We start from the raw sequence: 72,089 nt of genomic DNA on the forward strand, positions 1-72,089 counted from the left end.
TTTAATCCTTAAATATCGCACATTACTCAAACATATTTGAAGTAAATTTCGACGGCTTACTGATCATGATAGAACGTCGTAACTGCAGTGTTTCTAATTTTCTGAAAATCACATAAAAACTTTAATTATAGTCTGCCATACATATGCAACTTTTATCTATAAAAGCATGAAATAAATGATATGGACATTAGCCGTGTTTGCTGTAAATTTGAATAGAAAATTATAGTCTAGTAAGTCGATTCTTCTTCTTATATAGACACACAATTCCATCGATGCCGATGATTATATTGTGCGTTGTGCGGATTGGCAGCTAGGCGTGATTGCGTGGAAAAAAAAGAGTGAAGTTAAATTATTTACAGTGATTGTGGACGTGCATGTTATTGCACGATTGAATGCGATATTACCATGAAGGCATGTCGTCAGCCCGCATCGTTTCCGATATGTAATTGTAACAATAATTTATATATTTAGTTAATTTAATTAGTGTCGATATTAACCTATCACAATAAATATTGTTTCTAGTTTTGCGAATACCCGGTCCATTATCTATGTTCGATTTATTTTTTCAAACAATTTTCATAATTTGCTGGGATTCCGTGCTTTTTTTTTTAACTAATGTTTGCTTCGTAAACAAATTGAAATATTTTTCATGCTTTCCACCGAAAAATCTAAAATAATAAAATCAAAGCAAAAGTGCGTAACGTTACTAGTATTCCGGAAAATTGGTCCGAACAAACCCGAAATTATATAGTAAGTCAAGCGATTTCAGCGACATCTAGATCCGGGCGGTGCGCTGCAAAAGTGAGAGTTTATTGTTACATTCGACTGTTTGTTTTCATATTTTAACGGGATAATAACCCTTGCTAGTAATGTTCATTCATAGCATTGTATGCTAATGATTCCAATGATGTTATAGCATTGCTATTTAGTGTTTAAGTTCATGATCTTTTGACCATTTCTTGCCGACTTGCGGCGTCGTTTGTCATTGCAGGACGCGCCATATGGCTACTTTCCCAGACGAATAGGAAATATCAAAATTATATTCCATTTGTAGTTTTAATCCACTAGAAATGATTTGAAACTTAGCGACAGCATTATAAAAACAATTGCTATTATTTATGATCTCATCGAACGCTGGATTTTATTGATAAGCCAATCTAATCTTGGCCACATCGTCGCATTTACAGTTTGTGGCTACCGACATTGACCGTTCAAGATTTTAGTCCTTTCTAATCTAATGTAAAAATCGAATACGATTGCACTTTTAGTTTTAAGAACGCTATTTACAATTAAAACCTGCTACAGATAAAAAATAATTTGTCCCTGTGGATAAGACCATACAATCGGACATCTGTCAAACATTTTAACAGATAAAACACAGGAGGAGTTTTTATGTATAGATGTATGTAAAAACTACCCCTATATACTATACAAAAAACTTTTTAAATATTTATAAATATAAATTTATTATATTTTTAGTAGTATATGGGGGAATCGTTTATATATTTATACTGTAACTATATATTATTGACAGAACGTCAAACTCCTGTGGATAGAATTTACACTGAATTGATTCTACCATATACTGAAATTCTGATTATTTTTGTCACAGAAGATGTAACAAGAAAGAAAGAAAATATTTCTGATTAGCAATTTTCTGTATAGTAAGAAATTTTGATTGTCTTGTGGATCTATATTCCCATATATGCAGGTTTCCAAATTTAATTTAATATAAATCTAATTAAAAATCAAACTTATATAAATACCACTTGTTATATATACTAACTTTTATTCTCTTATATTCGACATAGTATTACGCTTTATTTTTTATACATTATTTTTGTTCTGAAAGCAGTTTTAGCTTGTCATTAATTATGCAACAATTCATATTTATTTGTGAATTTTTCGTCTCTTCGAAAAGATTTCAGAGACAAAAAGTTACATGCATTTACTTATTTACAATGTACTTACGTAGTGTAAATCTTCTGTTTTTAGACTCAGAAAAATGGGTGACAGCGATGAAGAATATGACAGAAGAAAAGGACGAGACAAGTTTAGAAGAGAAAGAAATGATTATGAACGACGTGGAGACGACAGACGCCGAGAACCCAGAGAAATGTGGGAGTTAGACAGGTTGATTTTAGTCTACAGCTGATCACCATGACAGCTGAGCTTAAATTCTTAAACCTTTATTGCTTTTCATTAAATGATTTTACACTTCTGATTTCTAATAAACTTCAGAAAATCGTAGCAAATCTCTGAAGATATTTTTACTACAAAAAACTTTGTATAAATCACACTGGTTAGTAACTCTATGGTATATACGGTATAAGACATGTACACCTACTTGTGTTATCTTTTAATTTGCAGTTAAAAATTATAATATTTTCCAGGTCTGCTGGTAGATCCAGGGAAATATGGAACAGTCGAAGTGGGGGACGTGATCGTCGTGACAACTATCGAGAATATGAATCACGGAGACGAGAAAGAGGCTATAGTCCGAGTGGACGGAGAGAAATGAGTCCACCAAATGCAAAACGCATGCGTCGTGATAATTGGTACAAGTAAGTAACCTGCTAGAACAGACTTCGGTTTGATTTCGTTTTAAAATGAAGAAAATATTTACCTTCCCCAACTGGTCATGTGTGTTGGTACTTGTAACAGCCATTTATACATAAAATATATCTGAGACTTTTTCTATTATCCAGAGAGGAGGGAGGTAGTGGATACCCTCAGTATGACATGGCCAGTGGTGGCGGTGGTGGTTACGGAGCCAGGCCAATGCACAGTGGTGGGATGCCACCACAGTCCTGGGGACATGGCCACGACATGGGTGGCAACATGCCACCACAACAACAGGGAGGTGGCTTTGGTCAAAGTGGACACAGCAGGTGTGAAGATTGATCAAGCAAAATAATAATATTTAGGGATTATTTCTAAAGAACGAATATTACAAAATAACATTTTTGGGGTTAACAGCTTTTCTAGCTATATAGATGGAGCATTCCATCATGATATTTTAGGGGAGAACAGGTTAGTGTTTGAATTTATTTTTTCTGTGAGCGTTACATTTGCATCTACTTTCTGCGATAATTTTCCTTTATTAAGTCAAGTCCTTTGAATATGCTTAACAGGTTTTGGGTACTTGTTAAGAATTTTTGGTTTTATTTTATCAGGGATTCTGATATGCCATCACAACCATCCATGATGTCATTCAAACAATTCCTGTCGCAGCAAGATGACAGCATCAGTGACCAGGAAGCAATAAAAAAATATAATGAGTATAAAATGGACTTCAAACGCCAGCAGACACATGAGTTTTTCCTAGCTCACAAGGAAGAAGAATGGTAAGAGTTCTTTATACTTTTTGGTGTTATTACCCATAATGCAGTTGCAGTTACATTTCTTAGAATCAGGAGAGCGTTTTAACAACTTGGTGAAAGACTAAAGTTACTGCAAAGCAGCAGATCCATGGTGTTTTTAACCCACAATCCTTCATGTTAATCCAAAATGGCCCCTAAAACCTTACTGACCAGAATGTTGAAGATAGGAGTTTTCATATATTTTCACACATGCTTAGAGCTAAAGCTTACAGCTTCAGATTTTGGAAGCCATTTTAGATTTGTATGGAGAATTATGCTTAAAAAATCACTGTGGATCTCATGCTTTGGGTTTAGTGTAGAATTCCCATGGTTCTGTAAAAGAAACAGAAGGGAGATATAGATAAAATTTCAAATATGATTTTAGTTATCCTTTTGATGAATGCATGCCCCTGTCACGAAAAAAAGGAGAGGGAGGAATACAGTGTTAATCTAACAACTGTTAGGTATTGTTGTGACCCATCCGGTCCTGTCGCATCTTGTCCTGCTTAGAAAGATGGAGACAGAGTCATTTTGGACAGTTTTTAAGTTAGGGAACTGGTTGGGTTTTGCATTATACTTTCATTTCAACTCTCCCATATTAAAGTATTTTTTTTCGTAATTATTTCTTTTTCAAAGCAAATTGTGAAGGTTGTAGAGCTCTTACATTCAAATACAACAAAAGTGATTTATAGAAGTTGTATGGATGGTTCTTATATTGATGTAAAGTAAATAAGAAGCTTATGATTTAGATGGTTCTGTGAGAGTGTGGAAATTTTAATATTTTTTTTTCACAAATATGCTTAAAAATAGAGTAGTTTTGGTATTAAAATTAAGTTCGAACAAGTAAAAAGAGAGAACAATTATATATACATCAATGCATGTTTTTTTTATATGAGATCTGCATTTTAAGACAAAAAATGTGGATAAAAACATTTTTGATAAAAATTGTAAAATGTTGGTAATATATTTTAAACATTTGCATATTACATTTATCTTCTTTTGCTAGTAGGTTTTGATCGTTATGTCATGTGTTTTCGAGCACAATTCAATATCATACTTATTTAAAAGAAAATTATTACATCACAGTCCATACCTATCCGAAAAGGCAGATAACTTTGTAATATGCAAAGACGAAATACCCATTTTGTCATGAAGAATCACTGCAACTTGGTGGTTTAAAAAGATTTGGATATTAATTGTATGATGAAGACATTAATGTAGAATCGGTGTATCAATCCTAAATTTGTTACCATTGCCTTCTTTGATAAATTGTGAGTTGAAAATTTGAATTTGATGGCTTTTCTCTGCTGCAGTCTTTTACAGCATACAAGAAAAGATACTTTATACATTGATTTAATACAATTCTATGTTGCATGTGCTTTTTGTTTGTAATTTGATGATGATTTTTTACAAAGGAGAAGAAAAACATTACGTCTGCCTGAAGGCTTTTGTCGACAAGAAACATCGAAGATCTTTATTTTCATCTCAAGAATTTGAGGAAGACTCGCGTAGACATGTTAGGGCACTGCGCACAATGCAGTATAGGCAAATTAAAGTTTTAGGGTTAGTTGTTAGGTCGACGGATGTTTTGCCTGTGGACAATCCTCGGGCAAAATTCTGGTAATAAAGGGTTTGTGTAAAAGTGGAGGCGTGCCTATTGATCTGCAACTGTCAATCAAAATGGCCAACACAGGTAATTGGGAGTTATCTCCCTTCATCAGAAACAAAACAAAAAGACACATATCACTTCATTTTCATTTTGGAATAAAAGAAAAATATTCAAAATCAAAAATATTGAAAATGCCGGAAAAGAAGCAAAAAAGAAAGAATAGAATTACAGGAAATATTAAAAAAAAAAAACATTAAGAGAAATTTTGATAGAAGAGTTGATTTTAGTGTTTGTTTAAAATATTGAATGAAATATATTTTCAAAATTTGGACTGAATTAGTTACTAGGCTGAATAGTATAAGACAAAAGTTTATGAATATGTGGTTTATGTACATATTGCAGGCTTATACTAGCTTTTGTTCTTTATTCATGAAATTTCTTTTCATAGACTCATGATATCATTGATTCACATGTTCTTATAAACCCTAAAATGTCGATGACTTGTTGGAATATCATATTCAACAACTGAAAATGAGACAACATTTTGGTGAAAAACACTTAACTACGGTATTCAACATATTATCTATAATCTCTGTTCTCTATCTAAAGAAATTTCATGAAAGATCTTCTGATTGGTGTTTGGTTGATTCTTCAGAAGTAAATTACGATAATCTGGTTCATTTTCTGAAAGTATTTTATTCCGATAATTTCCAGGTTCAAGACAAAATATCATCCAGAAGAGTGTGAAAAGCGACAGGAAGAAATTAAGATGGCTCTGCGAGAACGATGTCGTGTGTTTACCGAACTTTTACAGGCTGGGAGACTTGAGGGAGTCATGTGCGACACGGAAAGATCTGAACAAATCGTAAAACTTCTAGATGCAGGTGAAGAAATATCAAATTAAAAAAAAAAATAGTTAAGATGTAGGTTATTTGATCAATATAACAAGTTGCACCACTTGCATATTTCCCCATTTGCACCTGAAATTATAATATTTAATTTTTCACCACTTTATATTTTAGCCAGTGAAGAACAGAGGTTGAAAAAAGGATCACTACCTTTTTGAAACGGCCTTTAATTTTCAAAATAGGAATGCCAAACTAGATTGATAAATATGTAGTCACAATAGTTATTAACTTAACAATAATACTTCACTTCATGTAACCTTATAAAAAATTTAATTAAAATGAAATTAAGTGTCTATTTGTGCTATTTCACCACTCATTGAAGAAAAAAAAACATAAAGAGAAGAAAAATGGAATGTTGAAAATTAAGACATTACGATTTAGACACATTGTTTAATTTTAAGTAATGGAAATTCATTCATTCAGAACTTCTTTTTTTTTTTGCGGTGATAAAGATGGAAGGTTAGATAAACATCTAGAATCTTACTTGGTTTTTTCAGCGGTGATAAAAATGGAAGGTGGAACAGACTTTGATTTAACGATTCTGGACCAGCCTGACCAAGAGGAGGGAGGATCACGTAGTAGGAACAATTCTGAATCAGTCAACAATGACCAGAGGTCAGTCTCACATGTATAAAACTTGAAATTATCACGCTGGAAAAACTCTTGTCATTTCCTTATTTTATCTCACCGGCACTAGGGCTCAAAACTTAAGAATTCTATTGGTCTAAATACTGAATAGCATGAATAAAGATATGAATCAAATAATTTTCAAAAAGAAAGAAGAGAGATGAAAAAGTAGGGCTAAAAACTCAGTTCTGTTGGTGGCAAATCTGAATGAAATAAAAAGAAAGGCCAGAAATGAGGAAATTATAACATGTGTCCTATCATTGAGCACAATCAATTCTCATCTGTTAACTTAGATATAAAGAATACATTATAAGCTTCTTACAATACAAGGTTTATTTTGGTGCGAGACTTGGGAAAGCCGAGATGACGAGGCTCTGCCTGGTTATCTCGTCTTTCCTTGTCGACCACCGAATTAAAACTTGTATTGTAAGATACTAACCATGTATTCTGTTTATTCTGCAACTATTATGGCATTCAAAACGAAAGCAAATTGACAGATATTTACTTGGTTTCACTCGAAGCGAGACACTTCTTTGATGCAGAGGTAAAGATTGATTCACTATGTGAGTAGTACTCCTTTTTACTGCTGTGAGAAATAAATAAGCGCAGTTACAAACAGAACCTGTAATTCTATTCAGCGTGATATATCACTGAAACAAAATGAAAATACTCAAAAAACAACAAATACCCATTAAAGAATTAATTTACAATACATACCTTTGCCATTAGCCAAGAAAAAGACGACACCGCCACACGAGATTTTAGATATCGTAACTATGACGTCATTCTGGTGAATGTGACGTCACGTTTTAGTGGGACTGAATGATGTTTCTTTCACAGGAAGGTTCAAGTTCTGGGTCAAGTTAGAAAAAGTTCCGTTAGATATGGAACAAATTCATGTGATTGTATTGACGGATAAAGTACAAATTTATCCTGTAGTAGTTATCGGTCAGTATGTGGGACAGTTGCAGGATAAAATAGAAGATATTGCATGCACTTGATAAGTAAAATTGATGATAAATGAAATTATCTCAAATAAAAATATATCATAACTTTCCTGTTTGTTTTACTAAATACATAATTATTACAAAATTAAATTTACAGTCCTGACGAGAAAAAGAGAAGACGTGAAAATTCAAAGGATAAAAAACCAGATGTAAGTTTTAAAAAAATGTTTTTATCAATCGATCTGAGGTATGGTTCTGTCTGTCCTTGCGTGGTTTTGGTGGATCTTTTGGTGGCTGTTGGTACAACTTCCCATTTATGTACATCTTGTATGTATGTCATATTCACAGGTGTTGGGTTAGAAACATAAAAGTAATCAAACCTATTTGAATTATAAATTCTTAAGTACAAAAACAGTCTAGACAAAGTACAAAAACAGTCTAGACAATGACTATTTTTGATACCAAGAAAATAACATTGAAGTGAAGTCATTCTGTACTGGTACTAAAATTTTTGGAAGATTTTGAATTTTTTTTCGTTATGAACAGTTTGTGAATGATGGTCAACACAATTTTCCTGTTGGAGTTATTGCCCTTTATGCATTTACCTACTGCATATATTCAGGCAGATTTACTTCAAATTAATATTCATATATACGAAAATCTCATTTTGTATTAAGTATGATAAGCATTCCCTACCAGTATTTCAGACCTGCCTACTTCTACGCTTTTGGCGTAGTTTCTACGATTTACGTGTTATAACACTCCAAGTGATTGTTATTTGTCCTCAAAATCTTGATGTCATATAAACATATGGAAAACTACACCTTTTCTTTGAAAACGACACTTTTTTACTCGACGAACTACACTTCACAACAAAAAAAAAGGTAGGCAGGTCTGGTATTTTGGTTTTACCCATTCACCCCTGAAGACACATTTAGACTCCTCTAAATCAAAGACTAGACCAGTCCATTATAAAATTTCAGGGTGATGAATTTAAAAAGTCATAATATTGATGCTTTTGGTGATTGACAGTGCTGGTTGCTATGGTTACAGATCTATTTCCATAGTTTCAATAAGGTTTGCCAACACAAGATCATCAGATTGTGTTTCTTGTTCTGAAGACCCAGATCATCATTTCACTTGATGTCATCTTTTTCCCACTTCAATTAAATAAGTAGCAATAACATCCTGATACTAGCTATTACTTTATAGACAATGAGAGGATGATAACTTACTTCAATCATTCTACCGTTAGCTCTTCACCTCGGTGTTATGGGTATGAAACCTGAATATGAAACCTGGGCTCACACTAACTTTCCAGTTCGCTTAGCAACAGTTGCAAAAGTGATTTTTTTCTCTTTAGCAAGTAAGAATTTCATTTAGCAAGTTGTGCATTCACAGCATTTCATAATGAAAAACATCAAATTACTAAGAAGCATCAAATAAATAATATCTTATGCATCAAGTGAAAAGTACACACATATGCATCAAGTGAAAAGTACACACATACAAAAGATTCTGATCATTCATTAAACCATACTCCGTCATGCGTATTGTTAATTTACATCCCTTCAACATTAAAATATATATGGTACAGTAACTGATTAATTTTTAGTTTTAGACTTGCTATGAAAGTAATGTGACTGAAACTATGTTTGAAGCTTGTGTCTGCGTGATTGGATATTGGGTGTGTGAAAATTTTTTTTAACATTTTTTTGCGAATTAGGATGAATTTATTTTAGCTATGTTATTAACGAAAATGCAAATGGGTAGCATGAGCCCAGAAAACAGTTTGATAATTACTTATTATAACATGGTGGGTTTTCTTCTTTTACTTCCGGATTTTGCTGCTTTTTTAACCTGGTATAACCTTAACTTAACAGTGGCTGTTAGTATGAAATAATTAATTTTTCTTTGTTTTCATACTGAATCCAACTCTCTGATTGGCAGATTCTTTTTCTTCATACACTATGAAGAAAAAATACGAGAATGGTTCGAAAAATCCGAACTAATCATGATGTCGTGACGTCACAATAGAGACGCCGACATTGCGTATTGATTTGGAAAAAATAATCCATTGGAAAATAAAAAATAAATTGTACGTTAAAACGTACTTTATGTTATCAAGTAGTGTGAAAAATTAATTATAAGCATTGATGTAACTATTTTTTAACTTCATAGGGTTATGAAATAAATCTGGTTTGCAAACTTTTGTGATAATCCTCTACATGAAGCCAACCAGTACTAATTATATATAGCAAATCTTTGATATATTTCCTTCATTGAGAAGCCTTGGAAAGTTGTGATATACACTTGTTAAGGTTACTCTATGAATCTTAATCAATTGACAAGCTGTTCATCAAAGAAGCTGCACATGGCGTACATAGATTTGTAGCCCACTATCATCAGTGGTCCGTCCTTCTGTCCATCCTTCCGTCCGTTAACATTCTTGTTACTGCTATTTCTCAGAAAGTACAGAAGGGTTCCCCTTGGACTCTAGTTGTGCATATTGCATTTTGGGACCCATTGGTCAACAAGATGGCTGCCGGGCCGCCATCTTGAATATTGATAGTTAGAGTTTGTTACCACTATTTCTCAGCAAGTACCGAAGGGATCCCTCTCAAATTTTACATGTAGGTTCCCCTAGGGCCCTTGTTATGCATATTGCATTTTGGGACCGATTGGTCAACAAGATAGCCGACAGGCCGCCATCTTGGATTTTAACAATTGAAATTTGTTACCCCATTTCTCAAAAAGTACTGAAGGGATCTGTCTCAAATTTGATGTGCAGGTTCCCCTGTGGGTCTAGTTGTGCATATTTCATTTTCAGACTGATCAATTAACAAGATGGCTGACAGATAGCCATCTTGGATTTTGAAAATTGAGGTTTGTTCTGTTATATAGATATATCTCAAGTTTATTACTGTTATATAAATGAATCTCAGAAACTACTGAAAGGATCTTTCTCAAATTTCATATGTAGTAATATGTAGTAAAAGTTTTAAGAGCTGAGAAAAGATCCCTCTTTCCATTGTCAGATATAGATCAGTCTTCGGTGGGCGCTAAGATCCCTCTGGGATCTCTCATATGTTACAGCATTTACTCTGACATTGATTAGGTACATGTGTGTGTATGTGAGCACAATGTGATGGCTGCATACCGCCTTGTGATCGGTTAATTACTTTATAATAGTTTAAAGTGTAACAAGAATCCATAACAAAGCTGCTGTTAACATGTCATCCGTTAAAACCAAATATGATTTGTAGTTGCTTATATCGCATGAGGGAAGCAATTGTTTTAACTCATTCCAACTCTGATTATGATTTTAAAAATGATTTTAAAACGCTTGTTTTATCGATTCATTCTGCTTTAAATTTTCATTTGCTACATAAAGCCTATGCATATTTGTTAGTTAGATTTCTTCTTAGCTGTCTGATTTGTATCACATTGCTGTATTTGGTAAAATAAAAATCTGTTTCTTTGATATTTATATATTACTTTAAATATATTTTAACATGATCATCACTAGAGTTAATCTCCCTATGATACATTGTTGAAAGTAAATTATTTTCTCTTAATAATTACAGTTATTGCTGAAAGTAGGAAGGATTATTTTTTAATTCCCCATGATAAAAATAAACTTAACTTAAAGGCCCATTACCTTTCCGGAGCAAAATATAAAGGTTTCTTACAAAACATTAATAACATCAGAAAATGCATACCGATGACCTAAAATAGGGTTACTACACCAAACATATGCAAGATTTCCTACGTAATATATGAAAGCTGTGGAGAATCAATTTGCTGTTTTGCCGTCTGGCGCAATGATAGTCAACTAAGCTACATACCGCGCTGTATTTAGGACGACGGCGGGAAACATAATACGACCTGCTTTATGAAAATAAACATTTTATTTATTGTAATCAAATCGTTCAGAAGGTGATGATAAATATAGTATTAACGGTAAGCTAATAACATTTGCAACTCTACAAAATTATCGATCTTGTTTTACATTCCCATTTTAAAAATTAAAAGCTGTTTCTGAAAGGTAGTGGGCCTTTAAAATATACTATAGAAATACTTTAAAAGACGTTGTATCTTGAGTACTGAATATTGGTTGGAAGTATTGGAAGTCGCCTCTCTTGTACATGTCGGTGTGAAGTCAATAAATAAGGAAGGCAGTCTGGGAATTTTTTTTGAAAAGTTTAAAAAAAAAAGTGTTCTCCCTTCTATTACAGAAAGTTGTAAAAATATTAAAGATTTGTGTCCCTTGATTTGATTATCTTGTGTGGCTGTCCTTTGAATTGAGATTGTTATTCCCTTATCAGGAACCCCTGAAACTTCCAATTTCCGCCGAACAGAAAGAACTTATGAAGAAAGCACAGGAGTTTTCCAAACAACAGCAAGCTAAAAATGGTGACCAGGTACGACTAGTATCAATAGACATAGAAAGTGTGTTTACATTTGAATCCAGTGTTTAGCAGTTTTAGAAAAAGAGATTATTAAATCAAATTTCATTAAAGAATCTGACTACTAGTGTAAATGTGTGAATTTGATTATCAGAAGAATACGAGTTTAAAATTATACAATCTGTTCATTAAAAAAATGATAATAATATCGATAATATAATTCAGGGACTCTTAAGAAGTCTCGTCTAGAACTTTTTGAGGGTGTAAGATTTTGTTGTCAAGTATCTACTTATACAGTGGTTTCTCCAGGGTGAAAGAAATATTTTTGAGTTAATAATAAATACAGTATGGGTCAAAGAAGCAATATCAATGGTATATTCTTGAGTAACATGTGATCCATACAAACATGTATCTGTAGGATACAAATTGCTTTACATTTTAAATTTGGAGTCACCTGATATAAAATTAAGAATAGAAAATAAAAGAAAAAAAATTTAATTAAAAATTGAAAATACAAGAAAGACAATAGAAATAACAAATGAAAATACAAGAAAGAAAATTTAATTAACAATAGAAAATACAAGAAAGAAAATTGAATTAACAATTGAAAATACAAGAAAGATAATTGAATTAACAATAGAAAATACAAGAAAGAAAATTGAATTAACATTTGAAAATACAAGAAAGAAAATTGAATTAACAATTGAAAATACAAGAAAGAAAATAGAATTAACAATTGAAAATACAAGAAAGAAAATTTAATTAAAAATTGAAAATACAAGAAAGACAATAGAAATAACAATTGAAAATACATGTACATGAAAGACAAAATAACTATATCATAATACACATATTGGTTTCCTTTGTTGTCTTGTAATATGTGTTAATTCTATATCATGTGACCTTGCAAATTGTTTGATTTATGTGTGTATTGATAAAGTGGCAGACTGTCTTGAAAATTTGAAAAAAAATATTTTGCCTACACGGTTAGGGTTACTTTTCGGCCCCATAATAAATCTCTTAATAAGATGATGGTTATGTCTCTTTTTAAACCTGGAGAAAACACTGTGTTATGGTGGAAGATTGTCCATTTGCTTTCTATCTCCCCTTTTCTGGATTGGTGTGGTGATGTGGTATATATTATTAATATGATATTGTTATTTTCGTCATTACGATATTTTCACGATTTTGCAGCACAATGCTATGATCATAAAAATTTGATCCATAATATTGAGAAACGGTTGAATCATATATATACCTTGATAGTCAGCTTTTGAAAATTCATTACTGCTAAAATTTAATTTTCTCAGGTTGTGTTTAAATACAAAAATGTTCACCTGTTAAAATGAACTGGCTATACAATAATTGTCTTTAGATAAGAATGTTTCTTTATTAGAGTTTGAATTTTCTGTTAGAGGTTCATAAACCTTCAGAATACAATCTGAAAGACTTTTTAAGTTTGAAAAATAAAAATACATGTTGAAGAATTCATAAAAAGTAGTAAATATAATTAAAAGAGTAAATGTAAATTTGGATGTTCAGCTTTGAAAGTAAATGTCATGATCAAGACTGTGAAGTATAATCCAATTAATCATTACCTGTCAGATTATTGTCCAAATCAAAAGAAATTGGCAATAGATATCGCCTACAATACTAATTAATTTGATGATTATCTAACATCTTTTGTATCATGTTTACTCTTGTCAGGAGGAGAAGAAACCTAAAAAGAAGAAGAGACATCGTGACAAGACGGAGTATAGTTATGAGAGTGGTTCAGAGTCTGAGAGCGGAACAGGTTCAGAATCCGAACCAGAACCAGCTCCCCCAGGCCTGGAGGATGAACCCCCGGCTCCAGGTTTAGAGTCGTCGACAGACTCCATCAGTGTGCCAGGCGTGTCCTCTTCCACAGAAGAGCCAGCCGCGCCCAAGCCAGAGGAGACAAAGAAAGGTATCTTAGTCAGGCTGAAGTTGGATGTATTGTCCACAATAAACGTAGTCATGCTGAAGCTGGATGTATTGTCCACAAGAAACGTAGAAATGATTGGAAAGTTGTAAACGTAATCTATTTTTGAATTAATATTCTGTATTTGCATATTACAAAGTTATCTGCCCTTGTAGGTAGGTATTGATTGTGTCGTCATGTGTTTGCGAGCGTTATGTCATACTTTTCAAAGAAAACAACATGAATTGGGACCACAAAATAATGACTTCACAATGAATACCTACCCGCAAGGGAAGTAACTCTGTAATATGCAAAGACGGAATTGGTGTTGGTGTGAATGGTTGAATGTCATATTAAATATATGAATATAATTATATATGAATGCATAACTGTAAGCAAGAGACCATGATAAAGAATTCATTATATGTGAGAAGCTTGTGAAAACACTCCAAAAAAAATAATCATAAAAGTGGTTAACATGATTTTGTGCAAATCAGAATAATTATTATATACCTGTAAATATGATAGAATACAATGGCTGATATGATTTATATTTAGAAGAAGAATCTGTTGAGAATGAAAAAGATGAAGATACAGCTGCTCAAACAGAAGGTGAAGGGGAGACAAATGACTCTCCAAAACCTCGAGCTCTTCACAAAACGTGCTCTATTTTCCTTCGGAACCTTGCCCCATCAATAACAAAGCAAGAGGTCGAGGCGGTAAGTCTGTTCGATAGTTTTTAATGGAGTAAATAAATAAATATCAGATGTGTGTGTTGTTATAAGATGCAAAATTTAGTGATAATCATACTTTTGCCCATTTGACATTTTAAGCTAAAATATGACTGTATCAAGTACATGTTTTTTAAGATCTGGATGCATTAATAGTTTTAAATGTGCAAATACTTTGTAGCTAACTTGTTCACAATCAGTTTTGCATTCATATTTTGCAAATACGTAACCACTAACATGTTCAAAATAAGTTTTGCATTCAAATTTTGTTGCTCTAAAATAATTCTTACAGTTTATGAAAACACAAGTGTTGGATATTATTAAAGTGATAAAATGACTATCAATTAAAATATCAAAACACAGTCATTCAATATACCTTGAAACGTCATTTACTGAAATATTTGAAAGCTGAGAGAGTATGCAGAAAAATGAACGATATATACACTTATTCAATTAGTTGAGAAACAACTTTAGTTTTGCTTATGTTTTTTACAAATCAAGCCTTAGTAAAAACTGCAGTAAAACTGTGTGGCAATATTTTGTAATATATATACAACGCAACTTGTCGAAACCAGATGCAACTGAGACCAGCATATTTGTATGCTATAGCTAGATTTCCAAATTAAACGGGTTTTAAATGCTATGACTTCAGAAGGAAAATGTCATTCAATCATGTTGGATTATACAGGGGTTCACATAAGACAAGGGCCAGTTTTGACAAGGTAAACTGTATATAGTTTAAACCTGTCTTGAATGAAGGATATCATTTACTTGTTTCTCTTTAATATCCGCAATGCTTACATTACAGATGTGTAAACGGTACCCAGGTTTTATAAGAGTAGCTCTACAAGATCCTCAACCTGAACGAAACTTTTTCCGCCGTGGCTGGGTCACGTTTGAACGGGACGTAAATATTAAAGAAATTTGTTGGAATCTCAACAACATAAGGGTAAGAATGGTGTCTGCATTCTCATTTTTATACGTAATCTTATAGTTTCATATTATCCAATGGATTTTGTATTCAATTTTTGGATCTTGCTATAAAATTGTGGATTATGGTGATTAAAGGGACAATTCAATCTAAGACAACATTAAAATTTGTACATATATCGGGGGAAAAAACCGGTTCTAATGGAAATTAGATCAGTCGGTTTTACCGTGATATGCTCGAAAAGCCCATGGTGGTGAAATGTTTGTGAAACTTTCAAACTCGCTCGCTGTCCGCCATTACACATTGTGGTTGAATATCTTGTATGCCGAACCCTGTCCCTTGCTTGTAGAGTAATGCAACTTTTGTCTAGAACTGCTCAAATCGCTCTGACAGTAGTGGTTTACCTTATTAGATGAATTATCTTGCCTAAGAATCATTTTATTACCTCCTCAGTGGTTATGTAGTTCATATGTTTAATGTGCGTGACTTTGGCTCGGGAATGGGTACAGAGTACATACTGTACCTGCTTAATCGTATTGATCAACGATTTGTAGTTACAACGGTATCAATTAAAATACTTAAAAATAACGTGGAATTTGTCAATATATTGAGTTAAATGTTTCATAAGAAATGTAGAACAATACATTTATGCCATATTTTGCTTCTTGGTTATGTAAAAGAATTAGCCTGAGTGAATTGTCCCTTTAATCCATTGTTAGAAGTTAGACACGACGTAATGATCAAAAGAGTCTCGTTGTGCTTTACCTCTAACATTGTTGGTGTAGATGGTGATGATCTTCTAACTACATTTACTACACTAGATATTGACGTATTTAAATTTAAGAATTGACTTATTAGGATTATGTTCTGATAGCTTTAGACATGAAATAGATATTTACTTTTGTCTGCAGTTAGTCTTTTTTGGTTACTGTAAATAACATTCTTTGTAGTGTGATTTACTTTGAATTTGCGAATTTTACGATGAAGGTAAATTTACGAAGGTTGATCTCTGTGAATTAATATTTATCCCAGTGATATTGAAAGATCATTCTATTCAATTCTATGTTTACTGTACATGCATCTGAATTTCTAAATATTTGTTTAATATCTGTTTTTCAGTTGAGGGATTGTGAACTTGGAGCCACATTAAATCGAGAACTCAAGCAGCGTGTTCGACCTATCAGTGGTCTGACGGCTCACAAACAGATCGTAAAAGGCGACATAAAGATTGCTGCCAAAGTCATACATAATCTTGACAAGAAATGGTGCATCTGGGACGACCCAGAGGGAGAAAAGGGAGATAAATCAAAAGAGGTATGGAGATCTCCTATACATACTATTCAACATGAAATATACATTGGTATTTCTTTCATGGTTTTGATATAACTTTCAAATGATTGTGTGAGTTCTAATATTCATGATTAGGCAATGGAACAATGATAACAATAATATAAGAAACATGATTTGTTGTTTTTATTTTCATATATACATATTAAAACCATGGAAATTTCTACACATCAAAAATATTATGTTATACAGAGTATATAAACAGGAGATCAATTTTTAAAAAATCACACCTTGTGGGGAAATTGAATCATTGCTGTAAAATTGTATAATTTTACCACTTAACCACTTTGATTTAAAACTGTAAACCAGTTTTTGCATGCAATCAATTTTTGCATATCAATACTTTGATGATTAAGAATCACAAAAAATAAATAACCATGAAAATACAGAAAAAGTAGAACTTTGACGTCTCATTTGTGAAATGAAAAAGTCATGGTAAATGCAAAATTAAGTTGTCACAGAAATCATTTGGTTTACAACACACAATGCTGTAATACTATGAACTGTTCTGATTGGAAAGTATTGTTTTCAAAACAGTCATATAGTCTGATGTCAAGAAACCCCGTCCTCAAAAACATAACTGACTATCTGGTAGAAGAAGGAAGCTTTGAAGAAGAGGAACTTTTAGGTAAGACAATGATTTAATAAACTTGAAGTCTTGATTCAAGGAATTAGTACATTAAATGAGCGGTTTATACTGCAAATAAATGATAAAATAAATGTGAAGAAAAAAGATTATCAGACTTTTTGTGCAACAATTGCCTTGCCCATTTTACCACAAGATCAAAATCGGTTGGCATTTCTCTTGATTTTAGTTTGGCTTCTATTTTTTCATTGTAAAAGCTAAAAAGGAGAAAATTATATTTTACCGGTTTTAAACTTTTGCAATCTGGATTCCAGGGTATAAAATATGATTCAACCGTGTCTCAGTAATTTGCAGATCAAATTTTAGCTATCATAACCATGTTTATAGAACTGCGAACATATCATACCCCGTCACAAATACTAAACCAAAACTTTACTTTACAATCACATTATTGTCAGTAAAATCAGCTTTCATTGTATTATATTTATCTCTTCAGGACAATCTGTGGAGGAGAGTGAAAAAGAGAGTCCTGGAGAAACGGGCATTGAGAGGGATGAAAACATCTTAAAAGTATGCGCAATGATATTTATTATTATACCTCATTCTATCAATCCACTAAATAGACAAAATCGACTGGTTCATCAAATCATGTGTTCGATTTTAACAAAATATCATGTCTCCCTCTGAAAATGTTGTATGCCACCTATTGGGAAACCATGAACATATCTTCATATGCTATATAGCAGGTAGATTTCACTAGTGGTTCCTCTGAAAACGTCATATTTCTCCTGTTTGAAAACCTTTTACAGATCTAAATATACTGTGAAGAGGATAGATTTGACAGTTTTTTTTTTTTTTTTTTTTTTTTTTTTTTTTTGTTAACAGAAATCCACAAATTCAAATAAAGGTGAACTAATTGCTACATTATTGTACTATCTTCAGGACCTTGTTTGCTTTATACTCTCTGAAAAATGGCATCTCTGTCTTGCGATTATAATCAAAATTAATTACAGAGAAAGTATTGATAACAATTTATATTCTCCCTACAGGCTCTGGACAGAATGATTCTGTATCTCCGCATTGTACATTCTATTGACTACTATAGTGCTAATGAATACCCTAACGAGGACGGACGAAATGCCACACCGATGCGGAATCATGCATGCACGTGGACCGGCGCCTCTAAATAAATTAACAGCAGCTGAAAGTAAGTAGTATACACACATGAACATATAGTGAATTATTTGTTTCACAGAGTATGTATGGACACAGATTTGTAGATAATTGTATATTATTTAGTCTTGTTTAAAGTAATATCGTAGTTTTGTCATTTATTGGCTTAATATATTGACGAACTTTTGACATAGAGAAAGCTTTTGTAGTTAAGAGATATGATATCCTTAGCTTGTGTTAGAAATGACTTAAAGGTAGGTTTCGCCCAATGAAATATAAAGACTACGAAATTGAAATTTATCCTATACATAGATATAATCTTCAGATCATTTTCAATGCATACAGCGAACAATATGGGTGGTCAGTTGCCTAGCTTGACCAGGAAAATACTCCTGTAAAAATAGAGCGAAGTCAAGCTTTACATAGAACATGACGTGTTTTTTCCAAAACGAGGCCGCAGCAACATACGGAAGCATGCAACAAAATGTCAGATAGAAGTGACAGTCTTGCCACGGCATGTTTAGTTAAAAAACAACAACAACAACAAATCGAAGTGCGAGGGACTGTTTATACATATCATATAATCTAAAACACTTCATGTTACTTACATACGCTCGCTAACTTTGTACACCAAATATACATGTAGTTAGTCTGCGGCTGTTTGTGCGCTGGCATATGTGTTGAAATTTAACTCACCACGTGCAATGCCGTTACACGAGTCCCAACAGATCCCGGCAAGTTCCGCTTGAGATGTGGCTTTTGTTTCTTCTATTGCTACATGCCATTTCTGAATTTAATTTCCTATAGATATCCTAGGGTGCTACCGAATCCATTATAATTTCCTCCACTTTGTTGCCGATTCAGATATTTTTTTTCATCGCACACACTTTCGTTCAGCCATTTTGTTTACTTTTAGTGCGTGACAATGCGCATGCGCCAAACTTCGACAACACAATCCATCGCAGCTTCATTTGCATATTATTTTGTCTGACGGACACCGTAATAAATCAAGGATTTCCTTCAATTTTGTATTCAAGACACATTTGTTCAATCTCAAACACATAAAGAAATTAAATTGAGATATTTTAATATGGGTTTTCATCTTTTCTTCCGCTTATCGCATTTTACAAAAAAATATTTATTTGGTTGGGCGAAACCTACCTTTAAGTTTGCTGTCAATTGAAGTCCTTTTTGTGTACCTTTTAGTTGACAAAGAGTTGGCGGATCTGATTGGATTTGTGTTATCTTTATCCAATTCATAATAAACTAAATTTCTATTCCAGCTGCAGATTGGACGAAGAGTTTTGAAGAGAAGCACAAACAGTTTGCAGAACCACAGGATTTGTTGGCGGAGGCTGAAGCAGCTAAACTTGGGAAAAAAGACCCAGAAGCATATCCTTGTCTTTTTAGGACTATCCATTCCTTCAGTGTGTATGGACTCAAAATAAAATCTGTATTGTATTATTCTATATCGAATGTTGTTGTCGCTGGTGAGAAACATTTCATGGTTTTAACTATATAGGGAGATAAATATATACATTTTAAAAATGGCCACTGATTTATAGGAATATAGTGAGAATCATTTTTATTCATCGTAGTTTTGTTCATACTGATAGAAATTCCACCAATTGGAAAATATTATGAAAAATATGGGAAAGATCATATAAAATCAAAAATTGACTTATTAGATGATGACACTGTAGTAGATATTTATGTTGCTAAAACTTATAAACACAAATAGATATATTTTAAAATTAAAAAAAGATGCAAAATATGATATGTGAAGATATAATTTTGAAGTGGTTTACAGTAAGATAACTTTAAAAAAAAAAAAAAAAAAAATGACCAATTTATGCTTCTGATTTTTTTTTTTTTTTTCATGTCGGCCACTTTCAATTCAGTTATAATAATTGTTTAGTATAACAGTTCAATTGTTGAAAGATCTTGTTGGAAACAATTATAATGATTTCACAGTACGTTCGCTCTAAGCTTCTTGTAACTATTCTGCATTAAAAATGGGAGTGAAATGAAAACCAAAAATATTAAACCCCCAAGAAATAAAATTATCTCAGTAAGTCCCATCTTGTTACAAGCATAACAGTTTTATCCTTGACTGAGGCACTGAGGTGGAGAAGTTTGTCACGGCCAACACCCAAGAGCTCGCCAAAGACAAGTGGCTCTGTCCAATGAGTGGAAAGAAATTCAAGGGACCAGAATTTGTCCGCAAACATCTCTTCAACAAGCATGCTGAGAAGGTAGAGGAAGTGAAGAAGGAAGTAAGTATCAGATAAGTCGTAATTGAAATATCTATTTCATTTGACACTCAATAAAAAAAACCCAGCTTATGTGATATCCTGATCCAAATCTTTAAATTTACTGATCACCAGGTGCATTATAGCCACACCCATGCACAGGCACCTATTCAATGTAAGAGCAAACTTTGTAGCATTACTAGCATATACAATGCAAAATGCAAAGTCACATGCTGTTTAATTGACAGCTGGCAAACCCTCAATAGTCACTTTATTTTCTCAAGTTACTTAACTTAAAATGTACCAGTTGAGACAACACTATATGACTACAACACTGTATGGAAATAAAAGAGTATTGCTTGTAAGCTGTTACATGTAACACAGAAATTGCAGCTCTGCTATTAAACTCTTCAGGGTGTTGAGTTACTGTAAAAAAAAACTGTGGAGCCATGGTGGCTTAGATATTCTGTCCTTACCACAAGCCACCTCTGGGTTGCGAGTTTGAATCCCATGTGGGATAGTTGTCAGGTTGTGCTCCGAGTACTCTGGTTTTCCTCCACCATCAAACCTGGCACGTCCTTACATAACCTTGGCTGTTAATAGGACATACAACTAACCAAACCAAATATCTCATACAGGACGAGCATATGTAATATTTCTTCTAAATGACCTTCGGGTTTGATAAAACATCAGCATAGAAACTCGGTCATTGATTTTGTAATTTTTGCCAGGTAACGTTCTTCAACAACTATCTCCTGGATCCAAAGCGACCTTCACTCCCTGAACACCCTGGAAACAAACAGGGAACAATGCCGAGCTCGAGCGGCCAGAACCAGTTCAGTAGTCACGGTCCATCGAACTTCCAAGCACCACCACAGCAAAACATGATGGGATATGGTCAGCCACGGCACCAAATGATGTTTGGTAAAATGAAACTATATGTTCAGTTTGTTATATTTGATAAAATTCAACAGTTTATGATATGAACCTTTTTAAATCACCCTTGACTAATTTATGAACAAGGGGGTTACGAGATCCCAAAATGACGTCAGTAAGGTACAATTTACCATTGATTAGTCCCACCATTCAGTGATTATGACGTCATAATTTGACTTGTGTTTCGTGACGTTATAATCACTGGAAGATGGACAAATCGTCATTTTTGGGATCTCGAAACCCCCTATTGAGTTTCATTACAATCTAGTGAAGCTAGATATATTACTAACTTTGTTTTTTTGTAACATGCCAACACCCCAAAATATTCAGTTTTAAAATTGTACATTATTTAAAAAAAAAAAAAACTTTCATCATTTTAATGAAAGTCTCTTGTATCACATTTATATGGATTATAGAAAAGAGAGAAAAAAATCCTGAAACACTTTATTATTAACTTTGTTTGGCCTAACATTGGAGTTGTATCAAGTATTCTGTTTGGTTACCTGTTATATACATGATTGATGATTTTATGTATGGAAAATAATGATATTGATGGTTTTAAGTATGGAAAATAAGTGATATTTTTATGTATAGGAAATAACCAAGGACAACAGTCATACGGGAACCAAAGTTATGGAGCACGTGGAAGTAACGAACCCTACAGAGGTGATCCGTACCGAAGATCTCCATACCAAAACAGTTTCATTCGGTCAGTAAACAAAGCCGATCTTGTGTATCTTGTGTGACCAACCATTAAAATACTTGCTTCCACTACTAATTCTGTATTGTCATGTATTGTTTATTTTTATTATACCTCCTACTAGAAATGTTTCCTTTACTACTGATACATTTTCCTGTCTGTTTGAAATCAACACTTTCGCTTTCTAGTACTTTCTAAGTAGATATCACTACACATTGCCCTCTTTTCTTATCAAATAATTCAAAGCAGATAATGACAAAAAATTAAAAATTAAAAAAAAAAAAAAAATGATAAATTTTTTTAATTCTTTTTTTCTCGCTTTGTTTCGAAAGGGAGATTACTCTTCAAAAAAAGTTTTATTTCTTCACAGAAAGTAGAAATAGGAAATTATTTTTATTATTCCTTGACATAAAAGGTTTTTTGTTCAGAATGAATTGTCTTCAAAAAATATGTTTAAAGAGTCTTTGGTAAAGAACTGCGGTCTTCAAACCAAATATTTTAAGAAATTTTATGGTATGAAAGTCTTTAAACTGCTTTGAATTTAAGATGCTATACATATACACAAAATTAAAGGAATGGACATCAAAATATACAGAATCAGGGTGTATCTGGTATAATAAAGATAAATAATACATTTTTATGTTGTTTTAACTTGCTCACCCCTGAAGACACATTTAGACTCTCCGAAATCAATGTCTAGTAAAGTCCATAATGAAATTCCAGGGGTGAATAAGTTGAGTAACATCTCCACAAAAATGTTTATCCTTCAGCAGATGTGGCAGATTGGGAAAAACAACTTCCTCACAAATTTTAATCTTGATATTGCTCCATTTTCTCTTTGGAACCAATAACAAGTGTTTTAGAAACTCTTTGAAATTGATGTATTTGAGAGAAAAAGAAATTTTGTTTGGTTATTTCAAAATTATATGTAAGAAAAAACTTCAAGCTATTATTTAAAAAAGAAAAAAAAGGATCTTGTCTGAGAAATCATACTACTAGTTTGAAGAGTTTGGGATGATGGTCTGAATTTGTATTTTTGATGTGCCATTCTTATGTATAGTGACAACTTTTCCTATATATGCAGTTGAAATTAGTTGTAAACTAGATAAAAGACAGAAATTTTGATTGTTTGGGTCATTCATGCAAATTTCTATGCATTCAATTTAGATGTTTCCTAGACATTTAACTATACTCTTTGCTGAAACAAATGTAGAAATCCTTGTAATGAAAAGGCAAAATTACACATTGAATATTTTTACTCTTTTCTTTGATGCATATAATATATATTGTTAAATTCGGCTATTTATAAATATTTTGGATGTGTAAATAAACAGCAAATTTCAACTGTATTCCAATATAACAAAATGTGAATATAGTTATTACTAATTTTCATAACTCTTTCGTGTTATGTAGTCTATACCTTGATGAATGTTAAAGTTACCCTTGTTCAAAACTGACAGAAACAACTTCTTTCTGTTTTGGCATGCTCATTGTTGAATTATGTGATGAATAGAATCTTGCACTCCTGTTTATGTCATACTTAATTTATTAACTCACCACGGAAGACACATTTAGTCTCTTCTAAACCAAAAGACTAGACCAGTCCATTTTGAAATTTTAGGGGTTATTCAGTTAACAAAACTGTACAATAAATTCTTGAGTTTGTGGCATACACTATGTTTGGGCTGTATAATAATAAATTCCTTGACATAAGCACAGATGTAAGATTGTCTTGTTTCTGTGTTTTGTGTTTTCTGCTGATGTTTCCGGATAAGAGTTATGAAAATTGAATATATGTTCACATGATGTGAAATGCAATATAATTTGCTTACATTTTGTGAAATGCACATTATGTTGCTCTTGTACTCGTGCAGACAGAAGAGAAAGATATCTTTACCTTTTACATTAGAAAATCCCTACCCAGCTTCAGATTTGCAATTTCACAGCACCCTTTCAAAACATAGTACATATTGTCCTTACTGTGTAAACCCATACATTAAGCTTTTACAGGATTTTGGAATTAAGAACAATATTTCACTAGTTATTCAACAGTCAATGTAATAGTGAGAGTTTGATTGATTAAACCAAGAAAACATCAAACCATATACTTAACACCACAGTCTAGTACATCATCCTGGCTGTTAATAGGACATAATGCAAAAACAAAAATGTTAATAAATTCAAGATAGAAAGAACGAGATAAAGTCAACATCTGAAAACCCCAGAAGCCTACTCAGTTTTCGCTCTTTAAAAGGGTCTTCTCTCTTTAAAAGGGTCTTCTAAGAAGCTTATTGATGGAAGAGTTTCCATGAGAAGAAGGGCTATAAATATAGTGATCGGAAGAGGGCAAATCGAGTTGGGGTCTGGAGAAATAAGACCCTTCATTAAAATTACTACACATAAGTTGTGTATTTAATATTACTAAGTGATTATTATAACCAGCACCTAGGCATAATGGCGAACAACATTTTACAAAGCAAACCTGTTCATTATGTCCATTAAAGGGAGATATGTTTACCAGCTTGCTGTCAGTGTAGCTGCACTACCGACAAAAGCCTTGGCTACACCCTATCATTTGCTCACCGTAAATAGTATTGATATTTCCAAATAACTGGTTCTCCCCTAAATACACATTGGAATTCCCTACTTCAAGAACTGGAGTAGGCCTATTTTGAAATTTCAGGTGTTAATGCCTTATCTGAATAAATACAAGGTACAATGATGGCTTTATGCACACACATAAAGGAAAATTGATTATCGATGAACAGATGAGACAAGACATACAGAAATAAAAATGAGCCCTGAGCTGAATCTTTTTCTAATGTTATATTATTAATTGCCCTTAACAATGATGAATACTTTTGAAATTTTCGTTCCGATTCATTATTTCCATTTCTCCCAAAATACAGTAAACTTATCACATCATCAACATTACTGAATAAATTGTGATCAATTCCAAAAGATCATTATCAAATGAAAATAAAATTTGATTTCTACAGCCTAATTGAATAGTTGATTCCTTGTTCAGTTGTAGTTCTATAGACTACTCCAGCTACTTCCTGCTTTTCTATTTAGATTTAACTATACACACCGATATATTTAACATTCCTTTCATATATTGTATATATACACCTGTGTTTGTGTTCATGTTGTTAACAGATTCTCTGTATTTATATCATTGCTTTTTTGTTTGTCTCATCTGACTTGATTTTACATGAAAGCCAGCATAAACCATGACACTGTAAAAACTTCGATATTAAGCTGATCTGTAGAACCTTACCTAGATGTTGGATTATGCATCCGGCTTAGACAAATTAGTCATCATATCATGTCAATAGACCTGTGATTAAGATGCGATAGTAAAGTTTGATTTTTAGAGAATAGTATTAATAAGAATAAAACTGGATGTCGCAGGGGTCCGTTGGGTTTCAGAACCACTTCCTCGTATTGAACACACATCTCCTCACTTTTGATGCAAGTCGCACAACAATATTTGCAGACATAACCTTATCTAGTCATATTTAAGTTCTAGTTCACATCAAACATTATATAAGATAATGATAATAATATCTTAATAACTACGTAAAACATGTGGAAAACAAATTGGAAGTCCATTTAAAATTTTATTATAATAATGAATTTGAATTGTACCAATATATCGAGATTTCCATTTCATTTCCTGAATCAATTAAATTTAATTATGAAATTTAACTACTACAAGTATATTGAATATTTCTTTTACTATGTTATATTATTTGTTTACTTTGTATTTGTGTATTTTCTATTTGTTAATTCTATATCATTTAGTTTTTCGTGACTTGATAAGACGCTGACTAACTTGAAAATTCGCCAATCTATTTCATGTACACGTTTAGGATAACTCCTTTACTCCCATATGACCCACACTTACTGAAATTCGTATGTCACTGTCAATGCAATAACACTCGTGTTCAAATTTAACATTTGTGGTTTTATATGCAATTTTACTAAAATTATTTTTCATTCTAAATCAAATATTATATCCATTTTTCCACCATTTACCAAATATACTCCAAATTAGGATAACAGATATACTACATATTCGAAATGCATGTGAAAGTTTGGTTTTCGATGGATGATCGATCAGACGTACAGTTGAAACGGCAAAAATAATAGTTAAAAAAAATAATAACACATATTTCAGAATATTTGAGAATGATGCATGAAGAAAAAATGTTATCAACCAAATTTGATATATTAATAATGAATGTAAATAACTAAAATGTAAGACGTAAAGAGTTTGATAGAGTTGTTCTGATTGTACATTTTATTCCAGATCAAGTTCCTTTAAAGCCAAGTGGAACAATGAACAGTTGAGTAAACAAAATGAAACTTAAGTCTGTTTTCTACCAGTGATGTTTGAAAAAATACAAAGCCTGTTCTATCGGATTTAAAGAAAGAAGAAAAATGTTATAAGCTTGCCTAATCAAGTGAAAATGAAAGTTTTAAAACTGGTCGAACTGGTTGAGGATATTGATATTTAAAAAAAAATATCTTTAATATCATTTTTGAAAATGCACACCTAAAAAAGAAGACTGTTAAATATTATTTGATTTTTGTTTTTAAAATAATTCTCGAATGCTTTGAGTTTGAGGAAATCAATTTATATACATCATAGCATATATTAGAGCGAATCCCATCCTTCCAGGCAAATACTATTTATTCAAATTGAACAAAACAAGTGTTGTTTGACTCGGTTCTCGAGGATGAATTATTTAAAAAATTGTAAATGCAGTTTAATATAACATTTCCTATACCACAATGCCCATTTGTGTTTAATATTTCTCAATTCGCACAATGCATTCTGAATCTTATAACGTGTTTGAGATAAGTGATGTTTTTTTTATTACAATGCCCCTTTGCTATCTGTTCTACACTAATATGTATAGACTGGAGATATATTCATTTCATTTTATATTCTGGTAGTGATATCGGTTTTCGTTTCCTCTGTTCTTATATTCTTTTCACCAATCTGACAACATAACAAAGTAACGTTTATTCGTGGAAATAAATAAAGCTTTGGAAGATCACAATTCTCAACATTCCTAATCGATTTTGACGATTGATACTTCGTTGTTAAATTTTCAGACTTGAAATGATGCAATAGTCTCCTTTCGTAACTGTTCTTTTAATTATTATCCAGAAAAGTCTACCTCTCTGATGTACTTAGGCCAAAAAATGTCTGTTTAGGGTTACATTGTCAAAAAATAGAGTCGGTAGGTCGGGCAGATTTTTTTAGTGTCTTTCACTCTTAAATAATAGCCAGAACCGGAGTCTGAGATCGAAATCCCGACTTTTTTTTCGTAGAAAAATGTGGGGAAAAAGGGACGTGGGTAAAAAAAAATAAGGTCGGTCGGGTAACCCTAAACAAACATATTCTTTTTTTTTTACCTTACTTTGACTGTCCTGTACACACAACCATCATATTAATATAAGATTTTATTTTAAGTCAGGTGACAAGGACGAACCTCACTTATTCTATATATACCATTTCAAGTGGTGTCCATATAAAAAAAATCCATTTTACATCTCTTAAAAATTTCAATTTTAAATAATAGGAATAATTCACGTATCAGGTGATACCCCATAACATGTGTGCGGGACTATTGTTTCTATTGGCGATGGAATGACGTCAAAAGCTTATATCCCGCGCTAACGTCATTTCAGTGGGAGGTTACAAATAATGACGTTCCATCACCACTGGATATACTAGTCCGACACAAACGTTATCGGGTATTGCGTGGTACGTGAAAAAGTCCCACTGTTTTGTTTATTTGTGGTCTTCTCATCAGTTCGATGTTCTCGTTGTTATTTTCGGGTAACTGTTAACCTATTTATTTTGTAGTGTGATTAAGGTTCTTCAAACATATATATGTATATAATATGTTATTCGCAAAATTAAATAAAACCGGAAATTATGCCGCTACTTCTTTCTATATACATTGTGCAAGTGCAGAAGTATGATTTTCAGATAAGGTGATTTCCTCGACAAAAACTGTTACCATATGCGTTTCCTAATCTCAAAATATGATACATAATTCATTTAGGGTATGTTACAATATACTCCATCTAACAAACGCACGCAAAGTGTTGTTCTCCCGACAAACCGTTCTGGCACGCCCTGTTTTCATTACAAAACGCTATTTCACTTTGCATCAGCCTAAATGTGTAACTTTCTGGTCGTTTTCAGTCGAAGATCTGACCCCAGGGGAATTATTGAGTACCGAGACTTGGACGCTCCTGATGACGCAGACATATTCTAATTGTGGAATGTTCTTTTTAATTGTGGGACGTTTTGTTATTGAAATGTCTGGAGGTTACAACAGAAGGAGAGGAAGATGGAAATGTAAAATATCGAAATTCTGAACTGAAACATGGAACTTACCATTCATCATGTATGTTAAAAAATACTTTACGGAGCTAGAAGTTCAAATCCTTTGATTTACGAAATAAGGAATACTATTAGGGGATAAGTGTCAATTCAAGGTTAAAGTCTACCAATTATTATTGACAAGAAATTTCGCTTCGATATTTACAGAAGGATATGGCAGTTTGTGAATGTTGTAAATACTTTAAGTCTTACGGACGCCGTTTAACATTGCCATATGTCAACCTCGATATTGTGAGTTATATTTGGTCCCATTTCTAAGCTTTCTGCAGCTACTGATGTTTGTATTTGATAAATGTCTAGAAATGTTTAATGACATGTATATATAGGAGTTTGATAGCAATATGCCTCGGATAGAAACTCGCCAAAGCCTGTTCAAAGTCCCTTTGAAAATATTGAAAAGATATTGGAAGGTTAAATCGATTGTAACAAATCATGAATTCTGAATATTGGACAAGAACCTCATTGATGCATGACGCTCCAATGTACAGTATGTTGTAGTTATGTTGTTTTTAGTATGTCTGTCTGTGCTTCCCCATTTCACCTAGTTTTATTATCGCTTTTGGGGTTTTTATTGATTTTTAAAGACACATTCAAATGAACATTTTTAAAATTTCCATTCATTTATTAATTTTGCCCATCGTATGAGATAAGAATAGTTGTTTCGTGTATAAAATATTAAACTCTTTGTAATAAAAAAAGCCAATGTGAACTATTTTTCTCATTGTTCTTTTTTTTTATACAGTCAAAAAAATTTGACATAGGTTTTTCTGTTTACATGTCAAATACAGAAATTGTAATAGACCTGTTCAGCGATTATTTTCATAGTTTATGACAGCTTTACCCGTTGTGAGTCGATTTTTTTCGCAGTAAGCCCGACAAGATTAGCAGATATTAGTTATATTATAGATTATAGAATACACAAAATATACATGGACATCAGCTTGCCCTTTCAGAGTTTGTGGTAGTTTTTTCCGTTTATTAATTATGTTATTATATTAATTACGATAATATGTTGAACATCAGATACTGATATATAACTAACTTAGATATGTTCATTCAGATACACTAATTCATATGTACATCAGATGCCCTTTCAGAGTTTTTACCCGTTGTCAGGCGATGTTTTTCGCAGGATTTTCCAACAAAATTATCATTTATAACCTATGTCATAGAATACACTAATACATATCAGCTTGCTAGAACCCATATAATCACCACATGTTTATACTGTAAAACACTTCATTTCCACGTATTCGATATTTCGCTTCTTTATTATTGCCAACATATTTGTGAATAAATTAATGCGCGATTACGGTAAGTGCTCTTATTGACAACTTTACATTCATTTATGCGTTTTATACAATTCTCTCGAAATTTTTGAATTCGTGTGCAATCTCTCGTGAAATTACGTGAAAATGTGGATCTCGCGATTATAAAATGGTTTACAGTATCGCGAGTCAGTTTTTAAGTTGACCATTATGGATATATATCTATAGCATGACTGATATAACGATAAGTTATTTCCTATTTTTACGAAACCACTTTGACATCGGAATACATTGTAGCCTGCTCACATTATCTAGAGTACTACATCTATTACCATAAAACTATAAGTTTTCACACACACCCCTCCCCCTCCCCCGTCATTTTCGCAAAATCCCTTAGACATCCGGAATGTACTGCAACCCCCCCCCCCCCCCCCCCCCCCCCATATGATCGTAGTCGTGTTATAACGAGTTGACACGGTCCTTGTGATTTAGAATGGAATGCATACACATTAAACGTCAATGATTTGCAGTATTGAGATAGAGATGGCCACAAATAAAAACCAATGGTACTCATACACGAGTTATCTAGTGAATCGAGATATTCCTCTCTTTAGGGTTCAGAGATTCAGTCGAAGAAAAATTTTCATAAAAAGCGTTGTTACCTAACCGCGAATGAACTTTGTCGAAAGTGTGAACTTCACTTTTGTACAGAGAAATAATAATGTCGTTAACGGATATGACGTCATGGAAGAAGGTAGATGTAATGTTATTGTCATATACAACTTTAATGCATCGTCGTTTTTCAATAAGTCGCTCCATTTGCATTTTATATTTCGGTTAGTTTTGTTCCACAATATGATGTAATCGTAGGGCTTATACGTATTAATATTGTTTGATGATTCTATGACGTCATATCCTGTATTATCTACGTCATTTCTACTCAATTGACAGTTGCACCCATGATTCACCATTCGTCCGAGGAGAAAATGATGGTTTTGATAAATAATTGTAAGAAAATAATCCTCGAACTGTCGAAATATTTTATCAGGTTGAAAACGACACCAGCAAACTTTGTGTCCCACTTGTTGCCGTATATAGATGTCGCATCCCATAATATCCGCTGCGGCCTTGACCTCGGCCTCCGTGGCCCAAGACCACAAACTTCCGGTTGTACTTAGCATATGCTGCAGATGTGCATCAACATCACCGTCAATCAAACATTGATACAGGTCTTTGTGATTACGCATGTGGTCCACAGTAACGAAACGTAAAACTGGATGGAATTGCTCAACGCCAGTTAATGCTTTGCTTAGGGATCTGAAGAAGCAGTTTCCATCTCCAATAACATCGTCACTTACCCAGAACTTGCCATTCCCACAATCGTTTGGAACCCAGTGGGCCTTTGTGCACGGAATATTGGAAAGAACCTCTAAATTGGTATCATAATTGTCATCGTCGTATAAGTCAACGTTATATTTACACAAGAATCTCGCGAATATGTTCTCCCTACCACAAAAGGTTTGTGAATTGATGGACACTGTAGTTACTGTGAGAACTGGCTCACTATCGTACTGGTCAACAGGATCGTCGCTTCCGCTGATTTCGTTTTCCATCGCCGACTAAAATAAAAAAACAAAATGATACGATAAATGAGATATGATAAAATTATATAAATGTAACATGTCATTGTAAACGTATTAACAATACCAGAAAAGTGTATAAATATAGCATATTTTTGTAATGGAAAAAGTATCTTAAAAAAACCCACAGTAATAACAAATCTGCGCTCTGCAACTGACCAAATCTGAAACATTAACTGAATATTACCATCTAACCGAAATTTCTGTTCACCATCTAACCGCTACATCGACATGGAGATCTGAGAATATATGGAAGTCGTCCTTAGGTGGATGCCAGAACTTATCGGTCGTTTCGGCCCCATTTCCATGACGTCCTCAGGTTTGTGGATCAACAGTGGTAATCGATCACTAATCGCTATTATTGGTCCCCAATTCTGTTCATCTCGTCTTAAGCCTTGAGTTTAATCTTCACATAATTACAAGACAATTTATTTTTAGTTTTTCAAAACGATTAAAATATGTATTGATGCAAGCAAAGAATATTGATATATAATTGGAGAAAGTGTTTATTTCAACCCAAAAATATCGGGAAAATAATAATAAATGCTTAATGGACCAAATCTGAAGTCCAATAACTTTCTTCACTTCGATATACTTTCATATCAAATGCAACTGTTGTAATGTGGGGCTGTTGCCAGGTACTGACCGCTGGTCTGTGGTTTTTCTCCGAGTGCTCCGGCTTTCCTCCACCAACAAACCTGGCACGTCCTTAAATGAACCTGGCTGTTGTTAGGGCGTTACTTATAAGCATAAACCTCCCTTCGCCTGTCCATCCGACCCTCTGTAACACACGGCTTTGTACAGGAAATCCGCCAGCACCACTGGGAACAAACAAGTGCTACATTCCTCTACTTGGTAGCCTTATTTTCATGTGCATCCTCGCATCCTTCGTCCCATGGCACAGTCATCTCCATGAAGATGACGCTCCGGCAATGCAGTCATCATGTCGTTTTTTATATCCGGTATCAGTATGGTATGCGATATATCCAGATGGACAATCTCCCAGCTGGTTTATCAGTTAGAATCAGCGAGGTGGCTGACCTTTCTGTACAAACTGCATTATGTATGCTTTCTAATTATCATTATTTAAACTGAAGTGGGATACCGACGGTTATGTGACCAAGATTACCATAACAGCTGTTAGACAATCTGTTTTATACTGCAAGTGTGCAGTGCTCTAGGTCCGTGACACTGTTGCACCTTGACTTTAACACTGTACACAAGATACGCATGGCATATTCGTATTTTAAGGCAATATCCACTCAATTTTGATTCTGAAAATGGACGTCATGTTCAGGATGATGACAAAAATATCATCGTTTTTATGAAATGAAATTGATCATCATGGAAACCAGTAAACTAGCTGTATATGTTTGGACCTATTATAGTGCCCAAATATACAAACAATTTTCAGAAGATTTACAGATCTAGAAAAAATTTAATATCAATTATGTCTATCCCGGGGAAACACATCGAGATTTTACAACGCTATAAGACTATTTCATATATGGATGTTAAGGATATGGATATTCTATCCGACGTTTTTACTTTGTAATCACAAAAGCATTAATATATATGAAAGAATATTTTTCACTCATACTTCGATGGTTTCATAACAATTTACAATATTGATTTCGCACCATTTTTATATAAGAAACCTGCTACTACTAGAAACACATTAACATAACATAATATTTTAATGTAAATCTCGTTGATTGCGTTATTTATGTAAACACTCTAGTTTCTCAAAATAAAGTTAATATCATACCAGCTTGGAGAAAATAGTTTGTTTGGCGCACTGACGTTTCGAGGTTGTATTGCATGGTTTAAAATACATGTAAATGGAGACGGATTAATATAAGTGTAAACACTTGTTTCTGAATCCATTTCATTCTATATCTATTTGATTGTTTTTGTATTGTATGACTTATGATGAATGAATGAAATAAAGTTTACATTAAAATACATGTACAGTAGTATTAGGTATGAGAGAAAATAATACAAACATTTCTTTTCTTTATACTTACTAGCGGGATTATTTCCTTTCGTATCACTCTCTCGTTCCGTATTTCTGTAGTGAAACAATTATGCCTTCTATTGTCTGAAGTGATTGGCCATGATTATCCGGTTATCGGAAATCTCACGATACACAATGTTTATATCTGCATACTGATATGAATGTCTAATGATATGATCATGCTAGACTGGTGTTTGTGTATGCTTACAGTTGTAATTAAGAAAATACACATGACAATATTTTATATCCTATATATGTACACTACTTTTGCAATTTTGAAATATGTACATTTACACATCTTAAATATGTCTGTGTGATATTATGCAAGAAATCAAGGTATGGCAAGCGTTTACTAATTAATGCATTTACTGAATGTCAACAATTTTTCATTCGGCTACTATATTTCGCAATTTCTATTTTAAAACCAATAAGATCGCGAAGAGTAAAACTTTCGCGGATTTAGAAACTTAATGGAACTTTATATTAGTTTGTATGGTGTTAATATTAATTCGCGGAGATGAACTTTCGCCAATTTGCTTGGATCGCGAAATTAAATCTGCAGGCAAAATTATACGTATGGTTAGCTGCAGGGGCAAAATTATACGTATATACAACTATCAATTTCTGTTAAGATGTGTCATGTATAGCTGTCCATCCTACGACAACACTGGTATGCCCTCTTTTCTATTATAAAAAAATTAAATCGTCTCAATATTTCTAAATATGGTTACATTTTATAATCATTTTAGTAAAGTCATATCAGCTGTGACGTGGAAATTTGACTTATTGTCACTACGTATACGTACAGTATAGTATCTGTAACCTATATTTTAATTCTCTGGCAGTTATATAATTTTTTCTCAAAGTAAAATTCAGTAATACATGTAAATAACAATATATTTCCATTTCCCGTTCGCAGAATTTCCATATTTGATTATCTCACTTCTAGAACACACAAAATTACCTCACTCTTACTTTACTACAGATGTAATCAGAATTTGTGCTTGTATACATGTCAATCATTCTTCGCATCCACTCACTGAATAATGTTAATAAATAGTCGATAAAAGTTGAACACTCTCATCAATTCTGTCCATCTTTAAAGATGCTCCACCGCTGACAATTGGTATTTTTTCACTACCAAAAACAGGAACAGACGATTTAGTGTTTTTCTTCAGTTACAAAAGTTACTTACTTTACCCCATTCCCACCATTGAAAGGTTTGAGTTTATATTTTTACTTCAAGTTGAAAATATAAAAAATAATAATTAATTGCATCCCGAAAAATTCCGTGGCACAATATCCTATATGGAATAAATACTAATTGTGCATGCACCAAAGGCAAAATAAATTAGCTTATAATACTTTTTGTGTTAATTGGACATATATATATATACAATATTAAACACCAATTATTGTTAGGTCATCTGACCCGAAGGGTCAGGATGACCTATTGTCATCATGCACCGTCCGTCGTCGTGCGCCGTGCGCCGTGCGCCGTCCGCCGTCCGCCGTGCGCCGTGCGTAAACTTTTTATTCAAACGACTTCTTCTCAATAACCGGAAGGCCCAGGGTACTCATATTTGGCCTGTAGGTTGCTGGGATGGAGGGCTACCAAGTTTGTTCAAATGAATGACCTTGACCTTCATTCAAGGTCACAGGGGTCAACAAGGCTAAAATCTTTAAACAACTTCTTCTCAAAAACCAGAAGGCCCAGGGTACTGATATTTGGCCTGTAGGATGCTGGGATGAAGGGCTACCAAGTTTGTTCAAATAAATGACCTTGACCTTCATTCAAGGTCACAGGAGTCAAATAGGCTAAAATCCTTTAAACAACTTTTTGTGAATAACTAAGAGGCCTAGAGACCTGATATTAGGCCTGTGGCATGCTGGGATGGAGGGCTACCAAGTTTGTTCAAATAAATGACCTTGACCTTCATTCAAGGTCACGAGGGTCAAAAAGGCTTAAATCTTTAAACAACTTCTTCTCAAGAACCAGAAGGCCCAGGGTACTGATATTTGGCCGGTAGGATGCTGGGAAGGGCTACCAAGTTTGTTCAAATAAATGACCTTGACCTTCATTCAAGGTCACAGGGGTCAAATAGGCTAAAATCCTTTAAACAACTTCTTGTGAATGACTAAGAGGCCTAGAGACCTGATATTAGGCCTGTGGCATGCTGGGATGAAGGGCTACCAAGTTTGTTCAAATAAATGACCTTGACCTTCATTCAAGGTCACGAGGGTCAAATAGGCTAAAATCTTTAAACGACTTCTTCTCAAGAACCAGAAGGCCCAGGGTACTGATATTGGGCCTGTGACATGCTTGGATGAAGGGCTACCAAGTTTGTTCAAATGAATGACCTTAACCTTCATTCAAGGTCACGGGGTTCAAAAAGGCTAAAATATTTAAACGACTTCTTCTCAAGAACCAGAAGGCCCAGGGTACTGATATTTGGCCGGTAGGATGCTCGGATGAAGGGCTACCAAGTTTGTTCAAATAAATGACCTTGACCATCATTCAAGGTCACAGGGGTCAAATAGGCTAAAATCCTTTAAACAACCTTTTGTGAATAGCTAAGAGGCCTAGAGACCTGATATTAGGCTGTGGCATGCTAGGATAAAGGGCTACCAAGTTTGTTCAAATGAATGACCTTGATCTTCATTCAAGGTCACAGGGGTCAAATAGGCTAAAATCTTTAAATGACTTCTTCTTAAGAACCAGAAGGCCCAGGGTACTGTTATTGGGCATGTAGCATGCTGGGATGAAGGGATACCAAGTTTGTTCATATAAATGACCTTGACCTTCATTTAAGGTCACAGGGGTCAAATAGGCTAAAATCTTTAAATGACTTCTTTTCAAGAACTAGAAGGCCAAGGCTACTGATATTGGGCATGTAGCATGCTTGGATGAAGGGCTACCAAGTTTGTTCAAATGAATTACCTTGACCTTCAATCAAGGTCACAGAGGTCAAATAGGCTAAAATCTTTAAACGACTATGTTGTATTGTACTAATAGTCAGATGACCGTTAAGGCCCATGGGCCTCTTGTTCTAATTATGCTCTGTCGGCGGTGGAGTGTCTTTAACTAATTGATACTTACCAATATTAACTGTATTATATTGTATGCATTCTTGTGAACCGTACAGTTATACGTTGATAAAACCATGAATCAACACGTGTCAACTGAAAAACCAAAGTCGGTCAGTCAACTCTAGGTATGTCGAACAGACATGCCTCACTGATTATCAGACACGGTTCATCCAGACACAGTTGTCCAGGTTATTTTGAATACATGTGTTAATTTGGAGCTACATAAGCGACTCAGTTCTTCTGTCATGGGATAACTACGAATAAAAAGTCCATGAAGTAAAGAGAATTGTTAAAGGGACAATTCAGTCTAAGAGGAAACAAATCAATTCTAATAGAAATTAATTTAGTTGGTTTTACTTTGATATGCCACAAAAGCCCACTGTAGTGAAATGTATGTGAAATGTTCAAACTCGCTTACTGTCCGCCATTACACATAGTGGTCGGATGTCTTGTATGCCGAACCTCTGGCCTTTGCCAGTATAGTAAAGATATTTTTGTGAGAAATAATCAAATCGCTCTTACGGTAGTGTGTTTATTTTATAAAATGCATGTTCTTGTCTAAAAATACCTTCCCCAACTCCTCAGTGGTTATGTATTGCATTTATTTAACATGCGTGACTTTGGCTCAGGTATGGGTACAGCGTATACGTACATGTTGTACCTGCTTTATCGTATTGATCAACGATTTCGGATTTCAATGGTATCAATCAAAATAATTAACAAAGTCATGGGATTAGTCAATATTTCTAGAACAATAGAACTTGAGAACAATACATTTATGTCCTTTTTGCTTCGTGGTTATGTAGCAGAATTAACCTCACTGAATTGTCCATTTAAGAACAAATATATATCAACAATTTCCTTTTCGGAACCATGTGTAAGCATTTCGTTTAATAAAATTTATATTTGTAAAATCAATAAACGAATATTTTGTTTTTTAATTCCGAAAAGTGTGTGTTGAAATAGACACGCACGTTAAGTTCAAAGCAAGAAAATATCTTAGTCGTATTTATAAGTGAAGATTCGATGAGATTTTAAAACATGTGTTGCATATATTGTCGTTACAAATCCTCGCATGTTTCTGCGTATCTGAGGATAAAATGCTTTTGAACTGAACGATTTTATAGTTGCTGAGCACTTGCTTTCATAAGTGAAGAAATGAATAGATTACCAAGAATTTGTTCGCTACACTCTTTGAACGAAATTCACTGATTGGTTTAGACTGACTAGCTGCCAGAGTCTCTGTTGAGAAAATTTTGACGGAATGAAATGATTTCATTGTACCGCTATTTGTAATCGGTACGTACTCTAGGGGTTACTTTTACTGCCGTTATATCCACCCTAGTAAATCTGGAGGCAATTCAGTAGAAAAAAAAACCCTGACGAATCACAGGCCTGCAGAGACTTCCTTGATTATTACAGACAAAGCGACCCCAACTTTAAAGCAATACCGGCAACCACGGTGTATTTTTATGTACATTGACTGTCCAACAAACACAACAGATAACAGTATTTCAACACTTACACCAAAACTTAGATATAGTAATCGTGGCTCATTGGGCCTCTTAACTTTCTGAAAACACAGCATTTTCTTCCTTTAAATGATTGCCCGTACCTATTATAATACGTAATATCTTTTATCATATGTGATTTCGCCCGTGTGATATTTTTGTGTATGTCACTAGTGTAATATGACCTGGACGATGACGGCCGGACAAAATAGCGGCCTCTGCTGGATTTTCGGAATACATTTTAATGTGATTTTTTTGTTATATAGGTATTTATAATTATGTGATAAAAAGTATCTTAAATTTGTGTTCATTTCATATGAGATTTTATGAAATAAGTCTCGAAGTTTTAATTTTTGCTTGCCAAGGCTCGCAAAAATAAAATCTTCTTAGACCCGTTTCATAAAACTTCATATGAAATGAACACTCATGTAAGATCCTATATATATCAACGAAGAAATTAACGGTAGTTGTTACAGATAACAGTATTTTATCACTTGCGCCAATACTTAACCTGGTTAATTTCGGCTCATGGTGCCTCTTGATTTTTTTTCAGTATTTTCTTCCTTAAAATCATTATTTTATCAATGCTTACATCACCTGGTAATGATTTATTACAACACTCATAATCCTATATTAACTTACAAACTAATGTCAGTTGTTACGGATAACACTTAACCCGGCCATTCCAAACGCCGACGCCGACGCCAGGGTTAGTCCTCTCATCGAGAGACCAGAGGAAAAGCGTATTCCATCGTACATCCGGCCAATGCACCGATAATTATAGCCTGCTTAAACCTGATAGTTTTAAGCTATAAAAATAACACTTCTTTAGCCTGAACGGAGAACATCACGCTCATCAATTTCTTCTGCAATTGCCACGATGAACAATGGTGTGGAGAAGGTTCGCTGGACTACACTGAGGATTTGCTGATAAAATCGTACTCTAGTCACAGTCAGACAGGTACTTGTTATCTTACACTAAAAACTAACTTATTTTGGCGTGCGAAAAATTTCGCGGGGACGAGAAATCAAAATAAATAAATAACCACAAAGACTTTACAAAAAAAAAAATTAAAAAAACTACAAAAATAATATAGCTTGCTAACTGTACGGCTCGAAATTGAATAGCCGTAAAAAGTCTGAAAACGCGAAAATAAGTTGGTTTACAGAAAGTAAAATATATCATGACATGTTTTTTGTTTATAATCTATAGAATACTAAGTAGTCAGTCCGAGTTGTTTTGTCGTTCTTTTAGATGATATAGGCATTGGAAAAAAACCACCAAAAACGACAGAACGGCTGAGTTACATCAAGTGTAAATAATTATCTACAAGTATGCCAACATTGAGTTAAATCCGCCAATAGACGAGATAAGGAAAATCAAAGAAAAAATGTAAAAATACATAGAATATTTAGAGAAAAATAAAAATTATTCTGTACCATATGCTCCGCCAAAGCATGGTTTGGCAATAATTGATGGCTAACCCTGTGTGTCTTATTAACACAAAAAATAATATAAATTATCAGTATATTTTGCTACTGAAGAAAAATGCTAGTTTTCTCGTGTTTTTCATTAAATACGTTTTTGATAGATACGAAATTACCATTCGTTGGCGATATAACATCTTTAGCGTTTTCAATTACATTTTTTTGTAACTTGCTGGCCATTCATTGTAAACCGAAATATATTCGCGTACACAATATTCATTTTTTTCGTTATTCTCAACATTTCGCAAATATTTAACTCAGTAGTCATGTGCTATTAATGACAATCTTGCATACATGTATATATTTTATATAACTGTTCGCAATAATAACGCACTTTTACAATTTTTTAGCGTTATTTTTCTCAAAGTTGGCTGTAACACTGGCGTCCGGAGATAAAAACAAAGTAACAAAATCTTACCAGCTTTTGTTTTCAAATATGTCGAAAAGTAGAGACAGGTAGAGATTAGTTCCGCTCGAGTGATCACACAATGCAAGTGAGAGTCGGGAATATGTTTATGTAAGTTTTAATTGCTAATCTCTGATGCTTGTGGGTAAAATGTAACTCAGGATAATTGCTAAACAATTAACAGTTTTCTCTACATTTGTTACAGATTGAAACAGCTTTTTAAGTGCCGTTTTACGGAAGAATTATGAAGAAGAAATCGGCATTTTCGTCGATCTAGTAGTCCAAAAAATATCACTTCGAGTTATATGAACATTCCACATATGATTTATGTCATTCGGCCAAAAATTTATACTTCGTATTACCTAGTTTAATGAATATGCTGTATGTATATGATCAGAACGTCAAGCTCCTGTGGTGAAAAATAACTAAAGTGTTTTAAAAGTATGGTTTAGTGGTAATCTCTGAACGTGCTTTAGTATATAGATATAATCTGATATTTATACATGTGCTTATAAAATTATCGATAATAATGGATGTGGTAAATATTCATACCTTATTAACTGCCGTTAGTTTTAAGATTACGCCACCTTGGACATTTACAAAATGTTCATCGTCTGTCACGTGCTATTTTATCGGTAGTCCAAGTTTGTCCAAAATTTTGTTAGAGTTGTCTTTCTTCCATTGTGGATTTACACGTACATGTGGCATAACGCAGCCGTGATAAACAAATCTCCATATCGTCCTGAAATATATTTGCTCCCGAACTAATGTGATTCAAAGTGCAAAAATCATTATTGTAACAATTTTAATGTTTGAGGTGAAATATAGATTTCATTTTTTCCGTTGCGGGATAATTGTCACTAGTGGGACTAAACGCGTGGGGCGAAGCGAAGCATTTTCGGGACGAAACGTCTTCATGTATTGAAAACAACATTTTCAGGACGAAAAGTCTAGATACATTGTACACAATTCAAGTGAAAATTTTCCAATCTAAGATCATTTGGACGATGTATATGGTAAGGATATGAAAGCAATTATCTACTATTCCTATTTCAACATTACAGATAATTAATATTAATCATCTCAAATATTAATATTTGAGATGAAATCCAAAGACTAACATTCTTGTGTTTGAATAAAATCTACAGCGACACAATGGTGACAAATGGTTACACCAAAACTATTGTTTTTACTATGTAGGACGCAATTTGTTTTTATGTAATTAAATAATACGTTATTTTCTTTACGTGCCCACCTAAAACATTTGGTGTAGGGGGAGAAAATTTTGTTTTTATTGGATAGAGTAAAACATTTTATGTAATGTGAATCACATGTGAGACATATGAGCACGTAAAAATTTCACGGGAGCTTGAAAAGAAAAAAATCATCCTACATAAATGAAATATTTCTTGTCCTACATAATAAACAGTTCTTCACATTACAAAATTAAAAATATTGTTCGTGTCAGTTTTGTGCCGCCATTATAAATCACCTACTTTTCGACATATTTGAAAACAAAAGCTGGTAAGATTTTGTTACTTTGTTTTTATCTCCGGACGCCAGTGTTACAGCCAACTTTGAGAAAAATAACGCTGAAAAAATGTCAAAGTCCGTTATTTTTTCAGTGTGTGTTGTAACAACCAGGTCATAGCTATTAATGTAAACCCCTTATTTTCGAGAAGCACGATTTTTCGCGTAATTTCGTGGGGTAGAGAACGCCAATTCAAACGTTTTGCGAACAGTTATATAAAATATATACATGAATGCACGATTGTCATTAATAGCACATGACTACTGATTTAAATATTTGCGAAATATTGAGAATAACGAAAAAAATGAATATTGTGTACGCGAATATATTTCGGTTTACAATGAATGGCCAGCAAGTTATAAAAATGTAATTGAAAATATGGCGCTAAAGGTATGACGCCAACGAATGGTAATTTCGGTAATTATTAATTATCCCAGATATCATAAACCCTGCACCATATGAAATTACATTATATGACATGTTTCGTCCTCCATCAGGATGTACTCGTAGATCACGGCTATGGAGACATCAGCAATAGTCAGTAAGACCAAGGTGAGTCCAGTCAATGCTCATCCCGTCACATTCCGAGAGTAAAACACACCTTGTTTAGAATTAGCCGGCGGCTCATTATCAGACATCTTGATTTATAGAATCTCAAAAACCAAGACGCAAATCAGGAAGCTTCTGAATTGGGAGTCACTGCCGAAAATTAAAACAAAACCAAAACTTGATTAGCCGGCTCAGCCATTTTGGTTTAGCTTAGAAAATCTAAAAACTCAAATGGCAAACAGGCTTCGTTTAAATCTGGGAGTCAATACCGAAAATGAAAAAAAAAACCACCAGTTTTTATCATTTCACTTTTGTTTTCATCTGATAGTCCTATGCATACATTGAAAATAATATTTCATGAAAAGGCAGTGACTAAAGTTTATTTCCTGTGACTATATCAAATATAATTTGTACAGTATTGTCGTTATTATCATAAAGTTATTTGAATTTTAAAAATTATCTTTAAAAAAAACAAAACAACTGTACATCCTAAAAAACTCGTATTATAGTATAATAATAGTCGTGCGGATAAAGAAACATGAGCGTTTGCGTGTGATAACCTTTTCCGGAATTGTTATCCGGTTTTCCGGTTTAACTATATTAACACAACATTGCCTAAGATGGCATACATTTCGAATTATTGTTGTTGATTTCTTGAGTAAATCGGGTTTTAGTTGGAAAGTTAGTCAAGTTGCAAACTTATATCTGACTAAGCTGGCTAAAGCCGCTGACTGAAACGGAACTCTTGGACAGTTTGGAGGAACTTTCTGTTTCCTAGCTTTATCTGTTTTGTATGCAATATAACATCCACAGGAAATTGATTATCGTTATCACCACTAAGAACTTACATCCTGACCATCTGAAGTGATTTGTAAAAGTCATGCAATATGTCTCGCATTCGATGTTAAATAAATAAACCTAATATTTTTTATCGCTTAGGGCAGCCAAAAAGAATGCATGTAATTTTCAGATGCCGTCTAGGTATAGATGCTAAGGAAATTTTATACGGAAATAAATGTTCTAAAAGGGGTAAACAAATTGACTAAATTAGCAGACACGTATTAATCTTTGAGATGAAATCCAAAGACTAATACGTGTTTGACTAAAATCTACAGCGACACAATGGTGACAAATGGTGACACCAAAACTATTCTTTTTTATTACGTAGGACGCAATCTGTTTTTATGTAATTAAAGAATATTTTCTTTACGCGCTCAACTAAAACATTTGGTGTAGGGAGAGAAATGTTTTTTTATTGTATATAGTCAAACACAAGAATTTTAGTCTTTGGATTTCATCTCAAATATTAATACGTGTCTGCTAATTTAGTCATTTTTTTTACCTCTTTTAGAACATTTATTTCCGTATAAAATTCCCTTAACATCTATACCTAGACGGCATCGGATAGAACGATATTATCTGAAATTTACATGCATTCTTTTTGGCTGCCCTAAGCGATAGAACTATTAGGTTTATTTATTTAACATCGATTGCGAGACATATTGCATAACTTTTACAAATCACTTCAGATGGTCAGGATGTAAGTTCTTAGCGGTAATAACGAAAATCAATTTCCTGTGGATGTTATATTGCATATAAAACAGATAAAGCTAGGATACAGAAAGTTCCTCCAAACTGTCCAAGAGTTCCGTTTCAGTCAGCGGCTTTAGCCAGCTTAGTCAGATATAAGTTTGCAACTTGACTAACTTTCCAACTAAAACCCGATTTACTCAAGAAATCAACAACAATAATTCGAAATGTATGCCATCTTAGGCAATGTTGTGTTAATAGTTAAACCGGAAAACCGGATAACAATTCCGGAAAAGGTTATCACACGCAAACGCTCATGTTTCTTTATCCGCACGACTATTATTATACTTTAATACGACTTTTTTTTAGGATGTACAGTTGTTTTGTTTTTTTTTAAAGATAATTTTTAAAATTCAAATAACTTTAATTTCAAAATCACACTGATAAAATAAATCATTATGGAATTGGAATATATATGTTAAAAGTTGGTGTATTCTAATTTATTGGTGTTTAAGAAAAAACTAAAAGCATACAAAAATAAATTTGTAAAAATTCTTACTACAAGTCAACATAATAAAAAAAAGTTCACGAGTTTGATATCCAGCACGGACGTGAAAAGGTCAGATGTCACTTAACCGACCACGTGGATTTTCTCCATGTACTCCGGTTTCCTCCCACTTTAACATCCACCGCGCGCTTACATCCGGGACCTCGAAAGTGATTTATGTAAGTTGTATAAATTGTTTGTCAATCGATGAAAAATAAAATCAAGTTTGTATTTTATGTGATATATTCTCTCCCTTTGCCTCTATGATCTATGATAATAACGACAATACTGTACAAATTATACTTGATATAGTCACAGAAAATAAACTTTAGTCACTGCCTTTTCATGAAATATTATTTTCAATGTATGCATAGGACTATCAGATGAAAACAAAAGTGAAATGATAAAAACTGGTGGTTTTTTTTTTCATTTTCGGTAGTGACTTCCAGATTTAAACGAAACCTGTTTGCCATTTGAGTTTTTAGATTTTCTAAACTAAACCAAAATGGCTGAGCCGGCTAATCAAGTTTTGGTTTTGTTTTAATTTTCGGCAGTGGCTCCCAATTCAGAAGCTTCCTGGTTTGCGTTTTGGTTTTTGAGATTCTATAAATCAAGATGTCTGATAATGAGCCGCCGGCTAATTCTAAACAAGGTGTGTTTTACTCTCGGAATGTGACGGGATGAGCATTGACTGGACTCACCTTGGTCTTACTGACTATTGCTGATGCCTCCATAGCCGTGATCTACGAGTACATCCTGATGGAGGACGAAACATGTAATGTAATGTATTTTCATATGTTTCAGGGTTTATGATATCTGGGATAATTAATAATTACCGAACTTTCGTGGTTAACGAGAAACTTTCAGCGGGTATACATTTTCGCGCTATGTATTTAAGGGTATATATTTTCAGCCATTTCTGAATAATTTGCGGATATACTTTTTGCGATTTTAACAATGTTTCCTAAAATCGCGAAATGGCTAAATGGTTTTTGTTTCTTTAAGTGTACCGTAATTGTCTATCTATTGCTAGCGGATTACATGATATTTTACATCAATTTTTTTACGCAAAATTAAACGTCATATAAACAAATAAGAGCGCTTTATCCGTAAATCACAAAATTATCAACCTTCTTAAGTTTGAAAATGCACCTTTGACTCAAATAACAATGAGGTAAGTTGTGCATTTATTTGTATGATACTCATGTCAGGTAATATGAGAAACATGTGTTATTTTTCAGAATGTTCTCTAAAGGCCGCCTACTCTCTGTTCATCATAACGGCAATTGTACAATTCGTAATAATGGTGTATAATACAAGCCTTCTGTGTGTCTTAGTCAAGACCGGATCTCCCTTTAGGTTTTGTGACTGTTACAAAATGAAAGTCGCGGCGCATTTCTCATCATGTAAGTACTACTATGTATTTATCACCGGAAATGATCGTTAATATTCGTACACGACTCCGCTTACGGGATTTGACGATGATTTGCGATTGATCCGTGGTGTTAGATCCACTCTTTCACCATTCGCCAGTAATTGTCAGTCCATCATACTATATCATGAAATATTCGTTTCCACCCTTTTCCTCACTTTATATGCTGATACATCCTTGATACTCAAGGGTTTACTTTCACTGTCGTCATATCCACCGCTGTTCTATCATAGTTTGAAATTGAAGACAGTTCAGAATAACACAACTGACCAATCACGGACCCCTTTGACGATTACAGAGACAGCGACGCAAAATTTAAAAGTCATACAGTCAACCACAGTGCAGTGTTATTCAATTATTTTGAAGTAAATTTAACGTCACAAACTACATGTTTCTGTTCATCCATTGTCGCAAAGAGAGCCTTCTGTTTTTCTTTGACATTTTCCATGAGTGGTTTTATAACGATAGTGATAGTAACCCCTGGGAGATCGAGGATGATCCATATATGAATATAAAGAGTCTATGTAATAGACTATTTTTTACATGATTCAATTTTACCGCCTCTGCGTATATATTTGATTACTTCTGATTGGCTTATCAGCTCACGTGACCACGCTTTGTTTATGAGTTTGCGCACTACTCATTTCAGCGGGCAGAACAAATTTTCACGGGTGCCATTAATCTAGTCTATCAACATTTCATGCGATAACAATATTTGTGATTAACAAACATGAATATTTTAAATTTATACGATAAACAATTCATGATATAAAGTTTTTCCAATCATTTCTTTAACATGAAGGTATTTGTTCATACTTTTCCCCACGGTTTCTTCAATTCTGCGTTAATGATGACGTTATAATGATAACGACTGATCAAATGTTGTCTCTTAATAGTTCATTTCCACGGTAACATTTTCATAATTTTGATAGCTGTTACTCTTATACTATACGGCGGAAATCTTAAAAAAAATCGCTCTTTGTTGTGGTTTCCCTTTGACATGTGGTGTACTGGTATCTTTGATGTTTTAACGATAAAAGTATTTCTTTTTGACAGGTGTCCAGATATATTTATTATCTTTATTATAAATTGATATTTATTGACAGGTGTCGTTGTATCTATGATGTTCTAACTATAAAGTGATGTCTTTTTGACAAGTGTATTCAATTTGGTTTCTACGATGTTCTAACTATAAAGTGGTTCTTTGATTTCTTTATGATAAAATATTGTCTTTTTGAACATTGTCCTGATTTCTGTGATGTCTTTACTCTAAAATGATGTCTTTTTGACAGGTGCCCTGATCTTAATTGCGACTAAAAATCGACTCATTTTCGGTAACACTAATAGCAGGATTTGTCTGCCTTGTGAACGGTCTGACATGGCTTATCGCACGAAAGGCAACAAAATACATCGGCAAGAAGGAAAAGAAAAAGGAAGAAACCAATGATGATGAAGAGATCTAGATGTGGGCTCGTAAAGAGACCACTTAGGACTCCAACATATGGAGTTACAGATCGAATGTACAGGAGTTCGCTTCATAGAAAGAATGAACTGGTTGTTGATTGCGCTTATGAAATGTTGACCAATCAACATGTATTCAAATGTTGACAGCTAACGTCATGATTGCGTCAAAATTATTAGTATTCAATTCTACTCGGCAGCTTCCGTCGATGTTTGCAAACCAATATTGCGACACTCGTCATTTCTCGATATCCTGTCTGTATGTGGAGAGAAACAGATATACAAACAAAAATAATTTTAAACAATTTTCTATTGTTCAGATTATTGTTAAATAGATAAATATTTATACAATATATGTAGTTAATATATTTATGAATCCATCCTTTGCTGAAATATTTCATTTAAAACTATAACATGGCTGCATTCATTTCCTCTTCTTTATACCATACATTATAATTATACATCTGCATTGATCGTGATACTTTTGTATGTGTATGAATGTTAAGGTATTACAAAACATTTGTAGACTGAGTTTTCGTTTTCTTCCTCTGGATATTGTATATCGATATTTCATGATAATTCTTGCATTTTAGAAATAATATCAAGCATGCACTGCATGGCTAGTGCTCAGATAAAAATTTGCAAAGATAAATGATGCAGCAATGATTGCACATTGTGTATACCTAGTTCTAGTCAAACGTTTGCGGGAAATCGGAGCATATCTAATATATATATATATTGAACATATATTTATATATTATATTGCCTTCTTCTGAGGGAACTATGGTCATTAATGTTGTTGAGGGATAGCATACTATGCCATCACAAGACAACACTATAAGACCATAGTGTCCCCAAAAGAATGTAATAATGTTTTACGTACATAACGAATTGAAGAAAATATATTAATGATAGGACAAACAATTATGACAATCAACAATAACAATTCATTTAAACGGGTGCGGCCACGTCAAAGGTTATGGTAGAAATGTCATGGTCGAAATCGTCTATACATGTTTCCAGGCAGAAATCTTTAAAAGTACTCACTGCATATTTCGTTACTTACTCAGTTTCTTTTGCTATTTTGTTCTTTTGTAAAGTCGTCTGCATTCAAGTTTCTAAACCATGACATTTGTGTTTTGCAAAACGTCGTCAGCACACAGCTTGTTTGCCAGTGAACAGCGCAAATAGCGACGGTGACGTCATTTTCGTCAATATGACGTACGTAACAAAAAGCGCGCCAAACCATAGTCCCGCGGGAAACCATAGTCCCGGGACTATGGATATATAGTGCCCGGGGGCTAAGCCAATGAAAACGCGAGAAAAAGTCACGTTATGTAGTAATTTTATTTATTGAATATATATTTTTTTGAATTTTGCAAAGTTTGACTTGCCATACATGACAACGACATCACTACTTTGTATGAAGGGGAATAATCCATCACACGGAGAGAACGGTATTTTATGGACATCGAAAATTCCATTTTATTCTATTTACCCTGTATATGTGGAATGTGATAAGTAGTATGTTACACAATACTTCGAATCATACTCGTGTGAGATGACAATGTTAAGCTAAATCAGAAAAATGTTAAAACATTTTACAAGTGTTCATTCATTCTCTAGGAACTCGTAAACTGTCCAATGTGTTTTAGTTCTGTTTCTTCTGCTGGGCTGGTCACATCTGATGAATAAGCGAATTAAATTACCAAGGAGGAACATTTCGCTACAAGCACCCGGTTATGATTTCTGCTGAAAATGAAATCTTACCCCGTACTATTCATCGATTTGTTTCTAATTTTGTTTTACGTGAAATACATTATAGCCCAATATAACAATATCCCGCAACATTGTAAGAAATTCCTTAAATATAAGTACAAACTACTAATTTAGATGAATAAATATACTCTATTTATAACTATTGGACATAGTTTACACTTGTAGTGTAGGGTCTTACATCGCCTTGGGATGTCATATGCATGTATATTGGGGAAAACCCACGAGGTAACTCCTCTTAAGAGTGAATAACAAAAGTTACACCCATCACATATTTTCCGCATTTGTCCCGATTAATCATTTATGCAGAACAGCATGCTGAAGCTCCACACGACTACACTGAGGATTTTCAGATAAAATCAGCCTCAGATCTCATATTCATAGTAACACAGGTATTTACATTGAGTTATTTTATAATGATTTAATTTCATATTTAAACTCATTTCTATTGGTTTGATCTTTGAGGTTATTTTTCTATGGACCGCAAGAATTATACGTCTATTATTATGACGTCATATATACAAAACGTTTTCGTAGGGAATTTTAAAAGCGGCACAGTCATTGGCCACACTGAATTATTGGACAAGATATTACTGCGCCAATTTGTTTTATTTTAAAAGTGATTAAAATCACATATGCCTAATTAGTACCTGACTCAGTTATCTGAATTGAATAATAAGCAATATTCTCAATATCTTTTGGGGCTATGAAGTCATAGATAAAAAACGGACGGACATTCTTTTTCATACACGCTTTATAACCCCAAAAGATATTGAGAACAATGTTTAACTGAAAACCAATTCATTTTTGCGTGCGATTTAATCTCGCAGGCGATTATTATTCGCTAAAATAGACACAAAGACGTTCAACTACAATAAATATATAGTTTTCTTACTGTAAAACGCAAAATTAAGTCGCCATGAAAATAAGTTGGTTTAAAGTAAATGAAATTTTCGAGTAAATATTTCTTATTATAGAAATGACAAGTTAATGACTTGGTTATGATATGAGAGTTGTATTTATTCTGTTACTGTAAACCATCTTTGTTTCGTGACTATTAAATTTCGCGATTTCCATTTCAAAACACGTTCGCGAAGATTATTATTCGCGGATTTAACAATTGAATGATGTATATATCAATTCGTTGAGTTAAACTTTCGCGAATTTTCTTGGATCGCGAAATTCGCGAAAGTCAATAGCACGCGAATAAAAGTTGTTTTAAAGTACGCTATTTAATACATGTGTACAGTAAATCAAATTTTTTCAACTATGAAATTTTGCGATTGTAGTTCGGGAAATATAAAAGCAACAGATTGAAAAATGGAATGGAAATTCATATAAATAGATATGATTTATATGGTTATTCGTGGAGATAACCTTTCGCGAATTTACTATTATCGCAAAATTCGCGAAAGTAAATCGCCCGCGAAAGTATTTTGGTTTACAACTGTTATTACTGTGTGTGTATGTAAGCCTTTGAAGAAATAATATAACGACTGAATTGTTCGGGCTATAATGTAACGTGGTCTTAAAGCAATTTAATTAATTTGATATATTTTTTTTCCATACAATCTCACTAATTTTGGTTACTATGGTTTTATTGATGTAAGAGTGTTCCCTCTCCAATAAATCAATTAAGATAACAGTTGTTTTTTCAGAGATACAGGGCCTAACTGGAGAGCAGATATTTTGTTGTTTATTTCTTAGATAAGCAACTACCTTTAATAAATGATATTTGAAATGCGTTAATAAAAATAGTCAGAAGTCGCAATCAATCAATCGGGATCAAGCGAAGTTGGAGATGACCATTGAAGGTCGCTATAGGTGTTTACACACAGATGTGCTTGTAAATATCAACTGATATGGAGTTTATCACTTTATTTGTTTCATTCTGAAACATGCTTTTTATAGGATACATAGCGATTATAGCATATTTTGATGAAGACAATGGTCATTGTCAAAACGGAAAAAACTAAATAAAAAATAATTAAATGGCCGTTTATCAAATACAAATACATTCTATATGTCTTCATAATATGTCACTTGTGTAATAAGACATTTCCGGCGGTATAGACTGGCTTCCGGAGATAAAAAATAAAGTAACAAAATATCTTATTTTGTCAGGTTTGCATTCAAATACAAAAATATCTTTTGTTATTTAGGTATATTTTAACACTTTTAGTCATAGCTTTTAAACTTTTCTATAACTTTGTAACTTATCACAAAGTTTAATATAAGCTAGTAAGGCTCGCAAAATAATAATGTCTAATACTCCCTTTATAATATGATTTATTTCCGAAAAGTAGTTTTTAATGATGAATATTTATGGACGGTATCGTGTGAAGATAACTAGTGTATCTTTTACTCAGTCATGTGTCACATATTATACGAAGGCGGAAACTGCGGTAATACCAGTGTTGATAGGCTTTTCCTGTGACGACACATGCTACATTGTATTATACCACCCATATAAAAATGCGCGATATCTTCAGGAAGTTTAGACAGCCTACAGAAAGGGTAACACTTATAAAGAGAGGAAATATATATGTTTTTATTTTCGTGTATCCGTCAACAGAATTGTCAGAGCTCTCGCGGGGCCATGAATATATAGAATATATCAAAACAAAAATATATAATGTATAGTTTGAGTTTCAGAGTTTAACTGTATAGCCGGTTATTTTTGTTGCTCATAATTTTCGCGATTTAATCTAAAAATGATGAAATCAAATTTTAGTGGTTTTAGATCTTCGCGATCTGGCTTGAAGGGAGACCATTGTCATTCATACACTTCATATACAATTACCAAACCCATTGTCGTTTACCAACATGATCAACCCTCTCTTTGTTCGAACTGACCAATTTTGACAAAGTGGTTCAAGCAGGTGCATATTATTAAGACCAAATTTGAATTTCTGAGTTGATTGACAATTGCTGTTTTTAGAAAACCATTTTCAATTCACAATTGACTTCATTTCATCATTTTCCCCACCAAATTTACAAATAAAAGGGAATAAAACACCGGAAAAACTTTGTAAATGTAAGTTGTAGTGTTCTCTGGGTCCAGTGTTGTTACTTTAAGGACTAGCCAACGGACGCCATTTAGGTGTACTCGGAATTCTGGAAAAGTCTTCACATTCTAAAGATACATTTCAGATTATTTCGACAAATTTTAAATAGCACACATTTAAACACGCAAGCTTATACATGTGTATACAAAAAGAGCAGTCCCCATGAATATAACGCATTATTCACGAGAAACATAAACATATGCAATGTTAAGAAACAAGTGAACACAGCAACTTGAAGAATACATGAGAAAAATGAGTAGATTGTTTTTTTTTTTTTGTTTTTTTTTTTTTTTTTTTTTTTTTTTTGGGGGGGGGCAATGTTAGAATGAGTAACTGTATCAGTTATAGCAACAGAACAAACAAACTCTACATTGAGTTATTCGTATCATCAATGCAGAAGCACTTACTACTGAAAAAATAATCTTTTACGATGTATTCAGCTGCACAAGTTCACCAATAGTACTTCCGACGCAGAGTTGGAGTTTATCGGAATTTAACTGCTTGACATCGACATTTGTGATTTTAGCCGTAACGTCGAAATTATAATAAATACATGGGTTAAAAGTAAAATCATTTGTTATAACAGGTTTACACTGACTATGTTTATTCATTTATTTTTTTTTACTCCTTTATTAATAGGAGTCTTATAACAAAGTTGAAAATTGAATAAAACTGAAATGTCGGTGCGTTTGATTTTGACATATTGCAATGAAAGTGAGCTATTTCAAGCAAAAAGATTTTACCGGAACTTCACTGTTTTCACCATTTACACGACAAACTTAAGCAATGTTTTCCAATATTGGTTGTAAAAATATTTGCACATAACCTAACAACACCACAGTGTTTTCTTCTTTAGATATAACTTTTTAACTTTTTAAGATAAAATACCCCGTTTTTACAATTTGGATAGATTCAATTATTTTGTCTACACTAAAATACAAAGAAAAAAAAAAAAAAAACCCACTTAAATGCTGAATATATTCATTACAATAGTGAACTTTGAAAAGTAACAGCAAGATGAATTTGACAAAGCTATAAATATCTTAATACAGGGGACTAAGGTTAAAGTTTTGAACAAAAAAGGGTGAAAAATCACTTCTATACAAAGCATAAGAAACGTTGTTTTTTTCTTCTTCAAAATTACCGCCAAATTGGTCATTTCTTAAAATTGTATTGTTACAGGATCAACATTCTAATAACAGTAGAAGTCTAACTTTTGCTACATTTTCTATATGGCGATATGCTAGAAAAAGTGACAATTATTTATTGAAAATCACAAAATCAAATGTATGTACAATAGCACATTTTCACGCAAGGGATGGTAAACTGTATAATAAACATCAAAAAAATCATCAGAGAAGTAAATGTAATAGTGTCGACCACTTAATATTTTTGTTTGTTCTCTGATAACGTGTTGATTTAGAGATTCAATTTCAATTTCTCACAATGTATTGTCAAAGACAAAGGGATGAGACGTCCGACATTGCCTATATATATCTTCTCCGTGTAGGGAGTCAAGACTGACTTTACATGGTTGCCGTAGGTTTTATTTGCTCAAAGACGACTAAGTTACTTGCAAAACTGTATTGTATGTTACTTTTTATCAAGCAAAACTAGACAAAGGATGCATTCTAGATCTGATGTTATATGTGGTAATATGTCGGGACATCTGAACCACTCTATAAACACATTCACGTTAGCGTTACTTACCAGGAAAACGTACAACGTTTATAACAGCACGGCTGATCCAGTTGTCATTTGCCATCATTAAACAGTACAAACTTATAATATTTAAAACTTTTATATTCAAATGTGCTACGGCTACAATGTAGCTATACGGATTAACAATTTAATTGTGATATCTTGATGTCTTACACGTTTGTTAATAATATTAGAAAAAGTTTTAGGATATTTTTTGAAAAATCGTCGTTAGAGTTGTTCCCCTTTAAATAAGATCAATATCACTCAATCTGAAAATATCGCTAAACGGTTAAAGATGCTCCACCGCCGACAGAGCATAAATTATATTCATAATTTGAACAATAATTAGTGCTTAATCGTTTATACATAAGTCTAATTAACACAAAAAAATATATAAAATAATTTGTTTTGCCTTTGGGTCATGCGCAATCAGTACTTCATTCCATATAGGATATAGTGCCACGGAATTTGTTCGGGATGCAATTAATTATTTTTTTTATATTTTTAACTTGAAGTAAAATTAGAAACTCAAACTTTTCAACGGCGGTAATGGTGTAAAGTAAGTAACTTTTGTAACTGAAGAAAAATACTAAATCGTCTGCTGCTGTTTTTGATAGTGAAAAAATACCATTTGTCAGCGGTGGAGCATCTTTAAATCATACATATTTAAAAGCAATATTATGGTTGTTATTTACATCATAACTTTAGCTACTGATAGTGTTTTGTCGGTAATTTATTGGGTTGTTTGGGGTGTGTCTTAGGGGTATATATGTATGTTTTGGGGTATATTCGTGTGTTTTGAGATAAAGTGTCGTACCTGTTGTCACTTAGGCTCACATTCACACTATAACTGGGATGGAGACAAGATGGTTAATATATGATATGCTGTAATGTTATCGTTTATATACCCCAAATTTTAGCCAAATACAAGCATACGGTTTAATTCTCTGCATTATGACTTTTTCCAACATAAACCGTTAAAGTGTAATATAATGCAATTGTATGTGAGTAAAAAACTATAAAATGATAATCGCAAATGAAATAGGATAAATATATTTAACTGACTCTATTATCTGAGAACACGTGGGTTGTAACATGTATACCCTTAAAGTCAGACCGTAAAGTTGTAAACTACCATTTATTTTCTTTTTTAGCAAATTGTGGAAATTTTGAGCCCATCATACTTAGTTTGGTTGCGGGAGACAGTTACTGTCTTTTCACGAAATAGTATTTTTCACTGTATGCATGAAAATGTCAAATGAAAACAAGAGTTTGGTGTTAAAATAACCCAAACATTTTTTTATTTCTCCTGTGGCTATCATATACATAAAAGATTACTGTTTGCCCCAGGTACAGACGATTCCTGAATGTCTCTAGATTTTTTGGGATTCCCTAAACTAAGCCAAATGGCTGACCCGACTAATCAAAGTTTTAAATTTTATAAAGTTGATTCCAGAAAAAAAAGAATATATATGTTTCTGTCTTGATTTTTGAGATTCAGGTAGCTAAAATGAAATGTCTGACTTCACTAATTCAGATTTGTTTTTTCTTTTTCTATAGTGGCTTCAAGAGTAAATAACAACAATGTCCGACCCGGGCCAACAAGGCATGTTCTACTCTCGGATGATAACCGGTTTGACACTGACGGTGCTGTCCTTGGTGTTTTTGACTATTGCTGATGTTTCCATAGCCGTGAAATACGAGAATATCTTGGCGGATGACGACACAGGTAATATGTATGTTTCAGATGTGCTGAAGGGTTTTTATATATCTGTTGATCATTGGTTTCTTTTAGTCCAGTATTAACAATTAGGAAGTATTTATTGATTGTTGTTATGAGGACGGCACACGAAACATGTCAATAACACTCTGAGTAAATACCGGATAATTAGTTTACAAGAAGGAACTACTGTACTGTGTTGGACTTATTCTTTTTAAGTATATAAAATCTTGCCAATAAACTTATTTTCGTGCCTTAAAGCTGTTTTCGCATTTTCATGTCTAATGGCTTAAATTATGCTTCTATTTTACATATACTTATAGAAACATTAATTAGTCGTGTCCTCGCGAATTGTAATCAAACGCAAAGATAGGTTACTTTTCAGTATAATGGGTATGTGTGTTGTCCAAAGTATAGCTGAACTTATTTCTAAAATATATTCTAGGTGTTTTTATGAAAGAACATACTGCTTAAACAATTTATGTTTAGTTACAATGTGTACATGCTTGGTTTGAAATGTAAATCTATTCAAGTATAGCTGCATTTTCCTATTTATCGTTGTATAACGCCATGGAAGAAATTTAATTTCAGTTACGTGGTTTCATTTTGTGTAATTGCTATATGTGATGCACATGTCACTAAAATGCTAATACTGTTTTGTAGAAATTACCTTCACTGAATATTATTCTTATCACGCTGACGAACTGTGCATCAGTGTTAACAAAACTTGTCAGTTATCTGACGCTATGAGAAGAAAACATCCACCATGTACTCCAAGGGTTTCTACCCTTAACCTAGGACAATGATTGTATATCCTATACAAACCTAGGACTTACTATGAAGGATTTTAAGTAATCACTAGTTTTAACTTTTTACCATTAATATAAATACTACAATTTATCACTAGGGGCCTTTTAGGCCTTCCATTGATGTTGGACTGTTGAGAAATTGATGAGAAGGAGATGTGGTTTTTATTTTTTCAGCATGTTCGCTGAAGGCCGCCTACTCGATGTTCATTATAACGACTATTATAGAATTCGTGATAGCAGTATATGATACAAGCCTCCTGTGTATTTTACTCCAGACTGGATCCCCTACTACGTGTTGTGACTGTTACAACATACAAGTCACCGGACATTTCTTCTCATGTAAGTACATTTACACACTCGGAAATTGTCGATAGTTTTCGTAAACGACGACCCCGTTTACAGAATGTCACAATAACCATCCAGCCAATAATTGTCAGGCAATTTCCATTACAATATACCATGAAATATAAGTATTAACTTTTTCTAGAATGTAGCGTTGTGGATTGTTCATGCAATTGCAATCTTTTGATTCGCAACCAATAAAACAACTGATATCAGAATAAATAAACAATTCAGTTTTTGAAAGTATTTCTTTGCAATAGAGGTTATTTAAATAACTTTACATCCGTATAAATGTAATGCTATAAAGAAATGTATTTTTGATGCCATAACTATAGCGTGATGCGTTTGTTTTGTTCTCTTTACTATAAAGTAATGTCTTCTTGACAAGTATCCTACTCTTTATCGGGGTGATGATCTACGGTATAAAGGAGAGATGGTTGGTTACTATAATGTATGATGTTGTTGTCTTATGTGATGTCTTTGTTGACAGGTATCCTACTCTTTATCGGGGTGATGATCTACGGTATAAAGGACCCAGAGATGGTTGGTTACTATAATGTAATGTCTTTGTTGACAGGTATCCTACTCTTTATCGGGGTGATGATCTACGGTATAAAGGACCAAGAGATGGTTGGTTACTATAAAGTAATGTCTTTTGACAGGTATCCTACTCTTTATCGGGGTGATGATCTACGGTATAAAGGACCAAGAGATGGTTGGTTACTATAAAGTGATGTCTTTGTTGACAGGACAGGTATCCTACTCTTTATCGGGGTGATGATCTACGGTATAAAGGACCCGGAGATGGTTGGTTAATATAATGTGTTGTCTTTGTTGACAGGTATTCTACTGTTTATCGGGGTGATGATATACGGTATAAAGGACCAAGAGATGGTTGGTTACTATAAAGTAATGTCTTCTTGACAAGTATCCTACTCTTTATCGGGGTGATGATCTACGGTATAAAGGACCCGGAGATGGTTGGTTACTATAAAGTAATGTCTTTTGACAGGTATCCTACTCTTTATCGGGGTGATAATCTACGGTATAAAGGACCCAGGGATGGTTGGTTACTATAATGTGTTGTCTTTTGACAGGTATCCTACTCTTTATCGGGGTGATGATCTACGGTATAAAGGACCCGGAGATGGTTGGTTACTATAATGTGATGTCTTTGTTGACAGGTATCCTACTCTTTATCGGGGTGATGATCTACGGTATAAAGGACCCAGAGATGGTTGGTTACTATAATGTGTTGTCTTTTGACAGGTATCCTACTCTTTATCGGGGTGATGATCTACGGTATAAAGGACCCAGAGATGGTTGGTTACTATAAAGTAATGTCTTTGTTGACAGGTATCCTACTCTTTATCGGGGTGATGATCTACGGTATAAAGGACCCGGAGATGGTTGGTTACTATAATGTGATGTCTTTGTTGACAGGTATCCTACTCTTTATCGGGGTGATGATCTACGGTATAAAGGACCCAGAGATGGTTGGTTACTATAATGTGTTGTCTTTTTGACAGGTATCCTACTCTTTATCGGGGTGATGATCTACGGTATAAAGGACCCAGAGATGGTTGGTTACTATAATGTGTTGTCTTTGTTGACAGGTATTCTACTCTTTATCGGGGTGATGATCTACGGTATAAAGGACCCAGAGATGGTTGGTTACTATAATGTGTTGTCTTTTTGTATCCTACTCTTTATCGGGTGATGATCTACGGTATAAAGGACCGAGATGTTGGTTACTATAATGTGTTGTCTTTTGACAGGTATCCTCTTTATGGGGTGATGATCTACGGTATAAAGGACCCAGAGATGGTTGGTTACTATAATGTGTTGTCTTTGTTTGACAGGTATCCTACTCTTTATCGGGGTGATGATCTACGGTATAAAGGACCCAGAGATGGTCGGTTACTATAATGTGTTGTCTTTGTTGACAGGTATTCTACTCTTTATCGGGGTGATGATCTACGGTATAAAGGACCCAGAGATGGTTGGTTACTATAATGTGTTGTCTTTGTTGACAGGTATCCTACTCTTTATCGGGGTGATGATCTACGGTATAAAGGACCAAGAGATGGTCGGTTACTATAATGTGTTGTCTTTTGACAGGTATTCTACTGTTTATCGGGGTGATGATCTACGGTATAAAGGACCCAGAGATGGTTGGTTACTCGTTCTGGCTGGCATTAACTGCTGGATTACTCACCCTGGCCAACACGTTGATGTGGCTGATCACACAAAAAGCCAAGAAACTCGTCTTCAAAAGCACAAGAGGAGTCAACGTTAGGACTATAGGCAAAACTTATGAAGTGAATTAATTAAGTATTCAGTTGTTAATGACTTAAGATTGTATTGTATTATATGTCAGATGAAGAAACATTTAAAGTAAAACGAGGCAATATCTGTGCCAACTGTTGTAAAATACGAACGACAAGTTATCAAATGAGAACACCGCAAGCCAACATATAAGTGGTTCTAATTTTTAAAAATGAGTTTGGTATGGGGGAATGGGTTGGAAAGGACCAGGTGGAGCATTTACAAGGTAACATGTGCTTACTATTCCTTGATGGATTACAACCATACCACTGTCTAAATCACGCGGTATTTTTTAATATGTGATGGAGACAGACAACTTCCATTCTATTCCATATAAAATGTAAATCCGGATTGGTGAAAAGAAGAAAAATCGAATGTGGGTAGTTTTGCAATATATTAAGAGAAACCTTCGTGATACGTGTGAACAGATTTGTCCATTCAGAAAAAGTTACGTTACGCTTATCCAAGGTAATATAACATACTGAATAACACCGAATATTCGTGAGTACTTACTTTCGTGGTCTGGAACTTTCATTGTTTTTCATGAGTGGAAATATTTGTGGTTAGCCTTTATAATCATGCTTGGAGTTTTGTATATGAATGATTTTCGTTGATTTTCGTGTTATGCAGAAATACATGTAACAGGATGCTAGATAGAGTCTAGCCATTGAACACCTTGAAACTGTAAACGTGGAGCGGGGAACTAGACTTCGAAGGAAATGATATCGAATGAGATGCAGTGACTTAAATTGGATTTCACATGTGTATTCACAATACGCCGAACAAGACAACAAAAAGTCTTTCTAGTAGTTTGAACTCACCAAACAGTGACAATAATCAAGACAGGAATTTTTACTTGCGAATTGTAGACATGAAAAGGTAGATTTCAAATATATATCCACGTCTCAGTTCTTGCGTTATAGTTAACACACAAACTGGTGAAAATTTTTTAATCAACTTCAAATTTTTACAAGGCAAAAAAAAAATGTATGTTTAGGGGTACCCGACCAGCACCATTTTTTTTACCCCCGACCGTAATTATTTCCCTACTTTTCTACAATTTTTTTTTCATTAAAAGTCGGGATTTCGATCTCAGACTCCTGTTCCAGCCATAACATTAGAGAGAAAGACACATAAAAAAATCCCGACCTACCGACCGTATTGTTTTCGCCAATGTAACCCTAATCAGACATATTTTTTGGCCTTACTTTGAGTCATTTACCAGATTAAACATATATACATAAGATATATGAAGGACATTGGTTTTCACCATTATATCTTAATTTCTCCTTTACTCTACAACTTTGATAGTCGTTATCGTCAATATTCATTTAAAGTCTATGTCTAATGAATTAAGATGCCCCAAGTAATAACAATTATGCAGTGTCAGGAATCAAACATTGAGTGGATATCAGAGTGCACAAGTTATCTATATACTCGAATTTAAGGAGTGGTATATGACGAACATCCAATCATGCTCATGTGAGTTGACAGGGCTTGACTTACCTAAGCCTGTATCAAAACATTTTGTCACATAACTGGCATAGAACATAACACTTTTTTTGACTTAACATGTAGTCCTGACGTCATAATTTGTTTATGACGCCGCAAGATTGTTAAACAAACATGTAGACGAACACGTTATGTTAGAGTAATTTTGGACTGAAGAAGGCCCTATAGTGGCTGAATATACATTCCATAGAAATGATTTTGATTTTACTTTTAATTTATTTTGGCATTTTATTACGGATTATTAATATACTAGCTTTATATCGTTTTTGCCTCATTACAAAATTGTCTCAGTAGATGGAAACGCCACATCCGAGCCGGTTGTTTTATATAACAACGAAATAAAAAATCTCACTTATATTTCTATTAATAAAAGATTTGTTATAAATACAATCTTAAACTTGTGACTATGCAATATTAAATTAATGAACTCGTTTGATAAATTTCATATTACATAACCACTCATGTAGGATCCTCTATTTACATGTTACTTATCCATTCTCTATAAACTTGTCTTAACATTTCCAATTTTGTGAGGTCCTTTTTTCAGCGGGTCATATGTTTATGTGACAAAATGTCAAATTATCAAAGCTGGTCATTTTTCTAGGGATAATGACACCTTGCCCCAGGATCACGAAACAATCTTAAGTCAAAAACTGTCTTAAGTTTAGACTTAGCCAATCAAAGATTACGTAACAAAAATTACGTCATTTCTGATTGGCTAATGCTAAAGTTAAGTCTAAGATTGTTTCATGATCCTAGAGCCGGATACGTTGTGTACATTTGTCTTTCTTAACCCTCGCCAAAAACAGATCATATTGTAAGACACTGACAATGTATTCTCTTTATAAAGGCACTGAAAAGACAACAGAACAGCTGAGTAGTTTTTGGCAATGGGGTGACACATGAATAGATGTATACATAATTTGTTGAATTTGGTATTCCATGAAACAAATAAAATGAAAGTATTGTTTTGTTTTAACCAGTGAAATCATCCACGCAACATGTTGAAACTTTTAATTCATGCATTGCAATCTACACTTTTTTATATTCTATAGAACTCTTCTAGTGTCATTTATATCTGGTTAATGAAGTTGTTTTTTACAAAATCATTTGACAAAGTGTATTCATTAAATCTTTCTGTAGCATAGCCTTTACCAGAATATAATTTGGACAATAATTGCAATTTAAACGTGTATGTCTTATAAACACAAAAATACATGTTAAATGAGTCATTTTGCTTTTGTTGTACATGTATGCACAATTAATATGGCATAGTGTCATGGATGTCTTTTTATCGGGATAAAATTAATTATTTTAAATCAATTATAAAGTAAAATAAATCAGAGTGGTAATTGTTTAAGTAACATTTGTTAACGTAGAAATTACTAATTCGTATTCTCGTGTTTTTGATAAATATGCTTTTGATAAATTACCATTCGTCGGCAGTATTCCGTATTTGCATATTACAGAGTTATCTGCCCTTGCGGATAGGAATTGATTGTGGCATCATGTGTTTCAGAGGGTAAGGTCATGCTTTTCAGAGAAAACGACATGTGTTTCGCTCACAAAAATAATGATACCTTCCAACAATGGGAGCTAACTCTGTAATATTCACAGACTTTCATCATTATATTTTTAACATTTGTAATTGTTATTACATTGTAATTTGTCGGTCATTCAATGTACACCACTTCATTTTCGAGTATACCATATTGTCGCGACTTTGTTGTTTTCAGCGTATTTGCGAATAACTAGATGAAATTCCTTGTTTCTTGATGAATACCAGTTATATTTTATCGAGTGAGTTGGAAACTTTTGTAGCTAAACCATTAAAAAATATCAAAGTTTCCACCTCACGAGATGAAATATTACTGGTGTTCATCAAGAAACTAGGAATATTCTATTTATTACATTTTTTTTCTCGCTTCCATTTACAGAAGACCATCACTACTGGTTCCACCAAAGGTTATTCCGCCATTGTATTTAACAGAATAATTTGCCTTGTAATCATTACTCTTATTTTTGTGAGCATTAAGTCATATTTTTACCCAAAATGACGTAACAATTAAAATGATATTTTCACTGTCAATGCTGCATTCCTAAAATAGCGCTTATATTTTCACCATAAACTCATACTTCACTGCGAAAAATGTATTAAATATATCCGCAATCAAGAATGCTTAATGATAATTATGCATTCATGTGTACATTTGATACAATATGTCGAAACATTTTAATGGGACTATTTCACAACCCACGTATGTAAGGGACTAGTATCTCCGGTGGTGATGGAACATAACAATTTGTAATCTTCCCGCTTAAATGACGTTAACGCAGGTTATCATCTTTTGACGTCATTTCACTACCAACAGAAACAATAGTCCTGCACAAACGTTATCGGGTATCACGTGGTACGTGAATCATACCAAATGGCGTTTGATATCGCACGAAATTACTCAAAAATCGTGTCTCTCAAAAATAAAGGGGTTAACATAAATAGGTATGGCCTGCGTCCGGATATAAAGATAAAGTAACAAAATCTTATAGCTCTTTTATTCAAATATGTCGAAAAGTAGTGATTTGTAATGGCGGCACAGGCACGAAAAAATGTGTTTAGTCATATAATGTGAAAAAATATTTATTATGTAGGATAAGAAATGATTCTTTTATGTAGGATGATGAAAAAAAGTTGTTTTTTTCGTTACGTTTGCATGCCCCTATGTTTTATATGTGTTTCACATTACACAAAAAGATGTTTTACTCTACATAATAAAAACAAACATTTCTCGTTCTTCACAAAATGTTTTACGTGAGTATGTAAAGAAAATAACTTATATCTTTAATTACATAGAAATAGAATTTCGTCTTACGTCATAATAAAATAATTGTCGTGTCACCATATGTCCCGCTGTAGACTTCAGTTAAACACAAGAATTTGAGTATTAGAATTTTACACATTAGAAGCTTATAAGCTCATCTGAAAGTTGCATATGAGCCTGCTAATTAAGTCTTGGAAAATGGATCATGTCTATAACCCCTTTTATAAAATTCATTTTCGAGTAAAACATCTTTAGGATATCTATACCTAGACGGCATGTCTTAGAAATATATCTGAAGTTTACTCACATGTTGTTAGGCGGAAGCTATCTTAAGCGGTAAAACAATAAGCTTTATTAACTTTCCATTTATTTTCCAAACAAGTAATATCGATCTAACTTATACAGATAACTTTCAATGGCTCTTAAGTAAGCCTTAAGCGGTGATAGCGACAATCAATTTCCTGTGAATTTGGTATTGCATACTAAGCAGATTAAGATTAGATACAGAAAGGGACTAACAAGGGACGTATAGCCTAGCCAGGACTATGTTCTAAACTAACTTTTCGACTAATATCCGATTTATGCTAACATAAAATATCATTGATAAACAAAAAGCTAAAACTATACGGCATTTTAGGTAATGTTAAAAGTTAAACCGGAAACTGGGATAAAAACTCCGGCCAAGATTACCCGGCCTCAGACCACAAAACACTTCCGGGTCATTGCACACGATTGTAAAGGAGATATTTTAGGTACGATATTGAAAACAGTAACACAGTATTTATTCTAGTGAGACTGTTTTGCAACGTTTCCCATGTTTCTCTTGTGTGACAGGACACATATACAACAGCAGTATACTGTTGTTGAGTGAGGTTGAGGACGACAGATGATTTGTTGAATCCGAAGACAAACTGTTGCTCGAGACCGAAGTTTGTGTGAGGGTCCGGTCCAGTCCAGTCCAGAATTGTTTCGATATTCACCATTGACTTAAAACATTTTTTAAAGTAATTAATTTATTATTTTTTTTAAAAACTATAACAAATATATCAAATAACAAAATATTATAATAGCACATCATGAAGCAAGGCATTTTATGGGTTTTGTTTTCTTAGATGTATCTACCTAAAATGAATAAACCATTATGAGTGTTTATTTTCGTCCTCTCTATGGAATACATAGTCTTCGTCAAGCTGTCATACGGAAGATTCATATCGACTTCTCTTATGATTTTGTGTTTCCCTTCATGATTTTTACCATACTGGCAAACAATATGTCACTGGCGGTCTTACATCTGACTCGTTGATTATGCGGATGCCATGGGACTTCTCAAATGATATTTTCAGCCCATACCTAACAGATATCATGAATTCTTAGCACACATACTGCCGTCTTTTTTCCTTGAAACGCTGTAGAACTCCCGTAGGATTTCAAGCATTGATTTTAATGTCTTCAATAAACAATAAAGAATAATTCAGAAAAAAAGAATAAAACATTGAGGGTTTATCATACTGCTTGAGTTATCTATATTCATGAATATTAAAAGTAGTATATTAGGACCAAAACGTACATCAAATAGTGCTAATAGTGTACCAAGTTAACAAGGTATCGTCCCTGTGAGGAAGGCTCAGGGTTCTGTCCCCTGGCCGACACACACCAAAGTCTATTAAAGTGGTAGTTTTTGCTCTTGCTTTGCGCTCAACATACAGGGAGTGGGACGACTGGTTTGACCGTTGTCAGTATAATGTGATCGGGTGGGGTGTGTTGCTTGGTTTCTTCGGCGGCATGCTTCAGTGATATAGCACTATAAAAAGGGCAACATTTCCACTATACAATAACATACAACACGATCATACACGCACCTCGCACTCCACACACGCTACACACTGCATACATGAAAGGTCGTCCTTGCATAACCCTGGTTGTTAATTATAATAGGACGTTGAAATAATCAAACAAACAAACAAGGTTTTACTAACTATATGAGAAAAAAAACCCGTTAAAACATATAGCAAATTACCTGTTCATTCTCTATGAACTCATACGCTTTCCAATTTTGTGGGGTCATTTTTTCTACAGTGTTTCACATGGTCATGTGACGAAAAGGAAAATAATCATTGTGGGTCATTATTCTAGGGTTATTTGATGTGATTCCCACCGAAGATTAATGGTCCCGGTTACGTTTTCTACGCCGACTTAAGCTGGTAACAAATCTGAAATAAATCCTTCGAAAACAAGTACAAAATATGAATCACTTATAGTGGAAAACACACTATATCTATCACCATTCCACATAGATTACATCAGTAGTGTATGGTCTTAGTATTTGACCACTTAGCCTCGGGGTGTATGTACATGTATATTAGGGGACACACATTAAGTAAAACTATGACACTGACTGACAAAAGATACACTCATCAATATCTTCCTCAATCATCCTGGTGAGACCCTTAGGCACAACAACATTCTGAAGCTCCACTCGACTACACTGATGATTTAAAGATAAAATCTGCCTCTTTACACAGAAAAGACAGGTATTTATTATATATTGTAAAACAACTTGTTTTTGTGTGCGATTAAATTTCGCGAGAGATTAGAATTCCTGGATAATTGGAATTAATGTAAATAAATAGTCGCGAATAAGTTTCAACTAAAATAACAAAATAGATATTTTTAAATACTGTAAAATGCGAAATCAAATTTCCTCAAATATACGATGGTTTACAGTCAGTGATTTTTAAGTAAATATCTGTTATAAAAGAAACTATGAGTTACTAACTCAGTCGGTCTTATTGTATCATTCTAGCTAATTATAAAATATACATGTATTATATGATTATGAAATATACATGTATTAAATGATTAGAAATATACATGTATTTTATTATTATAAAATATACATGCATTATATGATTATAAAATATACATGTATTACATGATTAAAAATATACATGTATTTTATTATTATAAAATATACATGTATTATATGATTATAAAATATACATGCATTATATGATTATAAAATATACATGCATTATATGATTATAAAATATACATGTATTATATGATTATAAAATATACATGTATTATATGACTATAAAAGTAAATAAACCTTTTTTCGCGGCTATTCCATTTTGCTATTTTTCATTTTAAAAACAAGTGCGTGAAAATTTAAATTCGCAGATCGGAAAAAAGAAGTTCTTATCCATAAATATAATAAAAATGATGAAGAATGATTTTTTGCAAAATTTGCGAAAGTAAATCGCATACGAAAGTTATTTTACAGTAGACTGTTTATATATGCTTCAAAAATTGAATTGCCAGGCTATGACACGAGTTTAAATATTTTGATGAATTTGGTATTCAGTCAACACTGTAGCCCCAACAAATTGGGTTACACGTAGTGTAAATTTATTGGCGTAAGAATGTTCTCTCTCCGATAAGTAAGTGGATATGATAGTTGTTTCTGGTCTATATTCAAGGAAATCATATATATCTTGATGTCATAACATACAGCGCCTAAATAGAGAGACAATATTATGTTGTATAAAAAGTTAATAACTAAATATCTGTTATGAATGCGCTATGAAAACTAGCCAGAATTCAAAATCAACCAATCGGAATCAAAAGAGGTCGGAGATGGCCAATGAGAGACGCTGTGTGTGTTTATAAACTGTCCACGTCAGTGTGCAAACAGTAACAATAATTAACAGCTATGGAGTTTATCATATTATGTTTCCATTACATTTGTATGCAACATGCATATGACTAGTTATGGGATACATGCCGTAACGTTTAATGCATATTTTGACAAAGGCAACGGCAATTGTCGAAACGTTAATAGTTAACAATATAAGATTGAGTAGGCGAACTAGCCGTTGACAAAATGAAAAAAATGTTTCAATAAATGACAAAATATTTCTGGCGTCATGGACTGACGTCCGGAGACAAAATTAAAGTACCACACTATCTGTTATTCTGTCGTGTTTGCCCCAAAGGAAGTGTTTTTATTTACATGCAACAGCTTTAGCATTAAATTTGTAAACAATAAATAATTGTTATACTTATCCCAATTCTAAATAAGTAATTGCATGCTGAGACGCGATAAAATAACATCTTATACTACCGTCTTAACATTATTTTGGAAATTTAAATTCAATTACAAACGTGTTTGCCTTAGTAAGTAGATATTTTATTTACAAGCAATTATTTTAGTCTTAGCATTTTAGACTATAAATGTTTAATTTATCTTAAAGCTTTAATAACCTTTATTAAGTCTCGCAAAAAGTAATAAAATCTAATACTCTTATCATAACTTTATTTAAAAATAATATTTCCTTAAGATCTAATAAATTATTAATGAATTGTACCTATTGGGAAGTCATGTTGTATATCTTAAGTGTACTCACTTGTGTGTCACACATTTCCCGAAGGCGGAAACTGTTCTAGTATCCGCAGTGATTGCGATGATGCATTTCCCGTGAAGCTACATGGATTCACACTATTGAATCACCGACATAGGAAATATTATAAGTACCGTAATTATCTAAGTGATACGTTAAGAAAGTTAAGACAGCATATCAATATAGTGAGGAAATATATATTTCCTGTCTGTCTGATCGTGTATCCTTCAACAAAATCAAAATTAGGGATTTAGGTCAAATGCAAGTTAACCGTTCTTATTTTCGAAAATCATTGACATCATTCTAGGGGTAATACACATTAATAAGCATACTAAACAACCAATATCCCTCAGATAGAAATCATTATTAATGAGAATTATAGTGTTGAGAGGCAAGCGGTCATGGGAACTTCCAGAGCGCATTACAACGGAAAAAATGAGAAAGAAAATACATACTGATTTTATCGTATCATTGGTGCAGAAGAACGTACTACTGCAAAAAAACTCTTAACGTTTGCATTTCAGCTATACATTAGGTACTTCCGTCACGGAGACAAAGTTTCCGGAATATACATGTACTGCACGACTCGACTTGCCATATAAGGCATACTACTGAAAATCTTGCATTCGATTATTGAGTACGGCGTTGTAATATTTTTCGTACATACATGAGTCTATATATAAAAGTAGAATTACAGGAAAAGATTAAATTTTAAACTTGAATAATTAAATGTTATGTTACGGAGATATAAACTGTAACACAAGTGTACTCTCATTCAGATTTTTGTATTATATCTCCTTAAAACATATTTCATAACTAGATATTGATGTTAATTCTTGGGTGAACAAATGGGCCAGATAGTAAGAATATTGTTACGTTATACATAAAACATTATCTGTCCAAACACGCACCTGGTGAATACTTGAATAATGGTAACTTCTAATGTACCTGTATTAATTTTCGCGGTTTTTATAATTTCGTCTTTCGCATTTACGTCATAGTGCAAACTAAAGTATAGTACTAAAATAGGACCAAGCAAGCTTGCCTTCTCTAAACACGATAAATCTAACAAATTAAATCACAGGTATGGGAATTTTATATCGCGCTAAAAGTTACATATCCCCTCAGAACGTTAAAAGTGTTCGACGAGTACAACTAGATTTTTTTCTGGTGAAGTTTCAGCTTCGTTAAAAACTCGTTTCAAATTTAATAAAAAAAAAATTGTGATTTCTTAACCTTGGTTGTTTCTTTTTGTAGTAAGTAACCTTCAGAAAAATATGTCAAAATATATAGAAGTACAAGTGTGTGCATATTACACTTTGTAGAAAAGTAAACTAATCACTTCGAACTCCAAAGCGACGGTGTAAGCTATGTCATGAAGTGTGAAATCAAAACATATTGCCTTTCTAAAAAATTAAAATTTAGATATAATGCTGTGGGACAAAAAACACATTGATCCTTATTTTTATACCAGCAAGTATTTTGATCTTCAGAATTTAGAGAGCAGCTCTGCTACAAGTATTAGAATAAGCCAATTGTATACAAAATTATTAATTAACCACTTTCATATTGGTAACCATATGAGAAAACTGTCCAACAAATATCATAGCAAAACTGGGTAATATAATATCAATATTCTCTTTACTGAACTACAGTATCTGTTTCCGCTAATTAGGACTTTTTTTTTTACATTTTCAGTAGTGACTCCAAGTTTCAGAAAATTCCTGTATGGCTCTTGATTTCTGAGATTTTATAAAACTAAACCAGAATGTCTGACCCGACTCAACAAGGGATGTTCTACTGTCGGATGGTCACAGGTTTAGCACTGACAGGAGTATCCTTGGTTTTATTGGGTGTTGCTGACGTTTCTATAGGCGTTATCTACGAGAATATCCTCTTTAACGACGAAGCAGGTAATATTTTATGACTTTCTTATGTGTCGATGAGGTTATGCTGCAGTACATATTGACTATTTGTTTCTTTTAAGTCCATTCCATTCATTTGTTTGGTTTTTCCCCCACTAATATGCTTTAAGCCAACTTTTATTTCGTTGCTACTAAATTTCGCGGTTTTCATTTAAAACGAAGTAGAGTAAAATTCCAGAATAAAAAAACGAATGGAAAATTTTATCAATTTATATCATGCAAATGGTAATTCGCGGATAAAAAACTCGGATGGAAATCCTTATCAATACTTGGATGTAGACGGTAATACGCGTAATAAACTTTCACGAGTTTATCTGGAGCGCAAAATTCACGAAAGTAAATCGCACGCGAAACAAAGTTGGTTTACAGTTGTGTAAATCATGTTATTTTTGCGACTTAAACATTATTTTGCGTTTTCGTACTCGAACGCTTTTTTCAAGGACACTTAAATTCGCGATTTGGATTCTTGTTGTATGACCTATGCTTGAAACATTTAGTCGCGGCGAATGCTATGTGTGACAATATATATTTAGGGTCATTTTAGGACAGCCTACCTTGTATGCGGTGTAATGCGTGCGTGAATAACATGCGTCTTTCTTGGGACTTAATAGTGGGACTCTTTCTCTTTGTATAATGCTATCTTACTGAAGTATGCCGGCAGAGATACAGAATAATCCAATCGGTCATATTGTACTGACAACGGGCAAACCAGTCGTCCCACTCAATTTTATAGACTATGGCGTGTCGTGTTACAAACGCCGAGAGAGAAAATTGCATTAAAGTTTAGTTGTGTTGGTTTAACATTAACCTTACATTTATTTGTACGAACTGTACTGATTTAATGAAAACTGTTTGTAGGAAATGTGTTTTATTTTTCAGCATGTTCGCTGAAGGCTGCTTACTCGATGTTCATTATAACAACAATCATACAATTCGTGATAGCGGTGTACGATATAGCACTGCTGTGTCTATTGCTCCAGACAGGATCTCCGCGTGTTTGCTGTGACTGTCAATACTTGAAAGTCTCAGGTCATTTCTCGTCATGTAAGTATGTACATACAATCGGAACTCATCGCTATTTTCCGTAAACGACGACTCCGTTTACGGAAATTGACGATGATATCGGATTGTTTTAAACCTCTCTCTCCGCCTCTTGCCAATAAAGGCTAGCAGATTTCCATTACAATATAATATGAAATATAAATTAGCAGTATAAATATATGGAAGCGCTAACGTTATTTCCGTATATCATTATACATAGCTATTGTACTGTTCATGCAGTAACAATCTTTTGTTTCGTCGCGTTATATAACAACCGATATCAAAATATATTAAACAATTCTGTTTTTGAAAGCATCATTTTCATAATTTTCCCTTCGTTTTTTTTTTCTTAAGCAGTAATAAATACAACATTTTTCCGTATAACATCCCGTTTCAATGGTAACATTTAAATAAATTTGATAGCGGCTACGATTATAGCATTCGGTCAGATTGACTTATCTTTTGCCTGTTTTTTGTTTTTGTACTTTAACTGTGAAGTGATGCGTATTTGATGCATTTGTTATAAGTAATGTATTTTGGATGTTTCATCTTCGATACTCCATGGGTTACCATCACTGACGTTATAGCCATCCCTGGACTATCTCAAAGTATACTGGAGGCAACAGAGTCGACACGAGTCGACAAAGGAATTGTATAACGGTCACTGTGGTTGAATGTGGCACTTTGAAGTTGGGCGTCGCTCTCTCTCTAGTCTACAAATGAAGTATATGCAGGCCTGTGATTAGTCAAATGTTTTTCTCCTCGTCTGCCTCCAGTTTTACTTTGCAATATTCCACTGGATATGACGTCAGTGATAGTAACCCCTGGAGTATCGAGGATACGGATGTATTTGCTATATAATAATGTATTTAGCATGTATTTGGTATAAATGTCTTTGGTAGCCTGGGTCAGGTTGTTCAAAAGGTTATTAGGGTAATTATACTTTAACGACAATTTTCAAATCAATATGAAAAATTTCTGGTGGTACGAATATAACAAAATTTTATAAAATTCTCAAGAACTCCATTCTATGCATACTTGCAACTATTGGGGAAGATATATTTACAAATATTGCAGTAAATGAGAAATGCTAATTATGTGATTAAACAAATTATACTTTGAACAACTTGACTCTCTCCTTTCTTTACTATAAAGTTATGTCTTTGCGATGTCTTTACTGTAACGGGGTGCGTTTGTTGATGTATTTACTAGAAAATCATGTCTTCTTGACAAGTATCCTACTCTTTATCGGGGTGATGATCTACGGTATGAAGGACCCGGAGATGGT

The 72,089-nt window shown here is 33.5% G+C and overlaps 3 protein-coding genes across 10 annotated transcripts in view; all 3 read left to right on the forward strand.

Annotated features, from left to right (window-relative positions):
- The first annotated feature begins 764 nt into the window (after positions 1-764).
- On the forward strand, positions 765-29,599 carry LOC138309557 (serrate RNA effector molecule homolog). Its single transcript, XM_069250791.1, is given in 23 exon segments — positions 765-801; positions 1,996-2,133; positions 2,394-2,564; positions 2,709-2,891; positions 3,177-3,347; positions 5,686-5,855; positions 6,377-6,494; positions 7,611-7,662; positions 11,782-11,877; positions 13,570-13,810; positions 14,363-14,523; positions 15,344-15,484; positions 16,586-16,780; positions 17,351-17,441; positions 17,896-17,969; positions 18,449-18,526; positions 18,528-18,606; positions 19,856-19,963; positions 20,694-20,848; positions 21,556-21,748; positions 22,355-22,469; positions 26,776-26,811; positions 28,690-29,599. Coding segments are annotated over 22 exon segments (2,829 nt in total). The 5' UTR covers positions 765-801; positions 1,996-2,005; the 3' UTR covers positions 28,763-29,599.
- A 9,400-nt stretch (positions 29,600-38,999) lies between these two features.
- On the forward strand, positions 39,000-60,012 carry LOC138308400 (uncharacterized). 8 transcript variants are annotated; one of them, XM_069249371.1, is made up of 6 exons: positions 39,000-39,377; positions 45,022-45,247; positions 45,709-45,873; positions 55,466-55,634; positions 56,609-56,773; positions 57,267-57,520. In XM_069249371.1, the coding sequence occupies exons 4-6, from the start codon at positions 55,490-55,492 to the stop codon at positions 57,503-57,505; spliced, it is 549 nt and encodes a 182-aa protein (XP_069105472.1). In that variant the 5' UTR covers positions 39,000-39,377; positions 45,022-45,247; positions 45,709-45,873; positions 55,466-55,489; the 3' UTR covers positions 57,506-57,520. The 8 variants fall into 8 exon arrangements, with proteins under 8 accessions (XP_069105472.1, XP_069105475.1, XP_069105476.1 ...); XM_069249374.1 differs by having other exon boundaries at positions 45,022-45,242; XM_069249379.1 differs by lacking the exon at positions 57,267-57,520 and adding an exon at positions 57,618-58,257 and having other exon boundaries at positions 39,006-39,377.
- A 5,390-nt stretch (positions 60,013-65,402) lies between these two features.
- The window catches only part of LOC138308399 (uncharacterized), an 8,531-nt gene continuing 1,844 nt past the window's right edge, over positions 65,403-72,089 (forward strand). The window contains exons 1-3 of the mRNA XM_069249370.1: positions 65,403-65,966; positions 69,534-69,748; positions 70,640-70,804. Of these exons, the coding sequence (XP_069105471.1) occupies positions 69,604-69,748; positions 70,640-70,804 (310 nt within the window). The 5' untranslated portion in view covers positions 65,403-65,966; positions 69,534-69,603. The remainder of the gene's footprint in view (positions 65,967-69,533; positions 69,749-70,639; positions 70,805-72,089) is intronic.

The sequence above is a fragment of the Argopecten irradians genome, chromosome 15 (genome assembly GCF_041381155.1).
Source record: "Argopecten irradians isolate NY chromosome 15, Ai_NY, whole genome shotgun sequence".
NCBI lineage: Eukaryota > Metazoa > Mollusca > Bivalvia > Pectinida > Pectinidae > Argopecten > Argopecten irradians.

Coding starts and splice junctions, on each gene's coding strand:
- LOC138308400 (XM_069249371.1), top strand. CDS start 55,490: ATGTCCGACCCGGGCCAACAAGGCATGTTCTACTCTCGGATGATAACC. Junction 55,635..56,608: donor CTTGGCGGATGACGACACAG/GTAATATGTATG, acceptor TTATTTTTTCAG/CATGTTCGCTGAAGGCCGCC. Junction 56,774..57,266: donor CACCGGACATTTCTTCTCAT/GTAAGTACATTT, acceptor CTTTGTTGACAG/GTATCCTACTCTTTATCGGG.